Source organism: Plasmodium knowlesi (genome assembly GCF_000006355.2).
Source record: "Plasmodium knowlesi strain H genome assembly, chromosome: 2".
Lineage (NCBI taxonomy): Eukaryota > Apicomplexa > Aconoidasida > Haemosporida > Plasmodiidae > Plasmodium > Plasmodium knowlesi.
The window spans coordinates 665,116-728,134 of record NC_011903.2 but is presented as its reverse complement, the minus strand read 5'-3'; the positions used below and the strand labels follow the sequence as shown (position 1 = coordinate 728,134).

At 32.1% G+C, this 63,019-nt stretch overlaps 12 protein-coding genes and 2 non-coding genes across 14 annotated transcripts; 7 read left to right on the top strand and 7 right to left on the bottom strand.

Annotated features, from left to right (window-relative positions):
• Nucleotides 1-2,894: 2,894 nt before the first annotated feature.
• Nucleotides 2,895-3,326, top strand: PKNH_0216500 (SICAvar, type I (fragment); the record flags this gene model as incomplete). Its single annotated transcript, XM_002257798.1, has 1 exon — nt 2,895-3,326. A coding segment is annotated over one exon (432 nt), but the record flags the coding sequence as incomplete, so codon positions are not given.
• Nucleotides 3,327-4,630: 1,304 nt separating this feature from the next.
• On the bottom strand, nt 4,631-6,115 carry PKNH_0216400 (uncharacterized protein; the record flags this gene model as incomplete). The annotated part of the gene is made up of 2 exons (XM_002257797.1): nt 4,631-5,701; nt 6,047-6,115. 2 exons carry the CDS (start codon nt 6,113-6,115, stop codon nt 4,631-4,633), a joined length of 1,140 nt encoding a protein of 379 aa, XP_002257833.1.
• Nucleotides 6,116-8,092: 1,977 nt separating this feature from the next.
• Nucleotides 8,093-8,843, top strand: PKNH_0216300 (hypothetical protein, conserved in P.knowlesi; the record flags this gene model as incomplete). The annotated part of the gene is made up of 2 exons (XM_002257796.2): nt 8,093-8,212; nt 8,337-8,843. The coding sequence occupies 2 exons, from the start codon at nt 8,093-8,095 to the stop codon at nt 8,841-8,843; spliced, it is 627 nt and encodes a 208-aa protein (XP_002257832.2).
• Nucleotides 8,844-10,573: 1,730 nt separating this feature from the next.
• Nucleotides 10,574-11,819, top strand: PKNH_0216200 (Plasmodium exported protein, unknown function; the record flags this gene model as incomplete). Its single annotated transcript, XM_002257795.2, has 2 exons — nt 10,574-10,660; nt 10,839-11,819. 2 exons carry the CDS (start codon nt 10,574-10,576, stop codon nt 11,817-11,819), a joined length of 1,068 nt encoding a protein of 355 aa, XP_002257831.2.
• Nucleotides 11,820-15,761: 3,942 nt separating this feature from the next.
• PKNH_0216100 (heat shock protein, putative) lies at nt 15,762-17,675 on the top strand (the record flags this gene model as incomplete). The annotated part of the gene is made up of 4 exons (XM_002257794.1): nt 15,762-15,872; nt 16,049-16,189; nt 16,399-16,843; nt 17,110-17,675. The coding sequence occupies 4 exons, from the start codon at nt 15,762-15,764 to the stop codon at nt 17,673-17,675; spliced, it is 1,263 nt and encodes a 420-aa protein (XP_002257830.1).
• Nucleotides 17,676-20,171: 2,496 nt separating this feature from the next.
• PKNH_0216000 (Plasmodium exported protein, unknown function) lies at nt 20,172-22,918 on the bottom strand (the record flags this gene model as incomplete). Its single annotated transcript, XM_002257793.1, has 2 exons — nt 20,172-22,487; nt 22,715-22,918. The coding sequence occupies 2 exons, from the start codon at nt 22,916-22,918 to the stop codon at nt 20,172-20,174; spliced, it is 2,520 nt and encodes an 839-aa protein (XP_002257829.1).
• Nucleotides 22,919-27,651: 4,733 nt separating this feature from the next.
• PKNH_0215900 (Plasmodium exported protein, unknown function) lies at nt 27,652-29,467 on the bottom strand (the record flags this gene model as incomplete). The annotated part of the gene is made up of 2 exons (XM_002257792.1): nt 27,652-28,992; nt 29,351-29,467. 2 exons carry the CDS (start codon nt 29,465-29,467, stop codon nt 27,652-27,654), a joined length of 1,458 nt encoding a protein of 485 aa, XP_002257828.1.
• Nucleotides 29,468-32,638: 3,171 nt separating this feature from the next.
• PKNH_0215800 (conserved Plasmodium protein, unknown function) lies at nt 32,639-33,427 on the top strand (the record flags this gene model as incomplete). Its single annotated transcript, XM_002257791.1, has 1 exon — nt 32,639-33,427. One exon carries the CDS (start codon nt 32,639-32,641, stop codon nt 33,425-33,427), a length of 789 nt encoding a protein of 262 aa, XP_002257827.1.
• A 1,398-nt stretch (nt 33,428-34,825) lies between these two features.
• On the bottom strand, nt 34,826-35,410 carry PKNH_0215700 (uncharacterized protein; the record flags this gene model as incomplete). The annotated part of the gene is made up of 2 exons (XM_039113793.1): nt 34,826-34,906; nt 35,108-35,410. 2 exons carry the CDS (start codon nt 35,408-35,410, stop codon nt 34,826-34,828), a joined length of 384 nt encoding a protein of 127 aa, XP_038969409.1.
• Nucleotides 35,411-37,846: 2,436 nt separating this feature from the next.
• Nucleotides 37,847-37,918, top strand: PKNH_0215600. Its single transcript has one exon. It is a non-coding gene; the product is annotated as a tRNA-Thr (tRNA).
• A 1,100-nt stretch (nt 37,919-39,018) lies between these two features.
• Nucleotides 39,019-39,091, bottom strand: PKNH_0215500. The gene has a single exon. It is a non-coding gene; the product is annotated as a tRNA-Val (tRNA).
• Nucleotides 39,092-42,147: 3,056 nt separating this feature from the next.
• On the top strand, nt 42,148-51,426 carry PKNH_0215400 (conserved Plasmodium protein, unknown function; the record flags this gene model as incomplete). The annotated part of the gene is made up of 1 exon (XM_002257790.1): nt 42,148-51,426. One exon carries the CDS (start codon nt 42,148-42,150, stop codon nt 51,424-51,426), a length of 9,279 nt encoding a protein of 3,092 aa, XP_002257826.1.
• Nucleotides 51,427-52,780: 1,354 nt separating this feature from the next.
• Nucleotides 52,781-53,656, bottom strand: PKNH_0215300 (uncharacterized protein; the record flags this gene model as incomplete). The annotated part of the gene is made up of 3 exons (XM_002257789.1): nt 52,781-52,936; nt 53,111-53,251; nt 53,477-53,656. 3 exons carry the CDS (start codon nt 53,654-53,656, stop codon nt 52,781-52,783), a joined length of 477 nt encoding a protein of 158 aa, XP_002257825.1.
• A 3,061-nt stretch (nt 53,657-56,717) lies between these two features.
• Nucleotides 56,718-59,894, bottom strand: PKNH_0215200 (AP2 domain transcription factor AP2-L, putative; the record flags this gene model as incomplete). The annotated part of the gene is made up of 1 exon (XM_002257788.1): nt 56,718-59,894. The coding sequence occupies one exon, from the start codon at nt 59,892-59,894 to the stop codon at nt 56,718-56,720; it is 3,177 nt and encodes a 1,058-aa protein (XP_002257824.1).
• Nucleotides 59,895-63,019: the final 3,125 nt, after the last annotated feature.

Genomic DNA, 63,019 nt, shown 5'->3' with positions numbered 1-63,019 from the left:
TATTTTACGGTGTACGTGTAGGATTTCGCATTTAGTTTGCGGGATATAATATTTTACGGTGTATATGTGTAAGATTTCGCATTTAGGTTGTGGGATTTAATATTTTTACAGGTGAATATGTGTAAGATTCTGCGTTTAGTTTTGCGGGATTTATAATATTTTACGGTGTATATGTGTAAGATTTCGCATTTAGGTTGTGGGATTTATAATATTTTACGGTGTATATGTGTAAGATTCTGCGTTTAGTTTTGCGGGATTTATAATATTTTACGGTGTATATGTGTAAGATTTTGTATTTAGGTTGTGGGATTTATAATATTTTACGGTGTATATGTGTAAGATTCTGCGTTTAGTTTTGCGGGATTTATAATATTTTACGGTGTATATGTGTAAGATTTCGTATTTAGGTTGCGGGATTTAATATTTTTACAGGTGAATATGTGTAAGATTTCGTATTTAGGTTGCGGGATTTATAATATTTTACGGTGTATATGTGTAAGATTTCGTATTTAGGTTGCGGGATTTATAATATTTTACGGTGTATATGTGTAAGATTTTGTATTTAGGTTGTGGGATTTATAATATTTTACGGGTGTATGTGTAAGATTTCGTATTTAGATTGTGGGATTTATAATATTTTACGGTGTATATGTGTAATATTTCGTATTTAGGTTGCGGGATATAATATTTTACGGTGTATATGTGTAAAATTTCGTATTTAGTTTTGCGGGATTTATAATATTTTACGGTCTATATGTGTAAGATTCTGCGTTTAGTTTTGCGGGATTTATAATATTTTACGGTCTATATGTGTAAGATTCTGCGTTTAGTTTTGCGGGATTTATAATATTTTACGGGTGTATGTGTAAGATTTCGTATTTAGATTGTGGGATTTATAATATTTTACGGTGTATATGTGTAAGATTTCGTATTTAGGTTGCGGGATTTAATATTTTTACAGGTGAATATGTGTAAGATTTCGTATTTAGGTTGCGGGATTTATAATATTTTACGGTGTATATGTGTAAGATTTCGCATTTAGGTTGGGGGATTTATAATATTTTACGGTGTATTTGTGTAAGATTTCGTATTCTTAGGTTGCGGGATATAATATTTTACGGTGTATATGTGTAAGATTTCGCATTTAGGTTGTGGGATTTAATATTTTTACAGGTGAATATGTGTAAGATTCTGCGTTTAGTTTTGCGGGATTTATAATATTTTACGGTGTATATGTGTAAGATTTCGCATTTAGGTTGTGGGATTTATAATATTTTACGGTGTATATGTGTAAGATTCTGCGTTTAGTTTTGCGGGATTTATAATATTTTACGGTGTATATGTGTAAGATTTTGTATTTAGGTTGTGGGATTTATAATATTTTACGGTGTATATGTGTAAGATTCTGCGTTTAGTTTTGCGGGATTTATAATATTTTACGGTGTATATGTGTAAGATTTCGTATTTAGGTTGCGGGATTTAATATTTTTACAGGTGAATATGTGTAAGATTTCGTATTTAGGTTGCGGGATTTATAATATTTTACGGTGTATATGTGTAAGATTTCGTATTTAGGTTGCGGGATTTATAATATTTTACGGTGTATATGTGTAAGATTCTGCGTTTAGTTTTGCGGGATTTATAATATTTTACGGTGTATATGTGTAAGATTTCGCATTTAGGTTGTGGGATTTATAATATTTTACGGTGTATATGTGTAAGATTCTGCGTTTAGTTTTGCGGGATTTATAATATTTTACGGTGTATATGTGTAATATTTCGTATTTAGGTTGCGGGATATAATATTTTACGGTGTATATGTGTAAAATTTCGTATTTAGTTTTGCGGGATTTATAATATTTTACGGTCTATATGTGTAAGATTCTGCGTTTAGTTTTGCGGGATTTATAATATTTTACGGTGTATATGTGTAAGATTTTGTATTTAGGTTGTGGGATTTATAATATTTTACGGGTGTATGTGTAAGATTTCGTATTTAGATTGTGGGATTTATAATATTTTACGGTGTATATGTGTAAGATTTCGTATTTAGGTTGCGGGATTTATAATATTTTACGGTGTATATGTGTAAGATTCTGCGTTTAGTTTTGCGGGATTTATAATATTTTACGGTGTATATGTGTAAGATTTTGTATTTAGGTTGTGGGATTTATAATATTTTACGGTGTATATGTGTAAGATTTCGTATTTAGGTTGCAGTATTTAATATTTTACGGTGCATATGTGTAAGATTTCGTATTTAGATTGTGGGATTTATAATATTTTACGGTGTATATGTGTAAGATTTCGTATTTAGGTTGCGGGATTTAATATTTTTACAGGTGAATATGTGTAAGATTTCGTATTTAGGTTGCGGGATTTATAATATTTTACGGTGTATATGTGTAAGATTTCGTATTTAGGTTGCGGGATTCAATATTTTACAGGTGAATATGTGTAAGATTTCGTATTTAGGTTGCGGAATTTAATATTTTTACAAGTGCATATGTGTAAGATTTCGTATTTAGGTTGCGGGATTTAATATTTTACGTTGTCTGCGAAATTTAATATTTTACGTTGTCTGCGAAATTTAATATTTTACGGTGTACATGTGTAAGATTTTGTATTTAGGTTTGCGGGATTTAATATTTTACAGGTGTATATGTGTAGGATTTCGCATTTAGGTTAAGGTTTCAGGGTGTAAGAACAACAATTATGGCCTGTTATTTACATGTTTTGAGGGAAAAATTCTCTTTTTTTTTAACGCAAAAAAAAATTAAAAAAATAAAATAAAAGAAAGAAAAAAAAAAAAAAAAAGAAAGAAGAAAAAATATAGCACTCTATAATCTTCTTAGCAAAAAGATTCTCCCCCTTTTTTTTTTCTCTTTTTGTAGTATTTTGGCCAACTGGGTAAAATAAGACGTTTCAGAAGAGCTCCTTTAAGAATTCCTGGTCCATCAGTACAGGAACAAGTCCTCGATCATGTGCAACAAGATAGTTCACATGAATATCGATTGGTGAAGGAACGAAAACCTCGTTCTGCTCCAACAAGAACGAAACGTTCTGGTCGCGATCCTGCTGGTAGTGGTCGCGTGAATCGTGGAACGATTATTGAAATTCATTTTGAAGTGTTGGACGAATGTCAAAAAGGGGACACACAATTGAACCAGAAGGATTTTCTGGAACTTTTGGTTCGTGAGTTCATGGGATCCGAATTAATGGGAGAAGAACAGGTTCCTAAGGAACTTGTTCCTATGGAAGGGGTTCCTATGGAAAATGTTCCAATGGAACGTGTTCCAAGTTTAGTTTCCGGGTTTATGGTTTAAGGTTCAGTGTTTAGGGTTGTAGGGTTCAGGGTTTAAGGTTTAGGGTTCACATTTTAGGGTTCACAGTTTAGGGCTCATAGTTTAGTGTTCACATTTCAGGGTTTTAGGGTTCAGGGTTCAAGTTGTACCGAAGAAAATTTACTCATCCCATATGTGTAACGTTAACAAGGTCGGGAAGGAAAAAATTCAACCCTTATTTCATACGAAATAAAAAAAATCCCCCATTACAAAAAAATTAAATCATGAATTTTTTTTTTTTTTTTTTTTTGTGTGTATGTAATTTTTTAGCATGAATATCATCACATTTTTGTAATTGTTTTAGTAACATCTTATAATAATTATTGTATAGACATGGTTTTTATGATTATATGGAACCATTATATTTTTTTTTTTTTACACGAAAAATATTATGAATACAATGTACATTTTTTTTTTTTTTTTCTCATTATTTGATTTTTTTTCTTTTTTTTTTTATTTTATTTTATTTTACTTTTTTTTTTTTTATAAAGTTCTAATTATATGAATGTTTTAGCATTCTTCCACACTTTTTTTTCGCTGAAATCGTAATATAGTGTCCGCGCTGGGGGGCGCGGGCACTCGCGCGCGGATGTCCCTTACATTTTTTTTACGAGAACAAGATATAACAACTATTGGGGGCAACTTTTCGCAAGAATGCCAACAAAAAAAAAATTTTTAAGGAAAAAGAAAAAAAATAAAAAAAATGAAAGAAAAAAAAAAAAGAGGAAAAAAAAAAAAAAAAAAAAAGTTTTAGGATTCAGGTTTCAAGTTTCCATGTTTTAAGGTGTAAAAACAACAATATATGGCCTGGTATTTAGATGTATTACGGGAAGATTCTTTTTTTTTTTTTTTTTTTCAAGAAAAAATAAAAAGGAAAAAAAAAAAGAAAAATGGGTGTTCTAAAAAAAAAAAAATGTATGTTCTTAAAAAAAAAAAGAAGAATGTTTTTTTTTTTTTTTTTGTAGCTTTTTTTCTGCAGTATCATTAGATTTTAATAAATTACTAAAGACATTCTAATGAAAGTTAATCAGGAAAAAAGGGGAATTACACAAAGATGTACATAAATTCACATGGAAGAAATGTTTCCTCAATATACATAAGTAGGTGTACAAAAAGAAGGAAAAAAAAAAAAAAAAAATGGAAGGGTTCGCCTATGTGTAGGTATATTTTTTTTCTTTGGACCATTATTAGGAGATCCTTATGAATATATTTTTTTCAGGCACGTCGTATGGGATACACCAAATTTGCTTATTAGTCGTCCTTATTCCTCATGACAATTAAATTTTTTATATATATTTCCTTGAGCGTCTCATTTTCTTCAATTTGCGTATGTAGTAAAATAACAGAAGGCCATATCCAATGAGTACTACAGGAACGGCCACAAGGGGCAGTACATAGAGCATAGCAGAGAGTACGGGAAGGATAAATGGCGCGTTGGATGAAACTAAACCAGTCGAAGCGGGCAATGAGGACATTGTGGCGAGGAATTTTATTTTTAGAAGGGATGTTAAAATTAACAGGGAAAATATTCCAAGCACACCAAGAGGAACGAACACTCTATACTTGCTGAGAATATTAAAAAATTTCCGTGCCCCATTTACTTTTCTAATTGGATAACAATGTTTTCCCCCTTCCTTCATATCCAAATAACGTCTAATTTCTGATTCGAGCTTGGCATCGATTTTGTTAAAGAACTTGCGTATAGAAGATATATTCCTGTATGTTTTCCGCTTTACACTATTAATTCTCCTACCATTTTTAGAATTGTTATAATATTCATGTTCCTCTATGGAATATTCATCTAACATGGGTAAATGTATTCCTGTTTTGGCCTTTGCCTTTGTCTTTTCATATCCATTATTTTTGTACATTACATGATAGAAATCTTCGCCAAAATTGTAGTTATGTTTGTCGACGTATCCACCTTTTTGTGAGTAAGTATCTGTGGATATAGTATCCTCATAATCACCATGAAAATCTCTCCTTTTGGGAAAGAGACTTTCCATGGAACTGTCATAATTCGTTGATTTGTCATCATAATGATGACCATTATGATGATGCTGATGATGAGGATGATGACGACCATTATGGTGGAAGTAGTCATGGTCATTACCATGAATATCTCTCATTTGGGGAAAGAGACTTTCCATAGAAGTGTCATAATTGGTGAACAAGTCATCGGAATAGTGGGGAAATCTGGTCTTCTGCATTTTGGTAAATAGACTTTCCATGGAATTGTCATAATTGGTTAATTTGTCAGAGTTCCCATTCTTATCAAATTTGGTCTTCTGCACTTTTGTAAATAGACTTTCCATAGAAGTAGCATCATCATCGTTTAATGTGCTTAATGCACTCACCTAAAAGAACAAACAAAAAAAAGGAAAAAAAAAAAAAAATGTAAGAAAAGGGAAGAAAGTAAGAAATGTATATTATATTATATTTAGGACTCATGTACGCAGCACGTATAAGTATTAATGTTCAGGAAAAGAAAGGGGAAGAAAAAGGGAAGGAAGAACCTTCCCTTTTTCTTCCCCCCCCCTCCTTTCCTTCCTTCCCTTCTCTTCCTTTTTTTCCTTTTCTTTTTCTGCAAAAGGCAGAAACATTTTCCTTCCCCCCCTCCTTTTTTACGCTTCCCCTATGGATCATAGCGATGAATGATAGCAAATACTCAAAATTTTAAATTTTCCCAGTTCATATCTTACATAGTTGCCGGAACATTGCCAGGAGTATACAACAAAGATGAATAGAGGAAGTTTCCTAAGAGATATCATTTTTGTTGTTTGTTGTTGTTCTTCTTCTTTTTTCTTTTAATTCTTTTCTTTCCTTTTATTCCTTCTTTTCTTATCGTAATAAATTTCGGAAAATATGATATATTCTTTTTTTTTATATTTGTGTAGATTATACAATTATTTCATTTCTTTTTTTTTTTTTTTTTTCTCTGCTCTTAGCGTAATAAGGAATATGCTCATGAAATCCTTTGTGTATATGCAACGTACTGTGTATCGTGTTCTATGGTTTTGTAAATATATCTCAAATGAGGTAATTAAAAATGCGCATAATAGTGTACATATAAAAAAGTGTCATAATACAGAATAATAGGTGAATGTTTTCTGTACAAATTATCCAATATTACATTTTTTAAAATAATAAAAATTAAAGTCTTCAGTATGGTGAAGGAACGTTAGATGCTCTCTAAATATATGGCACTTGTAGATACGGAATAATTCAAATTAGATATTTCGGGGAAGAGAAAATATATGTGGACTTATGAATTATTGTTCCAATATAGATATAATGGTGGATGGTCAATTTTTTAACGTTCAAGTTCTAGGTTTAGAATAAATATTTAAATGTTAGGAACGATAGAATATTATTTAATATACGAAATATCAATTTTCACCATGCAATATAAATTCTCCAAAAATAGTTAAGCATGTCCTTCAAATTGTAGAAAATATTAATATTTACAAAATTATTCATGCCACAAAAATGAATATAAAATATACGAATACATAAAACATTTATATATTATCTGCTTTTAATTCTGTCGTAAAGTGAATACTCTTCCAGAGCATTATTCATCAAATAAGGAGGAGTCCTGCAAATATTATGAGGAACATAAGTGGGGATGTCTCTGCTTTGCTTTTCTTTCCCCATGAATTATTATATATTTCTGTAATCTCTCTCAATATCAATATATAACAAAACGGTGTACAAATATTTCCACTCTAGGACAATTTTTTTTTTTTTTCCACGGACACTGTAGAACGAATTTATGTTTTCCTCCTTTTAATTTTAAGGATACTATATGTTGTAAAAGCCGTGTATGGTACGCTATCTAACACATATATATATTATTTATTTAAAATGAGGATTTTTTTTTTTTTACGAACATATTAAAAAAATAGAATAAAGTGGAAATAAATTTTTTTCCATTAATTTTTTTTTTATTGAAGAAACGGCAAGAATATAAAATTAAGATCAGATATAAATAAATTTTTTTTTTGAAAATTTTCATAAATTTATCATAGAATATTATAAAGATAATACCTAAACCATTCGTGGTAAATTTTTTGTCATTTGCACCCAAAAAAAAAAAAAAAAAAAAAAAAAATTGTCGAAGGTGTTGTAAATGAGTAACATAGAAATCATAAAATTGCATAGCACACATTAAAGCAAAAGAATATAATAAAAATTTAACAAAAAAAAAAATACAAATGTTTCAATGATTGTATCTTTGTTGCCTTATAATAGTACTTTGTAACACAGCATCTTAAAGACAATTACTACCAAAGAAAAAGTGATCAATTAAAAATTTTCAAAAAAAAACCCACAGGTGCTCCATTGCCCACATATCTATATTACCCATATGGTACTTCCGTGAAATCTAATAAGCACCAATGCTCATTCTCCGGATCTCCCTTGTACTTTATTTTGACTGCTCCTAACCTTTCCAGTTTATTCCAGTACCAAATTATGACGGATACATTATAAATATGCGAAAGAAAGACATATTCATTGTTTTAGTTCTCTATTTTATTTCCCTTATTCTATTGTGATATATTCTTTCCTATATAAAGAAAAGTCAAAAAATAGTATATCCTTCATAGCTTTGTAATGTTTATTCTGTATGATCCATTTTTGTAGTTGCCCAATTTGACATGGTTACTGTACAGTGAGCATGTTTCATTCGAAATCAAAGAAGATGAAATCACAAATAAGAAATAAGAACCATTATTCGAAATTGCATGAAGCATAAAAAGCTCCATAACATTCAATTTTATTTGAACGAATGGTACGTTCGCACATTTTATAGATGGCAATTTAATATTACACATCCGTTCCTCAAGTGTGACAATGAAAGGCGAGTGAGCATAAAAAAAAAAAAATAATTTAGATTAAATGCATAACATTCCCTTTTAACAACGTCAAATATACTTTTGAGTAAAATAATTTCATTAATAAATATAAAATGTAACATGTGATAATAAGAAGCAAGAGCATATGTTAACACAATTAATTAGAATCCCTGAGTTACCACTCTCTCCAGACCTCCAACCAACTCAGCGGTGTGCTATGTACACATTCATTCATAGCTGTGAGCCAGGCATAGGGCACACCATTAAATGTGAATACGTGAATTGCTCCAGGAAAGCGTATACAATATTATCCAAACGATACCTTCCAACATGTGTACATGCTTACAATTCCCATTTGTTAAGACACTGCTGTTTATCATCAAATAAGTGTAACATTACAGTATTATATCATTCTAAACATAAAAATATATTTCTATTACATAATATTCAAAGGGGACAATACTCATTTTATGCAATGAAACAAGTTATGGGCGTAAATATTTATCAAAAATATATTTCCAATTTGTTACCCCCCGCTGAGAAATATGAATTATACACTACACCATTTGTACATCAGAATATAGCACTAATATTGAATAGTCTAAAATTGAAGAATTCACAGAAATCTTCATTTAAATGAGAACATATAATTATCATCCTGATGAGAAACAATTATCCAATGAAATAATTTCCATTTATGCGAAAATAAATTGGAACATAGTAGGCCACTGCAATTTTAAACTTTTAACTTTGTCTTTGCAAAAAGGGCTCCCTCATTGCTCACATATAAGTTACCTTTCCAACTACACTTAATAATGATCTATATAGGGCACATCCTTTAGAAAACACAATTTTTTTTTTTTTCTGCACAAACAGGTAATATTTTTTTCTCATTTTACAATGTATTCCGCCTATGTGTAATGATAAATAATTTTATGGTTACTTCCTCATATTACAATTATGGGATAGCACTTAAAAAGGTGGAATAAAGCGTTACACAAAATAAATTCCCAATTTTCTGCGATAATATCAATTTACTTAAATTTTCCATTTTTCCAAATTATTTCCCTTGTCATCTGTTAGTGTTAACTCTGCATTCACATTTATTTTTATAAAATTATAATTTTCTCGGCATTTCCATTAAATCACTGTTAAAGAAATAAAACATTTTTCTTTAACTTACTACTATTTATTTGAAAGTGTTTCTATGTTTTCTTCGCATTAGTGTAACATGACTGCTTGGAAAATAAATTTCGACTTTGTTCTCTCATTTTACATTATACATATTATTACATATTTCTTATGTGCAGCACGCTGGGCTTAGTAAAATTTCATTACACATAAATAAAAATACTTCGAGAAGGCACCTTTGGTACATCATCCTTATGTGTACATTAAAGCTGTTCACAAATGTGTAACTCCCATATAATGACACAAACGAAAATATGGATAAATCAAATTTAAATGTATTTGTGTACTGCTCATGGACACCTTTTCCTTCAGATTTTTCCAGATGTCAATATTAATATTTTTCGCACGTGCCAATATATATATAATAATTTGGTGCTACGTCCCTTTCGCCCCTTAAGCTATGCGTTCTATTTCTTCGCTCCATTATTCATTTGCTCCTTTATATTCGTGTACTTCATTTTTCTCTTTGACTTATTATTCCACTTTTTATTCATAAGAATTATTTAAGAAATAATTTTATACAGTACATTGCATATATGGTATTTTTCAAACCTCCGCATTGCTTTAATTAAAGGAGGACAGTAATTTTTACCATGCTATTTGAAAAAAAATATATGTTAAAAAATAAGCAGGGATCTATTTAAATTACACTCCTGTCACATTAGGATAAAGAATAAAAAAAAAAAAAAAATTACAATCCCATATACATGAGCATGGCATACATGCAAATAATTTGATTAAAATTTCTCCAAAGTCCTACATCAGTAAGAGTTCCTATGAATTTATTATGTACACCGTGCTTACTGTACACACTCGCATTATTGCATAGATTATTTGATCCATGCTTGAAGATATATATGTACAAATATATAATGCACACTCTGAAAATATTTTTTCCTCCCAGAAATGCATAAGTGTTTAGGTGTAAAATATTTAAACAATCGCCTAACTTAATACATTTTCACATATTTTGTCCTCCTCAATAGTTCAAATATTTTTAGTTAACTTCAAAAGCAATTGATATTTTATATTTATAAAGTGCGTAAGTGAAAAGAAAAAAAAAAAAAGAATATACTACTGTGCCCCTGGCAATTTGAACGCTGCATACAGATGAAATTATGATTCGTCCAAAATTCTCTTACCACACTGATGTTTTACAAACTCAAAAATAAATGCATTATGAGGGAAAAAAACAGAATAGTTAAACTCTTACTTAATTTTATCGTCCTTACCCTCTTAATATTCACATGGAACTATTCCAATGAGGTACGAGACATGCTCAGATGAAAATTTAAGCGCTCCACAGGGTCCTGCTGTTTCGCTTGCGCAGTTTAAGCAGAAATATTCGTTCACAAATATGCAAAAAAAATATATATAGATATATGTGTGTGTGTATATTTCGTAGCACGTCTCACAATGTTCCAGATGTTTCCCCCATCTTCAGGACATCTCCCTTGGCAAACCGCATGGCCTCGTAAACCAGTTAAGTAAGTCATTACACGTACGAACTAGCAGGTTACTGAGAGTAAACACAGAGGAAGAGTTGAGCCCAAAATATGCATTCCTGAGAGAAAATATAAAACAATTATTAAACGAAGATGGTGCCAATTTTGAAAGAAAATTAATCACCTTATTACGTTACCATAATGGTAACAATAACTTTAGCACCCTAATGAAAAAGGATGATGCGATAAGATACACAGATTCAGTGCAACGTAGAAAAGCTTGCAAGAAGGTTCCTGATTCATTGAAGTATCATAATAATTGTAATAGAACTGCAGAAGGCTATGATCTCTATGATTTTTATGATGATGACAACGACAACGATTATAGGAACAGTGAAGAAACATTCTATGATAAAGGTACCTCCCGAGGCATCCACTCATTTGATGATAGTAAATACCATTATGCCCGTGATAGAGTATACGGTGCACGAAAAAACTGTGAGTCGTACAGAAAAAGACGCCACCCATCAAAATATAAGAACACGCATGATAAAGAATTATATAAATCAAGAAATCCATATAGAGGGTTCGAGTGTAAAAACAGTAGAAACAGATTTTTCCCTTCCTTATTTAAATTTTTTAAATCCATTGACACATTTTACGAGAAGGAATTAATGAAGATGATGACATATAGTAGAACTCGTACGCACGCCAAAAATAGATCACGAAAGCAGAAAATATACTTTAATGTTCTTTCTCCATTTCTGATATCCTCCTTATTATTGATTGGATCTATTCTACTACATTATCCTGTAGGTATTGTTTCAGCATTTGTAATATATTTTATAACTGTGCTTTACGTGTTGTATAAGACGGTGAAAGTGGCAAAAAAATGTTCCTCCCTAGACTGGATAAAGGACAAACGACGTTGTGAGCTGATTGCTACTCGAGGAAAAAATTATTTTTATTACATTCATTAAATTTATTCCAGAAGAAGGTATTACTCTTAGATGGTAAGCAGGCAATGGTATACGCACTGCTACTTGTATAACCGAAATATTGACGTAATACGGATAAAATATATTCCCTCTAGGTTTCCGTCCTAGGGAAAAAATCCTACGATATTTTATGCTTCCTCCAGTATAAATTTCCTACACAAATGTATACGTAACATTCTATACCTATTTCATGGATCTACATAATTCATTTGTCATAATAGAGTGGGGTTCTCCGCAATATTCCCCCTTTTTTTTATTTTATTTATTTATTTTTTAATTTATATTATTGTTAAACCTACCAAGGTGCTTATGTGCTTTAATTTTCACATTACAGCAACATTCCAATAATTTTTTTTTTTTTATTTTGTTTCATAGTTTTCCATCTATTATTTATGATTTGCGATTTATTATCTATTTTCTTTATATGTATAATCTTTTCCTAATGTATTTTTAGATATGTGAATTATGAACCACATTATACTATCATCTGTGCAACTGCATTCGCCCTTTCATATGGTGCTTCTGTATACTTAACACACATATATGAAAGACACGCATAGTAATAACTTCATGTAGTAGACGCTACAATTTTAAAGATATTCCAATTAAATGGGAAATATATTTTACCCACACTTATGAATAAACTGAAATATTATGGTTCCCTTGGACGTTTTATTTTTTCCGAAATTTTCTGTATCGTTAATTCGAAAATGGAAAATGTAACCAAAGGTAAAAAAAAAAAAAATGTTTAGATTTGTTCCATAAATGCATAATTTGCAATAGACATTTTCATGTCTTGTTTACTCTTGCCACCACACATATAAAAATTTGGTGTCCTTTTTTTAAGGAAATTATTTATTTTTCATACTATGCTTTGACATTTTTCTGAAGAAATAAGATTCGCGTAATTTATTTCTAGCCCTTTTGTATATTATTAATTATTCACCTACATTTGCATTTAAGCTCTCTTCCATCACAGCATGACAAGAAAGCTAGAAGGTTGTTTTATGGTGAAGCGAAGATAAGGTTTACTAAAATGTCATTATTTCTACATTATAAAAAAAAGTAGGTAATGTTACATAGGATAAAATAGCGCGTATTGTAGCTGCGTCCCCTTTTTCTTAAATCCTTAAAGTGTTATTCTTAAATGTGCTTACATTTAGGAATGAGAAAAATGCACAACTGGTGTAAATACATATACATTCAAATAAACACGAAATAGTAAAATTTGCCGTAAAAAAAAAAAAAAAAAAAAAGTTATGTAAAAATAGCACGAAATATTTATACAGATAACCGTGTTAATATCAAAATTTTTACAAGTCTCCTATGAGAATCTCCTATTTGTGAGGCGCCCCTCCGAAGAATGCTATGAAGGAACTGAACAATTTAACGTAATCGTAAATTACAAAAGCAAATATGATTCGCTTCGACAAATCATACATAATGATATAATGTTTTTTTTTTAAATAAACTAATACTGACAAAAAGACCTTTTAAATATACAATTATAAATGATTCATTTTTTCCTCTAAAAAAGCATTGCTACTCTTCATAGTGTAGGTGTTATTTTTCCAAGCGAAAACACACATGCCACAGTATACGATAAACACTTCAGATATGTTATATACATATATGCCACAAATTCGTATGTGGGTTCCTCCACTTATATACTATGAGTGCGCAAAGAATGGTGAAAATGTATAATCGAAGTGGAAATATATCCTTAAACCAAGCATTAACTTTAATCACTTCAGCCACTCCTTAAATAATATTTTAGTAATTTCAACACACTTTATAATATTACGATCAATCTAATATGCCGCACTCATACTAATTAATAATGTTCGAAAAGAAGTCGTAAAATTACACACAAAAAAAATTTGTTGATAGACACTATGGAAAAATAGTGCGTTGCTTCAACTTTTATTATATAAGCATAAGTTCTTTATCTTTTTTCCTTTTTTTTTTTTTTTTAAATAATATCATTTTGCTGCTCCTGCTGTACTGTGCCTATTCTATTATTTTATAATCTTTTCGCATAAATTCATACGGCTCATTTTTTTGTAGTTCACTTTTACTATAATATTGTACAGTTTTTATGGTTATTTCCGCAAAGAACATGTATTCCTGCAATTACACTTTGATTTAATAATACTTTTATTTTATGCTCCTTGAATAAATTCTTTAATTATGTTTTTAAATATAACTAAAGGTTTTGAAATATTTTCAATTTTCAAAGAATAAGAGAGAAAACACAAAGAAAAATGTTATGGATATAATAGAGCAGCTACGGAATTACATTTTCCGAGGTATTTCATTTGGTAGCTTAATTTAGTTAATTCTTTCGTCTGACACAAAAAAATATTGTCAGTGCTGAAGACGTCCTAAATGAAAAGGCTAGCATATAAAAATTTCGTACTTAATACAGTTTTCACAATTACTCCCTTAATATGATAAACATGGAATTCTTCTAACAACGTAAGCTAAGTAATCTCCTTAATTCGTGTGCTACTTCTTTGCTCATTGTGTATGTTGAAGCTGAATTTTGTCTTTTTTTCCCTTCTTTTTCCTCTTTTCCTTTTTATTATTATTTCTATTTTGTTTTATTGTTTTTCTTTTCATGTGTGGTAAGGAATAATTTTTTTTTTTTTGAGCATTCGCATCCTTTTTATTTTATTTATCAGAACGGATTTTTTGCTTGTATAACGTGGTACGGACTTTTGTACTACCACGCATAATGAATACCTACTTTGCAATTCGTACAAAAAAATATTATAATTTAAAAAATATTATAATTTAAAAAATGCTATTTACATTGTTAAAAAAAAAAAAAGAAAAAAAAAGGCAAAATATATGAATAGCTTAATTTCATTTCATGTATATTAAGAATAAAAATGGAAAGCCCAGACTCAATTATTTTTCATTTTAAAAATATAACAAAAGGAAAGATGATATTTCCCTTTTCGTAGCCTCCAATTTTTGTTTATTGAATGCGGATTCCTTTTCTACTTCTGAAAAATATTTTTTCGTTTCTTTTCTTTTTCCGCTGAGTGCTGAATCTAAAAAACGTATATAAAAAAACGCTAATGGTTTAAAATTTTATTTTTTTTATTATGCTATTATTTATAAATATATAAGGAACTTTTAAGGTAATATATATTCATAGAATATAAAAGCATTATGTGGGCAATGTATAAATAATACCTGATGTACATAAGAAAATACCTGCTTTATTTTTATATATATTAGTTCTGTTCTTTTAAATTTATTAGTAGTGTCCATATTGAAATAATTATAACAAGTACATTAATTATGTACCTGAAATATATTTGTTTCTTCTTTTTCATAATTATTGTGAAGTCATAAACGCTTGTAAATTTTTTTTTTTTTTTAATTTTCCCTTATTTTAAAAATAAAATTTTGTTTAATTTATGACAATTTTTATCTTAATTAGTAGCTTCTTGAGAAAAAAAAAATTAAATGCTTTTCCATTTCTTTTTATTTCTGATTTCTTTAAAAATGAAATTTATTATCAATATGAAAAGTTATTCATTGGGGTTATTAAACACTTAAATACCATTTGTCATTAGTTAGATTTTACATATACAGACGTTATATATTTTCGTAATTATAACATTATGTAGGTACTTAATATCCTTTTGAGCGAATCAATCATATAGTCTTCATACTGTTCCATTTGTACGTATTATGTATATGTATATAAGTATACATGTATTATATGTGGTACAATCGTTACTTTCCTTAATATGTACATTATATAAAAAATCGGCTATCCCCTGTATATTTTTCTAACTTATGAAATGAAAGCGTTAAGGAAAAGTTATTTAGATCACGAGTAACAGTTTCTTTTATGGAAACCATTATAGCGTAACTTAATATTTTACGAAAGGGATATAGAGATAGATGGCAATCTCTATGAAACACTCTACGAAAAAAGAAATAAATGTTTTCCCCTTTTCTGTTAAACTATTTTTGTTCTCTTTCCTAATTTGGATTATAACCGGTTCTAATCAGGTAGGACAACGAAAAATAGAGAAAAAATACTCGAAGACGTCCTGCAAAACTTTGAGGACATATATAAACGTTTACCCCCCCCTGTATACTAAATAATGTACATATAGTGTTTCTACATTCGTACTTAAATAGCCATTTGTATTGCATAATTCTATAACATTCGTTGTAATTTTCAGGGAAATCCTTCAAGAAAATGGGGTCACAGTGAGCACCACAGTTTGAAAAAAAAAGTAGACTTCAGAAATAACAGATGGTTAGCGGGAAGAGATAGTCAGGGTGAAGCATCACATGAGCGGGATAACTTTGAAAATTTAGAGGTTCTAATAAAAACGATGCGAAAAAAAATATAATGTTTAACGCTGTGGGAGTATCGACATTTGGACGATACCCACCGTGACACTGTAGCAACATAACACAAGTGAACATCCTTGCAATATATAAGCATTATGTTATTATCGAGCTTCACTTCTGATGGACAAGCCATATATACACAATGTGTTTGCTATTTTCCCTTTCCTTCTTTCAGGATTACTATGCTATATTAGGAGTTCCTAAAGATGCGACAGAAAATGATATAAAGAAAGCCTATAAAAAGTTAACCATGAAATGGCACCCAGATAGACATGTAGATCCAGAGTATAAAAAAATTGCTGAAGAAAAATTCAAGATTGTGCTTGAAGCATATGAAGTCCTATCAGATGATTATAAAAGGAGAATTTATGATCTGTATGGTATAGAAGTGTTGAAAGGGAATTTTACAATTTACGACGATGGCGAGGAACGAGGTATTAGTGATCATCCCATATTTTCATTTTACAAGCCGAATATAAATGCCTCTGAAATGTTGAATAAATTTATAGATCCAGTTAAGAACTTCTCATTTAAGTCAGCCTTCAATGAACGATTTCAACAAGTTTCAGATTTTATTAATAACGTGAAATCCAAGATAAACTCCCCGCCCACCCCAGGAGGTAGGACAACTGAGATGTTCTTCCTGCGCGTATATATAATATCAGCATGTTTATAAATTATACACTTGCACAATAAAACTGAAACATGAGGCAAAGGAACAAAAGAAATGGATTGCAAATATAAAGCTACCATTTCGAATTATTACTATGTCAAGTGTAACGTTTCTTCCTTTTATTTGTAATATAGAAAAAGCACACCCGTTTGTGTGCGATATATAGAGTAGATGCATTTCACTGTATACCCTTCTGTCCCCTTTCCGATACAGGCACTACTTGGGATAACACGCCTAAGTCATGCGAAGCATCTCTTCCTGTGACATTAGAAGAATTATATAACGGATGCCAAAAAAAACTAAAAGTTACGAGAAAGAGATATAATGGACCCGTTTCTTATGACGATCAGAAAGTGCTAACTGTAGATATAAAGCCAGGATTATGTGACGGAACTCAAATTATATTCCAAGGTGATGGGGATCAGGTGTCTCCTTGGATAGAACCGGGAAATTTAATTTTCAATGTAATAACGAAAGAACATAACATATATACAAGAGAGGGTAATAATCTCATTTTTAGGTGTGTATTAACCTTAGATGAAGCGTTAAATGGCTTCAGATTTGGGCTCATAACATTAGATAATAGGGAGTTAATCATAAGAGTAGATGATATTGTTGCTCCCAATTCTAGAAGAACAATTCCAAACGAAGGAATGCCTATTTTAAATAATCCATCAAAAAGGGGGGATCTAATAATTGAGTTTATAATTGTATTTCCCCCCAATTTGAGCCCCGAAGAAGAAGATACCCTCAATGATATTTTATGTAATAGAAGATGAAAGTAGTTAGGAATTACGGGATACAGAGGAAAATATCATCCTACCAATTAGCAGACAGACATATTGATAGATTGATAAATATATCAAACATATGACTGTCAAATATATACAAGCTTTTCCTATTTTTTTACCAAAATGAAATGCGTACAACAAAAATACAACTGCATTGTGATATTTCCATATAATGCTCCAGTTGTGAATGGAAAAATGTTGTTGTAAAATGTTATGTACACATACCCGTCTTTAATTAAATAATATTTTCCATTTTTATTTGTCCTTTTTCCTTTTTTTCTTTTTTTTTTTACGTGTAATTTTTCTTTTTCCCCTTTTTCTTGGGAATATTAGCATATGTATATATCTCTGTGTATAAATCTTACATATATTGATGCTTCCATCAGAAAGTTAAATTGTGCAAAAATGTCTTCAAACCTGCATATGCACAATTTAATTTTACATAATTGTTTGAACATAGGAAAAAAGGGGGGGAAATTCTTCCATAACAAATTTTATGATTTTAGCAAAATATACAATATGGTATACAATATGGTATACAATATGATATACAATATATCATTTATCATCATTTAAATAATTATCTCGCATATTATATCATTCCATATGTTAGAAGGTTATATTAATCTTTATCACAGTGGATTCAGAGGAGCGCCCTGCAAGTTGTCCAGAATGCTCGGCGCAAAGGCATTTCCGTTAATCAGTACTCTACGATGGCTGTTGCAGCTGCTACTATAAATTTTAAGTATATGAAAGACGGTAATTCAAATGTAGTCCTTCTTAAGGATACCCATTATGGGAGTAACACAATAAATAATCTGGTACTTATATCTACGTATAGTTTTAGTATTTATTCAGTCTTTAAGGCACAGTTATATCTTTCGAAACATGGGTTATCATTTCTGCTCATGTTCCCACCTACCTAACGAAGCATAAAATGCGCAAAGCACACATTCCCATTGCGCCTATTCAACAAACAATTTATTTAAAAACTAATTTTTTTTCATATCAATTCACAATTTAATAAGGCTAAAGAAGAATTCCTAACATTAGAATATAAAATATTTCCCATTAACTCCCCCCTTATTCACCATCAGAAACCTATGATTCATTTTCACAAATTTTTAAGGTAGGCCCTAATTCATATTAACACAGAAAGGTTCGATTTGCATGTATTGTAATATGAGACATGCCTTTTTTTAAAAAAAAAAAGCACGTTTTTATAATTATTCGCTTATTACATTATATAAAGCGATAAATCTATTTTTCTATGAAGCGGAAATTTTATAAAGAAGAGGAAAATATTCTTTCTTTCCTTTTTTTTTTTTTTCCCCCCCTTTTTGCATTCCCATTAAATAAGCAAATAATTGCAATATCATTGGAGCGTATTCTACTGAAAACAAAATGATAATACAATTCACTGTGTAAGAACCAATAATTAATAATAAAATAGATGATTTCATGTCTATGTCTGCTCCTCTATTGTGTGCTAAACGAAAATTCCTACTGGGCGGGGTATTTCCTTAAGAGGATAAATAAAATAATATGCGATGAATTAATTTTACTGTACATAGAGAGCTGATGTATGTAAATAAACACACAATTGAACACTATTCTAATTTTTTTTTTTTTTTTCTTTTCTTTTCTTTTTCTCGTCAAGGGATGAAATAAACGAATGGACCAAAAAAGAAGGGAATATCTATAGGCCGGTTTCAATTCGATTTTTCAAATTTGAAAAGAGGTACACGCAGGTACACCAAAAAGGGAGACAACAACAAAAATATAATAATAATAAGGGAAAGAAATTTAGAAGGTCACAAAGGAAGAGATGCGGAAATAGCCGCACAGAACGAGCGAAGTAAAACGACGGGGGGACGCAAAAAATAAAATACGTAAGAAAATTAAGAATGACAAAAAAAAAAAAAAACTTTACCAATTTACAGCAAAATGTAAAGTTCCCTTTTCTGTATTAAATTTAAAATAATCTAATTAATTAATAATTTAATGTAATCCTTATAGGGATTATATAATAGGAATATTTTATGTTCATTCAAATATATGGAATAGAAAATAATTCTTTATTCCAATATAATAATATGAAAAAAAATAGTACATTTTAAGATTAATTAAAACACATATATATAATTAGGCAATATTTAATGTAAAAATATGTGCATACATCAAAAAAAGAAAAATGTAAATGTAACATACACATTTTGACATATATATATGTATTAACTAATTTTTGTAAATGTACAATCTAATTTTTTGTTGGAAATGTTATTATTTAATAATACTAAAAAAAAAGAACTTACAAAATAGTTAAAAAAAAAAAAAAAAAAAAAAAAACAAAAAACAAATTATAATAAAAACATCTTGAGGATAGAATTAATACAATATATTTAAGTTAATATATTACTTTTATGACTTCATGAAATTTTCTTTTGAGGAGTATACTATTTTGCATCTTTCTGCTACACGTCTTTATTCTTCATTGACTTTTTTTTGGGAAGAAGATTTTTTTTTTAAGTTGAACTTGGGGAAAAATGATTTTCCTAATAGTTTCATTGCGGTATAATATGAAAAAATCAGAGCTAAGATCAAAGCAGGAGTACCAGCAAAAGGACTGACAATAACTGAACCAACGATTCCTCCGATTGCTAATAAAAACGATAAAATTAAACTTGCAATTGCTTTAGTTGTGTTTCCTAATTTTTTAAAACGTTTTCTAAGATCCCCAAAAATGTTAAATCCTAATGTTGATCTACTAACTGAATTTATCAAATTTTGTTCCATGGTTAAGTTTGGATTTTGGGTTACTTTATTAGTCATTTCTTTTATATTTTTAGGAACAGGAACATTATCATAAATTGATTTTACATTATTCAATACTGTGTCTTTTATTGTTTCCGATGTTTTTCCAATACCAGTTGAAATATCTCCTACTTTTTCTGTAACGCATTCTTTTATAGTCTTTCCAATTTTTGGTATCACTTCATATTCCAGGTTTCCTATATTTTTATTAATGGTATCTTTTATATCATTAATTTTGGGCTGAACAACTTCATGATTAATGTCGTCCAATGTGTCCAGAACAGTTAATTTTATATTGTCCAACTTCGGTTTTACGTTAGATTCGATATTTTCTGTTATTTTTTCAAGAATAGCATCTTTTATTCCTTCACATTTAGGTTTTAAATCTTCTGGTTCGAGACTTCCAATTTTTTCTAATATTGTCCCTTTAATTGATTCTATGGGAGGCTTCCAATCACCGTTTTCAAGTGTTTTCAGTGTATTTGCGATATTTTCTTTTATCATGTCAATATTTTTTTTTACTCCTTTATTTGCTGAAATTATATTATCTATAATATTCTCTTTTATTAATTCTAATGCTGGATCTCGGTTCATTTCAACTTCATAAATGTTACTCATAATTTTATTTGTGAATCCTTTGAAGAATTCATTTTCCGTTTCCTGAGGTCCTTCATCCCTAATTTCATTATCTTCAGGACACTCTACAATTTTTATACCATTAGCAGGGTTAACATCTTTTCCTATTTCACGTGGTGGACATTTCGCTAGTATTTTATTATCACGATCTTTTTTCATATCATTAAGGTTTTGATAACTTGGATTTATAAATTCTAATTTTTTATCAGCCTCTGTTTCTTGAAAAAAACGTTTATTATGCTCAAACATTACAGGTTGCTTTCGCGTAGATTTTTTTGCAGGGAATGGTGGAAGATTTTCCTCCGAATATACTTCTGATATATTTACATTGGATAGACTTTTCGAATTTCCATTAGCTGAACTACTTGCATTGGCACTAGTATGTACGTGAGGGCGTCCATTGGGAGGACCACTTAGAGGCGGTCCTTTCATTGGACCATTTTGAGGATAACCCTTTGGTGGTACTTGCGTGTGTCCATTAGGAGGACCACGTAGAGGAGGCCCTTTCAGTGGCCCGTTTTTGTGAAAACCATTTGGAGGTACTTGCGGGTGCCCATTGGGAGGACCACTTAGAGGAGGCCCTTTCATTGGACCATTTTGAGGATAACCCTTTGGTGGTATTTGTGGGAATCCTTTCGGGGGACTATTTAGAGGCGGTCCTTTCACTGGCCCGTTTTTGTGAAAACCATTTGGAGGTACTTGCGTGTGTCCATTAGGAGGACCACGTAGAGGAGGCCCTTTCAGTGGCCCGTTTTTGTGAAAACCATTTGGAGGTACTTGCTGGGGCCCATTGGGAGGACCACGTAGAGGAGGCCCTTTCATTGGACCATTTTGAGGATAACCCTTTGGTGGTGCTTGCGGGTGTTCATTTGGAGGACCACGTAGAGGCGGTCCTTTCACTGGCCCGTTTTTGTGAAAACCATTTGGAGGTATTTGTGGGAATCCTTTCGGGGGACTATTTAGAGGCGGTCCTTTCATTGGACCACTTTTGTGAAAACCGTTTGGTGGTACTTGCGGGTGTCCATTTGGAGGACCACGTAGAGGCGGTCCTTTCAGTGGCCCGTTTTTGTGAAAACCATTTGGAGGTACTTGCGGGAATCCTTTCGGGGGACTATTTAGAGGCGGTCCTTTTCGGGGCATACCAGGTGGTGCTATTTTTACCCCAACTTCTGGAAATTCTGAGTAACTACATGGTTTATCCCATGGTTTACAATAATTGGAGTCATACGTTGTCATCCTTAGTACATCTACTTGTGATAAAGATCTGTTCTTATTGATCCCAAAACTTTGGGTCATTCCTAGGTCCACATTGTTACTGCTATTATCCCACTTCTCTGTAAAATAGGGTTCCTATAAAAAATGGGTAAAGTATAAAAAGATGAAATTACGTTATATACATGTATGCGTCATTATAGTTAACATTAATATGTACAATGTATGCACTTTCAGAGTTTTTACACTGGAGGCTGATTAAAGAAGCAAGCATAATACATCTAGACGCAATAATGCGTATTCAAAATTATATATATTCATACATCAAGTGCAAGTTTTTAAACATATAATTTCTTCTATCTTACATTGCTACGGCAATATAGGATCCATATTGCAAGAACGCATACTGAAACTTTGTTAACAAATTGCACTATATTTACTTTATGTTTAACACTACATCCTATTATTCTTTCTATTATTGATGGGAAAAGCTCTGTTGATGATTTTATATTGGATTCACTACCATCGTTCGTAGCAGTCTTTAATACTACACATCTTTTCTGCGCCATTATGTAAACTTTTTAAATTGAATAATATCATAATTACTTAGAAGAATTATAATCTTCATTAGCTATTTTTTTTTTTTTTTTTTTTTGTAACTTAACAATATAATACTCCTTACATATTTTTTTCAAACCACGGTACAATTTGAACATTTAGTTGTAAATCTATATCTTCACTAGGAGTGACAAAAGCATAAACTACATATCCTGTAACTTCAGATTTAACTGCTGAACTGTATGTATACTTATATGCATTTTGTATCTATGCCCTACGTGCTCATATGTGAACGCATAAATAGGTTTATTGTTTCTCAAGGACAATAATAAATTATACATTGAAACTTTTTCCTATTAAGAACCAAAAATATTTTTAATTCTTGCAAGATAAAATATTCACATGATGTAAATAGATAACAGATTAGGGATTATTAATTAATTAATACGTTACGAAAAATATAAAAATATCCTTGTTCTATTTTTCGTTTGCTGATCATGTCTTGCTCTACAACACTTGGCTTATATATATATATATATATATATATATATATATGGGAAGAGAACTGTTTGCAGGATACACCTATATGGTAGATAATGCACATACAATAGACCATGCAACATATCCTTCTCAGCGATGCAGGCGATATTTTATATATTTCCTTAGGCCAAAGCAAAGTTCTTGACATAACTTTTACTTCGTGATAAAAAAGGTTGTCCTCAGGGGCCTCATTTTATTACATAATAATGAATCAACCAGGGGGCATTCAGAGTTAGGAATATAATCGAATAGGCAAATCTTCGCATATACATATATAGGTATATAGATACGTAAGTAGTATATATATACCTAGGCACTCTTTGGTTTGATTTTCAACAAGCTCTCGGCAAGTGAAAAATAAAGAGTATGCTAGATTTTAATGTTAGAAAATTGTAGCTTTCTTTTACAAGAATAAGAAAGTATAAAATATACTTTGGCCGCGATACATGCACTACTATGTAAATATATTGTAACATTAACGATGAAAGACGAAACAAAATACGTAGATAAAAGGAAAATTTCAAATTATGCACATGCGACTATAGAAATGCGGGCGAGAATAAGTTCAGGATAAAAAACAGAAATACGGTATATATGATCAAGCGAAATTATACAGTAAAAAAAAAAGTTAAAGTAAAAAAAAAAAAAAAATTATTATTATTATTATTATAAAACTGGAAAATGCATATAATAATAACATAATGCAGGGAATGGAAAAGTATGAGCAGAAGCGAGAGAACGTTAAAATTATTATATTTGCTTATGCTTAAAAATGTACTTTAAATTTAAAAAATATATATAGGAAACTCTTTAGAGATACCGTGTAAAAATTTACGAAGAAACGTAGAAATTATTAAAAGAAATATAAATATATATTTTCCTCTGAAAAATGCAAATTATAAAATAAATTGCATAAAAAATTAATAAAAAAATCTGAACTACAGATATAATAATATTATACGTAAAACGTTTTTCCCTTCTGTAATTAAAATAAGCGCAATTTTTATATATAATATGATAATAAAAATAAAAATAATTTTAAATATGTTTTTATTTATTGAAAAATATGATGCACACATGCAGCAATTTGGGGATATATAATATAAAATTGTGCTCCTATTATACTACATATATTTAAAAATTGCTACATCATCAAAATGGTTAAAAAAAAATTTTAATTTTAGAACGAATTGTATTTTAGTGTATAGAAATAGAAAGCATACTTTTTATAAAAAATATATATTTTTTATCTTTTTAAATAATAAATAAAACAGTAAAAAAACATGAATAAGAAAGAAAGATAAAAAAGCGTTATTATATCACTTTTAATTTTTAATCTTAAAGAATACCTTCTGAATATAAAATTTTGGTAATTTATTTTTAATATTTTACTTTTACCCGCTTCGCCAAAAAATTTCCAATTAACGTTCTTACATGCTACAAATCTTCTCGTAAAAAATAAAGAATACATTGTTATAATATATAGATTAAAAAAAAAAAAAAAGGATTGTACAGTTTAGGCAAAAAGAAAACTCAGCATAGTATATAAAACGGTATTAATAACGTATGTTTTATTTTATTCTAAATATTCTTTTGTTTATTTTTCTTATTTTTTTTTAGATGAATTTACGGTGTATAACGTAGAAAGAATTCTCATTTGTCCATGCTTTATGCAAAGATGTACTATAATATGAAAGGAACTGTAAGCCTCAACGCACTTTTTTTCCTGTGGAACTTAGCTGGTGCCCTATTGGGGGGACGTGCTTATTGAAGCACATGCCCATCACCTTAAAGTTTTCCTTTTATCGCTACCCTTTTTCTTGTAAGTCTAACAATACCTGCTAAGGGGACACAAATAGGGGGGGGGAATCATGTACACGCTGGTACGTGCGCACTGGTATGGTATCACCCCGAGGGGGCGATACACTTCACATAAAACATGTTTACCACGACATATGCACACAGCTCTATGCAGGGGTGGTAAACAAGAGTGCGCTTAATTCGCGCAGGTCTTAATATGTCTGACATGACTCGCTTATTCATCCGAATTGACACTCATATGAACTTTCTCGAGTTGCAATTTGTTCAGCGCACACGCATTAATAATCATACCGCTGCTCTGCTTTTGTCATCAAGGCCGTCATCTGTTGGGGTAGTCGAACTCATGTTGTCGCGTTTGTATCTTTTCCCTTCGTTGCGATTTCGCGGCGTAACGATATATGTCTGGGGTACGGTTTTCGGCCAGTTGTTCGAATTTCGCTAATCCGCGTGGTTAACATGTGGGTGAAGGAAAAAGTTATAAAAAAAATGATTCCTAAACAGGTAGAAATATTTTTAAATACATATCTAGCAACATAGAACCGCGCAAATTTAGAAACTGATCATGTTAGAAATATGAATTTAGGATTACTTAATTAAGCAAAAAATTTTACTTAAAAGGTAATGTTATAAAATACGTATTTTTTTTGCTTTATTTCCTTCTTACTTCCAATTCACCTTTGGCTATCTTTTTTACTAAGAAAAGATGTTACATCCATTTGAGTATCCCCCAATTGCGAAAAAATAGTTTACCTTTTTCTTTACTATAATATACATCCTTTCTTCAATGATAAGGGGAATGCCCGTGCAAAGTATTGCACAGTTAAACACTAGTTCGCATGCCAAAATGATTTTAAGAATAGTTTTTGTAAATTCAATGAACTGGAAATGTAAATTCGCGTAGTATAACGTTAGACAACATCCTAAATAATTTTCCTATTTTTTTTTTTTTTTTTTTTTTTTTTCTTCCTCTCTTTTGAAAATATAATAAAATATGTTATTACAGAGAAGTAGAAAGATAGACACTCATATGGCGTGAAATCATTTGAACTAGATTTTTCCTTGATTCTCCTCATGCTTATTAAGAGCACAGTCTCCGCCCATTTTTCGAGATGCTTGCAACTTATCATGCACATAAATGGGAACCCGTAAAAGCGAAATTAATTTTTTAGCTCATTTTACATTATAATTAAACATGCAACGCACATACAGATTAATTAACGAAACTGAAAATCTAAGATACTAAATATATATGCGGCATTGGAATGAAAACAAATTGATAAACACACTTCCGTAAAAAGAGTGTTTGTATTAAGGCGTTTATACATACCACTGAATATGCATATGTACATATAGTATATGTGTGCATATTGAGCGAAAAATACATTCCTCCTGCTCCTACTTAAGCTTCTAAATATGCACTGCTTGCTTTATAACTTCCTCTTATTGCTTATAATTAATTAACTAAAGTTGTTTTATCTTTATACAATGGAATATTGTGCTTCATGAATCATTGAAAGACATTTTTAACATCTTTTTGTAATTATCGAGAAAAATAAATCTAAATATACATACGTTATAAAAATGAAGCTCCTTAAAAAAAATATAAATATGTACATATATTATTTGTATAGCATTCGCGACTTCTGTATGCACATTGCTGATATAACTAAATCACAGACATGATACGACGGAAATTATAACGCGCAAAAAAATATCGTTAAAAATAAACATCGAAAAGATGCATATTAAAAAAGGTATACATGATAGGGAGAAAATAAAATTCCAACGGCGTCTCCTACTTCGTAGCAATAAAAAGATAAGGATACAATCCATAATATTTATATAGGAATATTATCGTTGCTATGCTAAATTTTCGATTTCAAATATAGCGAATTGTAATACACGATGCGGGGAAGAGGGCATAAAAAAAGGCCATCTATTGAACGCATTCATATATATTATCATATCTTGATGAAATTTTCTTTTTTCGTTTTATAGAAATGTTAAGTTTCTCTTGCACGTGTTAATGTAACTGTATATGCAACCAATCATGCATTCCATGTATTTAACTAAAAAAAAAAATAAGCCCTTTCAAAGGAGTCACGCATGACATATGTATGACACAATAAGCATATATATATATAAATAAATATAACACGGAAAAAACGAAACTATATTTATATTTTACAATAGAAAAGGTTGTAAAAATATGCTAAATCAGAACGATTAAACTGTGCCCATGCGCATGCACGTGTATATTCGTGCATACAGCTAACGGTCCAGTCACGTAAAAGTGTACACATATATATATACAATATGTGACATGTGCAATGTATGCACCTAATATATATATAACATATATTTATTTCCAGTAATTATCTTTTTATAACAATCTAAATCCACGTAAAAAACTTCCATTGATCACCGAGTTGACGGTTTCTTTGCACGCCTTTAAGTTCTCTGTAATAGTTTTCTGAACTTCAAAGATATCTTCCTTCTTCACTGGTATATTTTCACAGATCTTTTCGAATCCATCTTTTAGGGATTGTTCAAATACTGGCACATAATCTTGATCAATTTCGTTTAACTTTTCTACAACGACTTTTCTTAATTCATCAACAGTTGGTTTCATATCTCGCTCAATATCAATTCTCACCCTGCATGCGAAATCTTCAATTTTATGTTTCACTTCATCTTCAACATCAGTTCTTACTTTATTCACAATATTCTGAATTTTCTTTTTTATGTCCTCATCAATATCGATATTTAGTTTGGATGCAAAGTCTTCAACTTTGGGTTTTACATCCTTTTCAAGATCTTTAAATTTAGCTTTTAAATCATCAATTTGGGGTTGAACATCTTTTTCGATATCCTTAATTTTATCAGCGAATTTATTAATGTGTGGAAGGATTTCTTTTTCGAGATTGGAAATTTTATCCGCGAACTCTTGCATTTTGGGCTTAACTTCTTCTTGAATATCATTTAATAACTTTTCCTTAATATCATCAAATTGAGGTTTAATTTCATTTTGGATGTCTTTTATGGCGGAAGCTAACTGATCAATTTTTGGTTTCATTTCCATTTCGAGTTCATCCAAATATTTCTGTGTAAGCTCATCAATCTTTGGTTTTACTTCCTTTTGAATATCCTTCAATTTGGTAATAAATTCATCTCTTAAATCTTCGTACTTTTTATGAATGGACCATTGAGAGTCATCTAATTGATCAAGGAGATCCTCAGCAACATCATCAACAGATGGAATATCAAATTCGTCACTGAAATTTAATTCAACATCGATTAAGTTGTTGGTACTTGATTCATCCTCTGTACATAATTCTGCGATCTCCTTTTCAAATTCCTTTATTTTATCTCTTAAGCCATCTATTGTTCCTTTTAAACCTTCTTCGTAATTATCTTTAATTTTTTTCTTAATTTCTTCTATCTTAGGCTTCATGTCTTTCTCGTAATTTTCTTTAATGGAAGTTGCTATTTCATCATACTTTGGTTTCACTTCCTTCTCGTATTGTTCGCATGCACTATCTACAAGATTACCTATCATTTCTTCGAGGATATTTTTTTGGGCTGGTTCTTCTTCCTTAGTAGCGGCGTCAGCAGTATCAGAAGCGGGAGCGTCGGTGGCCTCAGCTAATATTCTGTTGAACCTTGTCTCATATGATGAAGCATTGTATTCGTTGCTCCTCCTGTATGACATGGTATATGAGTCCTAAAAATTTGACATAGCAAAAGGAAGGGTAAAGAAAAAAATGCACACATGTTGGGGGAATATCTAGATGAAATGCATTTCCTTAAGGGTTACACATTGATCATTTTTTTTTTCACACGATACGATTTCTTTCCTCATCACATAAGGCACAGCACACATACGACATATACATATTAAGCATATATGTATATAAATACACATACATACGTATGTATGTATATATATATATATATATATATATATATATATATATATATATATATATATATATATATGTGGTAATGAGAAACAGAAAATTTAAACTCCCTTTTCTGCTTTCATTTTCACATCTTCATTATCATAATCTCTTTTTCCTTACATTTTCGTAGTTTTGGAAGGAACAAGCTACAATTCCGGCAAAGGTGAAAACTTTCACGGCCAAGGGGAAAATGTTCCTTTTCCCCCTATTATTATTGTATTTGCTTAGAGCAGCCATTTTTTCTAAGGAAAAAATTATAATATCTAAAAATCTTTACGTAATAGTTTTTCTTTATTATTTATGATTACTTTTTTTTTTTTTTTTTTAATCAGAATGCTAAAATATTTAATATTTAAGAATAATTAAAATTTTAAATATTAAAATTTAGTAAAAGTAATCCCACTTTGATTTTTAAATTGGTAATGAAATTTAAAAGAATAGAGTGTTCTTTTTTTTTTTTTTTCCTTACATATATTTCTTTTTAAATATGTTAAATTATTTTATTTTTATTTTTTCCTTTAAAGTTACACGTATTTTTACTTATACAAGAAACCAATTTATGATAAAGAATGCATAATAAATTCAGTTTAACTTAAAAAAAAATTCTAATGAAATTATAAATATGTTAAAATATCATGGTAAATATTTTTTACCTATAAGCCCAAATTTTCATTATTCCTCAGGAGTTAATAAATAAATTATTATATTTGCATACTTAACTGTTCCGAATATTATTTCACTCTATCGTTCCTTTTTTTTTTTTTTTTTTTTTTTTTTTTTCCCCCCTTTTTTTTGCATAATTATAGAATGCGCATTATTCTTAAATATTCCCTGAAAAAAGAATACGGCATGTATATATATACGGGGCGACATATGGTGCTAAAAAGGAACACAAATTTATTTATTTTATTATAATATCTTTAAACAACATTTGTATATAAAGAATTGAAATAATTCCATTTTAAGATTTACGTAATTTCGGAATAATTAGACTTTAGTGCATTTCCAGATTTTATGATTTATTTTATATTCCTATTCGACTCTATAGACTTGGAGTTCGAAGTAGTAATGGAAAAATACTATTATAAAAAATTGAAAATCCACAAAAAATATAATTGTCCTTTTAAATATTGACCAAGGGCAGGTTATTTAAAAGGATTACATATTCAATGCGTTAAGTAATTATTTTATTTTTACAATATTTAAAGAATATATATATATATATTTTTTTCTTTTTGTTCCACGTAAGAATATTCTCCCCCTTTTCTTTGCGAATGGGATATATGCTATATGCTCGTACATCTAATGCAAGTTATCTGTACACACATAATTTTTGTACGTTCAATTGTATACGCATACCATTTTCTGCAACCCCTTTTTCATGTGCGTTAATGCCACTTAGCAAAATAGCGCATTAAATGTGGTCTGAATGGGAATATTGAATTTTAGGAAAGTTAGACTTTACGCATTAGCACTGCCATTGTTGTCATCGTCATCGCCGTCATCCCTAATATCATCCTTCCTATTAAATTACCTATTACTGTTAGGAAAAAAAATAGATATGCCAAAAATTTACCATTTGAAAAAACGCGAATCTTTTTTTCACTGCATGGGAAGTTCGTTATAAATGCACAAAAGTGTAATTTAAATGGGGAAAAAAATGTACTAAAATGGGAAAAAAAAAAAGTAATAATAATAGTAATAATAATAGTAATAATAATAGTAATAATAATAGTAATAATAATAGTAATAATAGTAATAATAATAGTAATAATAGTAATAATAATAGTAATAATAATAGTAATAATAATAGTAATAATAATAGTAATAGCTATAGCAATAGTAGTAGTAATAATAAATAAAAAGGAACTCGTAGAAATAGTAATAGGACAGAAGACCCTTCTTCTGGCTGCTGAACTTGTAGTATACCACAAAGCTGCATTCCTTATTTTATTTAAAAAAATATATATGTAAGAACAATCCCACCGCGATATATATGATATCGTTCATACTTACGAAGATGTGAGTTCTTTACAAATGGAATATTTCTTGTTGGTTTTTTAAAAGCTAGGCAAAATGCCTTGTTGAATGTTATAACGAAGGAAGGAGCAATTTGATGGTTTTTTCTCTCTTATTAGCATCATATTTGTGTGTAAATATATTAAGGTTAAAACATACGTTTTATGTCCTCGATAGTGCCCAAGTCAACAATGCAAGCTACTCCAGGTGGATAACACCGCGTGTCTGTTCATATTATTATAACGACCCCCCCTTTTTTTTTTTTTCTATATTCATTTCATCAGAGTATTATAGCAGTTACATCGTGAGGAAAATTAAAGAACACACCTTTGGGAGCAGCATACAATTTATAACGTTAGAAAAATTTGAAGAATGTTATTTTTTTACGACATTTTTGTTTTCCCTATGTATAAAAAGTGGAAAATATTTTAGATAACTATGTCTATACAGCGGTTTATTATAAAAAAAATAAAAATCGACAAAATGATAATAAAAACAATTCTCTTATATATGATGTAGCGAATAACGTTTCACGTTTTCGTAAAACATAATTTTCTCCTGGATAATTACTAAGTATTTCATTCAGCAACGTACTTTAAAAAAATTTGCTCTTTTTCATTCATATATGCATATGTTTATATGTACACAACAGTGCATGTACAGACAAACAACAAAAAGCGATTCCGTTGTCTCTTAAAATGAAATATTTCCCATTTTCGTGTTTTTAAGGAATAAAAACTTAGAACAGTATTGAGTTCTTCGATAATTCATGTTCCTCTTGGGGAAAGAGGCATGAAAATTAATCAACTGCAATTTTGTGCACATATTTACATTTTCATTTTTTACCTTCCCACTATAATGGATATCTTTTATATACCTTTACTTTAGTGACAAATGCCAGTGCAAATTTTGCTGAACTGAAATGAAAAATGCTGCAAATATGTCCTCTAAAAGGAAGTAAAAAAAAAAAAAAAAAAAATGTAATGAAAAAAAATAAAGTGTCAACAGCGGAATTCAAGTTGAACGAAATTTTCGTCGGACCAAGTGCAGAACTGTCCTAAATTTTCAAAACATCGAACACATTCGACTTATGAATTACCTCCAAAAGGAAAAAAAAAAAAAAAAAAAAAAAAGATAAAAACAAGAAAAAGGGGAAAACAAATTGAAAAGTCAAATCCGTAATGACCGTGCTACAATGACCAAACTTCCAAAAGTACATTACGAATAACAGATGAATTTTCCCCTTCTGACACTCAACCGTAAAGAAGAACGCGAGGAATGATGATTAGTCGCTTTTCCATTCTGTAATATGAGTATCATTCTAAAATAGCACCACATCACTTTTTCTTTTTCTCCCCCCTTTTTAACTTATGCATTATTCGTTAAAAAATGACCATTTGGAATATATTTTCAATTTTTCTGTACCACCTGGTTTTCAGTTCGTTTTTTCCATGCACAACAACAAAGGGAGAGAGGCTATCAGGCCTCCCCTTAAGTCAAGAAAACATAAACAAAATTTTGTCTATTAATCATATTGATAAGTTTGAAAACTTTGATACGTATCTAAAATTCATTAAGTTTAAATATGAAATGGTCCATTTAGCCAATGAACACTTCAAAAAAATAAATAGCCCAGAAATACAACTTCTCCTAAATTCCAAAGACATTTTAGTTAAAGTTCTTAACGAAAATGCAGAAAGAAATAAAATAAAAATTTCAAAGGAATATATTGAAGATACAGCTGAGTACATCCTCGATGAATTACATAAAAAAAATGAAGTGAAAAAAATAGAACAAGTAGTGCATGATGAATATTGTGATTCCTACAGAACAGAATATTATGAATATAGAGATAGACAATTTAATGCAGCCTTTGAAAATGCTCATAGTAATTGGGCTCATAACGAATTAACAAAAAATTTTGATCCCCAATGGAAAAAAGTCAAATGGAATTTATGGGTCGATTATTTTAATGATATTTTATATACCCTAAAAATAAAGGATTACATGTTGCATGTCTCGATTTTGCATTTAAGAACTATTTCTAGTTCATGCAAGGAAATCTATGATACCTTAAAGGCCTCATTAATTCAAACCTATAAGGACCCTTTCAAACAAGAGTACTTCAAATTTCTCGATTCATCTGTGGAGGAATGGGAAAAACTAAAGGAAAAATAACCACAGAGAAGGAATCCATAGTAGTAAGTAATTCCCAAGAAAAGGATGGACTTATAAAAACTTCACTCCTAGGATCAAGCAAAGGAGTATCGCATGGTAAATGCCCTGATGATTAATTTATAGTTATATACATGTGTTAGGTGTCTTCTACACCGGTCTCCTCTTTTCATATGCACAAGTTGCACTGATCAAACGTGGTATTGTTCATATGGCGAAGACGAGCTAGCGCATATTAAGAACACCAAGGTGAACCTTACTTTTGTGGAAATTAAGAAGAATATAGTAAAGTAAGAAAAATAGGAAGAACGTATTTAATTTCGAAAAGAATTGTCAATCCCTATGAATGTAAACACCAAATGGTCTACCTTTAAGGGCCATCATGCATCGCATATTATTACATCATTGTTTCACCTTTTTCATTATAAAAAGAGTGCCTCACCCCAATAGGCTCCGTTTTGTTATATATAAATATATATATTCCCTTCCCTCCTTTGTGTGCAATATTAATTTGATGCGCTGGCGATTAATTTCTTCTCAATTTAAAAAAAAAAAATAAATATTCCGTACCCCCCCTTTTTACTGTATAATAATTACCTTCTCTGTCTTTGCACTTCTGAGTGAACGCGTTTACATCCACCATATTCGTCTCAATCGTTTTATGTTTGAATGTATGTGGGGATAAAATAAAGACGACCTCATTAGGCCTTTTGTCCCCTTTTTTCTCATTTTGTATTAACCGTATTTTCAACATGTTAATAAATAAAAAAATGAAGTTTTTCCTTTTTATACTAAGCATGTGTACAGTTATCTATTCATCTGAGGATGCTCGTACTCTTAACCAACTAATCCCCCCCTTTTTAAAAAAAACATATAAGCATACCAGCGTCTAAGTTTGCCACCTTTCTACAGTTAACAAAAAAGCAAGCGACTGTACAATTAGGTATACTTAAAAAAGGGAAAAAAGTACTAAAAAAAAAAAAAAAAAGCGCAATTGAGTAGCTCAGTTGAGCCTAAACAGTCTTTACACAAATGCACAAAAATAAAAACACTTAACGTCATTCTCTACGAATGAATAGAAGGCTGAAGCGCGTGTCATCATTTCTACACGAACACTTTTTTTTTTTATGCAATTTTTTGGTATTTATGTTTATAATTCTCCTGATATTAACCCTTTAAATAGTTGTTTCTTCTTCATTAATACGGGACTGCATTCCATCAATTTGCCCCTACATTCTTCACACTTTTGGACATTTCTACTTTTTTTTTGGACCCTCAAACGAAGCGCAGTTCTAATGTGTTCAATCCAGTGGCATGTAGAAAAGAACCTACGAACTTTGCTCCTCTTCCCAGAACTAATACAGCAATCATGCTCAGGAAAATGGTAGCCCACTTTTATCTCTACATTGAAATATTTCCGGAATGTGAATGCATTAACCGATGTGCTACGGAAACAAGGCCCAATCCCTTCCGAATAATGTTCTGAAATGGGAAAAAAAAAAAAAAAAATGAAGTCATTTTACAAAAAAGTCTGACTGACTGCTATTATTACTTTTCATTTGTTATTAACTACCTATCAATTAACAAACAATGTATGAAGCAGAAGAATCGCGAAGGGGAGAAATGTACGCACCATATGCACGCATTCAATTTTCTTTGCGATACGAAAAAATCAGGTCTTACCACTAAAAGGGAATAGAAACAAATTAAAAGAACCAGAAATATATAGAATCTCACTTCCATAATTTTGCTGGTATTGTTTACTTTTTTAATTTTTTTTCCGATTTGCCTTTTCCGTATATACGCTTCCTCCTCCTTGCCTACATGTGATGAGGAGTACTCTGCCTCGTCAAATAACTTACTGTCATTTGTAATTTTCTCGGTGAAAGGATCATCGAATTTGAAATCTTCATTATTAATGCCCTTAATTTTTTCAAAGGAATTCTCCTCTGTCTTTCCCCTATCCATGACTCCTTCTCGTTCCATTTTGCGAAGATGTGCAGTAGTTTCTACTGTTCACGATTGTGTAGTGCATAGTGTGATATTGGTCCACGTCCAAATGTACAGATGTATATATGTACATGAACGTGTTTACATGGACAGGTTGTTCGCCCTTGTCGGGATGCCTTCCTGCGAACTGGACACTCTTTTTTGGCGACACATGAAAGTAGCGATATATGGCAAATTTCTATATCACTTAATAAAAAGGAGACTAATAAAGATGAATTCTTAAATGTACTGAAAAAAATGTACTGTTGCTATCAATATTGAATTCGCCTCTATTCTTACGCTACATTGAAAAGGCCTCCTTCCTGGCAATATTAACGCATCGGATGCTAAAATTAATAGTATAATTGAATAAAAAAATAATTAACATACGTCAAATTGCAACCATTATGGGCACTAACTTTTAAAATTTGAACTTACTCCTTTTTTTCCAGAATTCTTTTTAAAAAAAATTATAAGTAGTTAGAAAAATTAAAAAGAGCTCCAGAAAAACCTGTTCATTTTATACGTTCATTTGTTATACTGCCCATTTACGCATATATAATTATTAACGTTCGCATAGAACAAAGCTAAGAATACTTTCAAAAGGTTTAATCTTCTTATTTGTGCGTTGGCCTTTTAAATAGAAAAATATAGTAATATGAAGAAGAAAGAGAAAAAAAAAATCATTCTTTTATCATTATAAAATAAACTACAACGGGTAGTAAGGAAATAGTTTTAAAAAAATAAGGATTTTTTTATTAAAAGAAAAAAAAAAAAAAAGATTTATTCTGCCACTATACTAAACAAGAATTATGCGCTCAACTTAAAAACACATAACATCAAAATACTTAGTACTTCAAATAAAATAAAATAAAATAAAAAAATAATAATAATAATAAATCAATAAAAAACTGTTCTACAACAATTAATTTCTCCTTATTGAAGCATTCTAGTGCACATTAGAAGTACTAATTAAAGTGTTTTTTTCATTTCGAAATTAAAAATGTTTACTTGTGAAAGAACAGAGCTGCAACAAGAATATAAGGCAAAAGTTATTACAGGCCTTTTCATATATTTTTTTTCTCTCACCTTGTTTGGTTGTTTTTTAGCCCACCGAATCAGCGTTGCCCATGTCCCTGACATTTATTTATCATTACTCCAAATGTAAAAAAAAAAAATAATAACTGTTGCAGAAAAGCGAAATAAAAATTGCCCTATTTCGTGAATATCAATTTTTTCTTTTTTAAACCTTGCACATAAGGAGGATTATTGAACATAACATGTCACATATTTTGGTATGGGTGTATATTCATGCACTTATGTATACCTATTCGCCATTGGTCACCTTATTGAAGGCGATTTTAACTGTTACCATTGACTTTGATTATTCTTTCCATGTTATTTTCATTGGATCGGTTTTTCACCTGTTAGGTTCGTTGTCATATGCGTTACGTTGCACTTTCTTATTAGATTGTCCCATATAAAGCCTTAAAAAAATGCTTCAAAGAAGATGTTAAATAAATATATTTCTGGCCATAGAAACAAATATATGTGTACTAATAATCAAAAGAATTGCGGTCCTATAAACAATACCATGAACCCTTAAATATTAACTCATCTCATTGGAGCTTGTCAAAATATATACATACCAACCACGAGACACTTCAGAAAAAAAAAAAAAAAAAAAAAAAGTTACCATGTCCAAATGATTAAACTAGGAAAAGAATTACATGATCATTCCACTGACGGGTTTTTTATTTGATGTGCACTCATCACACAGAGGATTCATTTACCCATCAAGGTGCACATATATTAATTCGTATCCATGTGTAACAGACAAATACGCTCTTAATGTTTCCAGAAAGAAATAAAAATAAGTAGAAATGATATGCATTTACACACACGTGCATCTGCAATGTGACGCAATATACCTAATATCGAGCGTCATAGCAACTTCGAGTGAATTTTTTTTTTTTTTTCGCTACAAAACGGAGAATGTATTTTCTGATAAAATGCAAGTGTGACATGAGTGCCCTCTATAAAATCTCTTCACCAATTTGATATTCCTTTGAACCCCCAAACGGAGAAATATCTTTTCTTTAAATAAGAAAATTGGTAACTTAAGTGTTAGGGAAAGTGCAAATGAAAGAAGTAAACTGGAAAAAAGAAAAAGAATGCCACTTCCGCATTTTCAGGTAGCAATATTTTGTTAATTTTAACACATACAAAGTAATGAAAAAAAAGAATTTTCAAATGCGCTTTTAAGAAAGGGGATAAGCACCTACATAATGAAGAATTTTTTTATTTCATTTGTTTATTTTTTTTCTTTCTTCTGTGCATAAATTCATCAGTATTAACCCATTAAACGTGCAATAATTTTTCTATTTTGTTCTGCTAAATGATAATAGTAATAAAGGTGGAAAATCCACTATTGCCACCTTAGCACAGTGGTAGTGCGTTGGTCTTGTAAACCAAAGGTCGGGAGTTCGATCCTCCCAGGTGGCTATTTTTTCCCTCAAACGGAGAAAAAATTTTACAGTCATATAAAATTTCATTTAAATTATGGAATAATTATTTTTTTTTAAGCTAAGCAAAAAAAAAAAAAAAAAAAAAAAAATTAGTTACTTTGAACTCAAAAATATTCCTGTACTATTTTAATAAAATGGAGCAATTTATGCTCCATTCTTCACAAAAATGTATATTTTTCATTTATCACATTTTCTTATATAACCCACCATTTATAATATTCATCCTTTCAACAATTCATATTTTAACGCAGCGCTTCAATGTTGGATATTATCACCCTCTTAAAGTAGAAACAATAAGGATATGTTTCAATGTGGAACTTTTTTTTCCTTTAACCATCACTGTATGTTCAATTTTTTTCCACTACTGATTTATCACAACACGCTTGAAGTTTTCCTTTTAGTTAACTGTAAAAATTTCTCAAGCGATTCAAGAAAATCATTTAAAAAGGATATTTCTTGTCATACATAATTGTGTACCTACAAATCAATTCGCGTATTTACATATACGTTCGTGCGTGTGACATTATTATATTTGTAATAAATGAATAAATTCCAGTTCAAATTAGTACCACGTGACGAGTATTCATCACTTTAAAGGCGCAAAGATAGGTAGCCATATATATTACTTCATTCCCACGTTTATAACGCACAAATGCGCTTTATGAATGGACACAAGTGCATACATCTTGGTATGCATATATATGTACACCTTCTCAAACTTCTTTCCGCAAACCAATTAGAAAAGAAGTACTACGCTAAAAAATACGCGACGTGGAATAATTTTATGGCATAATTTGGAAATATTCTTGATATAAGGAGTCATCACAATAAATAACTTGCCTTTCTCCCTTTTGAATTAGTAAAATAAATTTAAAGCAATTTAAGTGCGCTTGAGCAACGACAAAACGCATAACTGGAACAATTGATTTGGGGACATTTTCATATTTCTTAAAATAGTGATAAAATGAAAATATTCATTTTATCTCTTCGCGTTTGTTTCTTTATCATCTATAACGTTAAAGGCATTTTCTCAATTTAAAATTTTTTTTTTTTAAATTTAAAAAAATGGCAAAAAAGTACGGGCACCGAGGATCGAACTCGGGATCTCCTGCGTGTAAAGCAGGCGTCATAACCACTAGACCATGCCCGCATGATAGGCTACTTCTTGCTTCTCTAATAAATATTCGATTCGATTACCTTATGCTTCATTTTTGAACCAACTATTTTTCCACTGTACCTTTACTTCTCTTTTCAGGTATACGTTGCTGCAAAAGTGCATACATATTACAGTATTATTGAAATTAATTTTTCCCTCCTTAGAGCGCATATAATCATATTCGTAAAAACTTCACTCCTATAGGCAAAAACTCACTTTAAAAAAAAAAAAAAAAATGTTATTTTGTCAATAAAATCGTCCCTTTGGTTTGTAAATTCTACAGGGGATCTTTCGTATACGATAAATAGCAACGAATTTACATGGTTATACCCTTTTATATTCGCAAGTAAAAACATAATTTACTCTTCTCAATTAGCAAATTCTTCCTTAGTGCGAATGTGTTCACCATGGTGCAGAAAAAAAAAAAAAATGAAAAAAGAGTGCGTGAATAGCACATCTAATTTAATTTTAGTGCAAAAACTTTAAGGGACCACGGAATTTTACTTTCCCTAAAAAAAGGCACTAAACTAATATTAACCAAGTAAGCATGTTAGTTCATATAAGTCTATGGGTGGTTCATAACAGATTCACATTTGTTTAAATTTTATATAATAAGGAGAAAATGTTCTTATAAGTAGCATTTCCCTTTTACACCTATGCAGTGTGGACACAGTTTTATTTGAAACGTGAATATACAGATTTCCTTATTTTATTTATATGCAATCATATAACACCTTCATTGCATGGCAATGGGGAGGGGGGGAAAGACACTTATGTGATAATACCAATTACCTATTTTTACGTTATCACCTGAAACTTAAAAGGGATGCTCTTTTATGGGTTCATCAAATGTAGTGTGTTTATGTGTTTGTATATGTCCAGCGTAAAAAGATACGACTGGACTTTAAGTGAAATACGGTAAGAAACCTTAATTCGTTTGAGAATTTTTTTCCTACAAAATGTACTTCATATTATTATAGCTTTATTCTTATGAGCTAAATAAGTCTATAAATGTTTTTCCTTTTTCTTTGAATGCACATCCCACGATGAACCTAATTGGTTCATTAAATTTTTTCCATCGGGCATGCTATGCTTAAAAGAAAAAATTGCTTCTGTTGTGGGTAATCACTAGCTCACGTTCTCGAGAAATACGTATTTCCTTCCGTGTGAAATACGTCCATATAAATCTGTACACATTCACACGTGCATACGCAGGCGCAACATTTTGGACCTTTCCTTTTTTCCCTTCCCACAAAAATATGTCGTCAGAAACTTCAAAGGTTAGTAAAATTTACTACGCATGTTATGTTTTCCCCTCAATTTTATGGCATACACTTGAAAGCATTCACATTTGGCTTATAGGGGGAGGTTCCCGTATCCATTCGGTCGTGTATGCGCGCGGTAAAATATATATATTTACGCACACATTCATACAAATAACTTAAAACTGTGAAAATAAAGAGGGAAAATTACAACAAAAGGAATAATCTGCTCTTTTTCTTTCTATGATTATTTTTTTATGGTATTTCTTGCCCCTCTTTCCCTTATATTTTTTTCCTTTTGCCTGTTTCACGTTTTTTACACAAACTATAACAGATTAACGAATAATTCTGCAAAATGGAGGGAGTATGTTGAGTTACTCCTAGTGGGGATAAAGGAAAACCCTTTCATCTTATGTGAATTTACAACATTAATTATTATGAGGGGATAATTTTTTTTTTTTATAGAGGGGGAGTGGCTTAAAGATGGCAAAAAAAGTGGGTAAAGAAAAAATGTCCTCACAATGTGTGAGTAAAATGGGAATAAAGGATGGTGAAAATAATGTAATAAAAAAAAAAAAAAAAATTGCAATTTTGAAGTTCAACTTTAAATTTATTATCACGAATTTGCAATTTTGAACGTTTAACTTTGAAGTTAAACTTTTGGATTAGCCCTTTCCTTTTCCCATTTTAAATTCTCCCCCTTTAATTTCCGTTCACTTATTTCGTTTCGTTTCCCCTTACTTCACGCGTTATAAATATTCCCTTTTTTTTTTTTTTAAGAGCACTTTTGAGAATTGTAAGAAAAATCTGTCAAGCAGAACGAAGAGAAGAGCGCGAAGAAAATTGCTCAACCCGTTCCACCACATTTACACAATTTTTAATTGTTCAGCTTTTTATTTTTTAATTTAATTTTATTTAATTTTACTTAATTTAGTTACCCTTTTTTTTTTTTTTTCTTTTCCTTTTCTTAAAATGAAATAGTAAAACAAAGCCTATTGGTGTTATCTCATTTTTAAGTGAAGGGGATGTTCTAATGTGAAAGAGATATCTATATAAAAGGGGGGGGGGTTGTAACTCCTCCTAAACATATAATACACGTATACTTATGTACGTATATTTAAGTGTACACGTGCAAAGGATTTAATTTTTTTTTTTTTTTCCGTTTTGTAAATTTTTCAACAAATTGTTTTTACCACATGTGCGGTGAATGAGGCCAAGGTATAGGCGGCACGTACAAACACGTATTTGTGTACCTGTGTACAGACGTGCACACTATATGAATGACCTTACACGTATATATATGCATTTATATGTTTATACCTATTTATTCACTAATTGTCAAAATGTATGTATGGGGGAAATGCCCAAATTTCTATTTTCGCGAATAAAATGTCCAATTATAATTACATGTGCTTACTTTTTCCCGACAATCTCCCATTTATTTTCATTTCTTTCTGTCTTCGCACAGTGTCTTTTTTGTTTTTTTCTAATTTATATAAAAAAAGATCACCGCAGTTAAGCAAGCCACCTTCTTACACCTGACTAAAATTATGAACCGCACCAATCATGTGCTTAAAATATTAAGCGCGTAGATGCATATACATTTGCACCGCGCTGTACTAAAATGTTTTCACCTTTTTCGACGAAAAAATCAAGCATTTTTGTTATGCAAGATTTCACTCATTAGACATTTAAAAATTGGTGGAAGAACCAAAATATAGCAACTTACAACAGAATAAAGTAAACGGAAAAGGGATACTCAACATATAGAAAAGGGAAAAAAAAAAAATGGGCAGAGATATTAGAGAATTTTACAATTTAAGGCATAGATATTTGGATAAAACGAAAGAGACAAATTTAAATATTTTAAAAAGTACTAGAAATAAAATAACATGTAATAATGACGTAACCGTTACAAATGCACTAGCCAATTTGCGGGAAAATAAATATGAATGGATCAATAGTGCAACAACAGGCGCGTATAAAGTGAAGGCGCAAACAGTGACCACTGTGTTCAGCAAGAACCATAAATCTGCTGAGCACACGGGGAGACATAAAGACAGGAATAAACACAAAAGCGAAGATAAAGACAGCGACAAAATTTGCAAAATGAACAAAGTCGTCAAAATAGCCAAAATTGGTAAAGGCGATAAAAGTGACCTGAATGAACAGAACGACGCAAACTGGGCGAACAAGGGAGAGGAAGTACCAATCTACTACAAAACAGGTTATAAAGGTAAGAAATACCAATTGAAGAAATCGGAAGAATTCGCAGTCCAGGATGTAGGGTGCGATGATCAACACACAGGCGAATGTGAAATCATCTCACACACGAATGAAATAGACATTTCTTCAGGTTCAGATGCTTACGTGGAAAATTCAAATAACGCATCAGCATATCATCAGAGTGGTAAGAAATCGAATGGCCACTTGGGTTGTACCTCCAATAAGGCACATGTTCACGCGGTTGGAGAGGAAAAAAAAAATAATTTGAACAGCGGCAACGTGAATAATTCCGAAATAAAAAACGTGTATGAAGTTTTAGATAAAAATTATAGTTTCATCTCCTGCACTATCAGTAGTAATGGAGCTAACACGAGAGGTGGCACCACTAGCATAATTCAAAGTAACTACAGACATAAACATGAGCAACGAAACGACAGTCATGCTATCTCCAATATTTGCGACAATTGGAATGCTGACAAAAGAATAACTCACGCAACGATAAGTTGTGACATAGTAAATGCAAATTTAAATGAAAAAAATGATGATCAGGCCGAAGGTGATAATTCCTACTATGGGGAAAAATGTGATTATAAAGTTGCGAAAAATATATACAAGGGAGAGGCCCAGATGAATGAAGGCAGCGACAATAATAGGTACCCTTTCACCGATGAAAACGTTTTATCGTCCATGGAGAATATCAACTCTTTGGGGGACCATAATGTGATAAATGAAAAAATCTATATAGAAGAAAAAAAAAATGTATTTAAAACATACAATGTGTGTTTTCCGTTGGACCACCCAACCAACCTGGTAATAAGCGAAAAAAATCTGGACACAAGCTATCATTACCCTGCATTTCTTAATAAAAAAATAAACGACCTAACAGATAGATACCCACACTGTGCAGAGTTAACGCAGCGTGGAGCTAATGACTCACATGATAATCCTATGAACAGTAAGCTCCAATTGTATAAAACGATTTATAGGTACTACTGCGATATGGGTCAAATTAGGAATAGCCCAAATGTCAACAGTATATCCATTTGGGAAGACGGCGAGATGCAAAACAGCAATGAAGTTAGCTTGAACACCTGTGGAAGGAATCTCCCGAAACAAAGTTATAGAATTTTGGAGGATGAACGTAAGTGGAATGTTGCCCTGGAAAAATGCCTTTCGAGGAAGAACTCCGAGAAAAGAGAAAAAAGCAACGGAACCAGCAACAGTGGCAGTGAGGACCATAGCATCAATTACCGTACGCACAATGGAAATGACGCCAGAGATGCCTACAGCAGTAGGCGGAACAACGGACATAATGACAATCAGTATGGTCAGAGCTGTAACCGTAGCAACAATGCGATAAATGGCAGTGACGACCATGACAAGAATGGCGGCGACGATAACAAGAATGGTAGGGGCGATGACAAAAATGCAAATGATGATGACAAAAATGCAAATGATGATGACAAAAATGCAAATGATGATGACAAAAATGCAAGTGATGATGACAAAAATGCAAGTGATGATGACAAAAACGACAGCGACGATGAAAAGAACGAAAGCGAAGATGACAAAAACGAAAGTATCAATGACGATAACAAATTTGATGCAAGAGGAAGACCCCATCGGGATAGCTTCAAATTTATGCATAAAAATGTCTACTCAGATTACCGCGAACAACCAATCCAACAGAGCAAATGTTATTCCAAAGAAGTCCAACACCATGAAGTAAGTACTCTGTACAAAGAAATGTTGGCAAAGCACATCAACAGTTCATGCTATATACGCAAAGAATTACATATGCAGAAGAATCAAAGGGAAAATACTGCAAATAATAAATACCTAGAAAAGGACAGTTACACAATAAGTGGTGATATGACGCTACCCATTAATCATTTTCTCAGAGAAAAAGAAACCTATAATTGGAATAAAGAACATTACGAAATATTCAACTCATTAAATGATATAATATGTGAAGTGAAAAAAAAAAGCAACTTGTTTTTAAATAATTATAAGAATAAGGAGATGGTTATACACAATAATAAGAACGCACTAAAGAGCAAAATTGATACCACCCTCTTCAGCAGCATAAACAGAAATGGTAATTTATCCAACAGTATGCACCCCCCAACTTATGAAGAATGCAATATTGCAAAAAAACACAACGAGCAATATGTGAATAATAATATGTATAAGCATGAACTCGGTAACAAGAATCCATTAAATATAAAGCACACTTCACATTTAGCATCCAGAAATAACAATGCCTATCACCCAGAGATGGAAGACTCCTCTGGTTATGAATGCAATAGTTACAAAGGTAAACACGTTGATCATATCGGTGGTAAGAGCGCGAACTGCAGTGAGTACAATTCTCATAAGCAATCCTTTAGAAATAATGGAAATCCCATAGAATGCAGCAAAATAAGCAACTTTAAAATATATCCCATGGGGACGGAGAATATACACGTAGGAAATTGTACGAATAATCCAACCCTCCAATGCGCGGGGAACTCTAAGACCACACGAAGCGACTCGTTCGAATACAACAATCACTTCCTCGATAAGAATAAAGTAAAAGAAAACGGTTATACGAAGCAGGTTTTGTTGAAAAACGTGGGACAAGATGTACACAGAAAATTCGTGCAAATTAAGAAAAACGAAAACATATGTTTACACACAGATGCTTCTATCGAGCACGCAAAAACGAAAGACTTATATGTACAGGAAAGCGCGAATTGTAAAAATAATTTAATAAATAAAGATATGTACCACAATTTTAAAGGAACCAAAAAGTCGAATGCACTTCCACATGTACAACACAACAAAGGGATCAATACCTCCCTCGATAGTTCTCTTATGAATTCCTATCTTTGTTTAAAAAATGAGTTAAAGGAAGTAAACGACATGAACACATCCATATCGAACGACACCAAAGCTAAAGGACAGGGGCCCCAGAGGAGGGGCCTGCCGACGAATCTACCAACAGGCATACCAACAGGCATACCTACAGGCATACCTACAGGCATACCTACAGGCATACCAACAGGCATATCAACAGGCATATCAACAGGCATAACAACAGGCATATCAACAAGCATACCAAGGAAAGCTATGGAGAGCCCACAAAAGGACACTTCCTATAGTAACACCCGTAGTAACGCACATCAACTTATGTATCACCATGACAAAGTGACCAAAGCGAGTAGAAATATCACAGAAAAGGAGATGGAAAGGAAAATGGTAACGGAAGAATATCTAGATGGAAATCACAATTTCCTCCAGTATAATCAATACGCAGATAACCACATAGTCCTAGAGGACAGCTTGGAACACGTAACTTGCGAAATTAAACAGACAAATGAAGAAATGAATTCTAACAGAAGTAGCGACACGAACACCAAGGGAAAATCAAACCCCCTTTTAACAAAATGTTATAACGAACAAAATAATTATGAATACATCGAGGACGAAAGCTCCGTGTATTGCGTAAATAATGGCCAGCATGATCAGAAAGTTCCTTACCTAATAATAAACCCTGAACACGGAACGGATGGTAAAATGGAGGGTGTGAGCTATACCCCCGTGCGCACATTAAGTGGAGGAGATCCCTTAAAGACAAATGGCGCAGATAGATTTATCCACAAGGGGGAAAGCAGCAAGGAAGCTTGTACAGTGGAGGATGATGATGTGGTGGAAGTAATTCCTAGCGAAGTGGAAGTCACCACATCTACTCACACTAAAGATAATTATAGCCAACAAAGTAACTATCACATCTGTAAGGAAGTCAACAATGGGAGCAACTCTCAAAGGGCTAGCTGCAGTGATAAAAAAAATCATCCCGGATGTGCAGAACTCTCCAATAGTATCACAACTCCTGGGAGGAGCAACTATCTCACGAGAAGCAAATCCATACACCATATCCAACGCAACCATTCAGATCAAAGCGTTGATTCCATTTATGATCGAAGAAGGAACAGACTATATGAATACGACTCAGTAATAGGTAGGAACAAATTGAGAAATGAGGGGAAAACAAAACCACCACAAAAGGCTAAAGAGAAAAAGCGAAAAATGAGATCCCTAAATGATATAGATATAAATTACGCCGTTGAAGAGCCAAAGGTAGGAAGTGGGGAGCGGACAAATAGAGGTTTCAAATTTAGAAGCAACAACATCAGCGTGATCAGTAACGTAAATGGCAAAAGAAGCGAAACTGTAAACATGAACCATAGTGACCACGACATATGTAACGCAAGTAGAGATCCATTCAGTTACGAAAAGATGGAAGATGACCCGCTCGTCATGCGGAAGGATGAATTTCGTTATAGTGAAACTTCCAGTGGTAACATACACTATGAACAAGGAAACATAAATCGATATAGACAAAGAATCACTTCAACAGATTACAAGGGAGGAAATATGGCATCAGCAGGTAAGGAAAGGAATAGTCTAAGCTCCATAGACTATTACAGAAATTATAACTCCGTCGAATGTATGAAAGAGGATTTACTAAAGAAAGAAAAATTCCCATTCATCTTTTACGATTCGAATATACGGAATTTGGTAATATACTACAAGGATAATTGCAGTGACGAAATTAAATGCAAATATTTTTCGGCCCAACGATTTGGACACGCAACAGCCAAAAAAATTGCCCTCAACTTTTTAAAATCCCTAGGAATAAATCCAGATAACCTAGAAAATAGTAATGTATTCTCCTATGAAAAAGACTCCAGAAGTAAGCTATTCAATGTAGAAAGGGGAAATACATATGTAGACAAAGACGAAAACTCAAATATTAATCTTATATATGATACTAAAAAGAGAAACGTAATCGTCTCATGGATTAACAAAGTGAAAGGATATAGTTTCAGGAAATTCTCAACACAGAGATTCGGATTCGATGTTGCTCTATGTCTGTCCATTGATTTCTATAAAAATTTAGGAGGACAGAAGGATGAAGAGGAATTACGAAATTATATTAATAAAGTCAATTCAAATTTTAAAAGCATTCGAATTTTAACAAGTAAAAAAAGGAAAAGAAATTTAAAAGGAAAAATAATAAATTCCACAACCGAATTTATTGATATATATTCCAATAACTACGAAAATATGTATGATAATACTTACCTCTCCCACTTGTATTTTAATAACATGAAATATAATATAGAGAATCTAAAAAATAGCACTATGCAGAAAGGAACAAGTGCCAACACACAAATGAACCAATACACCAATTTGTTTTACATAACCGATCAGTTTTACCAAATATTCGAATGTAAATTAAAAAACTTACATATGAAACAGGTAAGAATGACGAAAATTTATCAGTATGATTTTTTCTTAAATAAGACGTTTTATTTTTTATATTTGAAATATTTAGAAAATGTCAAGTCTGCCCTGCGCGATGAAAATGTTCAGAACTTCGTAACCATGTGTGAGAAAATTAAATCATGCAAACCGTGCAATCCGCGCAATCCGCGCAATCCGCCCAAACCTTGCACTGTGCAGTCATTCCATAAGGTAAAAAACGCAACCGATGATCATCATTCTAGTGATCCTCCCACCAACTACTTCCAATTGGTGGATCTCTACTGCGATAAAGATATTCCTAGGAACTGTACGAATGGAAATATTAATTATTTCATTAGTAAGATGGACTACTACAGGGACGAAGACATTCTCATGAAAGGCTACTACACCGCAGATGACACCAAAATGTATGACATGTTTTTTCTTTCCAGTGGTCGTAAAGGAGGATTGGAGGAAGAGGCTTTTTTAGCAGATTTAAGCAGCAACACATACAACGACAAAGTGTACCATGGAAAAATATATCATAAGAAGCTCTACAGGAAAGAACACCACCACAGTCAACTGTACCCAGAGGGCCTGTGTACAGCACAAAAGACCATCAGAAGGACAATGAGAAATAAAAGTGCCGAAGGAGGAAAACGCTACCAAGACTACCATTATTATTACAATAGTGAAAATGAGCATGAGATTGATAATGGCAATCCTACCAGCCATGGCAACGACTACAAGAGGAGCAAGAGCGATAGCAAACGTAAAAACACGTACAACCATTTTGACAACATTGACGATGAAGACGTATGCGTTTGCAATGAGGAAAGGAAAGGAACCATAAAGAGAAGAAGAATGTGTAAACATGGAAAGTGGAGAAAAACTAAGGGAAGACAAAAACATAATGCTATGTCGAAAGGAAACTCCATTATGAGTACGAAAAAGAGAGAGAACTCTTATGAAGACCAGGAAGAGGAGGGAGATGTGTACGACGAAGAGGAAATTTTACTAAACCAAGTGAGTAGCTACAAAAAGATTGGTAAAGAAGCAAATAAAATGAGAAGTGGATCCACCGGAAAAGGAAAAAATAAAGGGGTTCACAAGGGTGCCAGCACGAAAACCGGGAAGGTCGGGAAAAAAACGATGCATAAGAAGACCCTTAAAAATGCGAAGAAGGGTGTTACCAAAGGAACTAGTAGAAAAATCAGCAAAAGCAACAACAAAGTGCAATATAATATGAAGTATTTAAAAAATAAAAAATTTTTATCAACGAACAAAAACATAAACAACTTACTTACGAAAGGAAGAAAATATATTCTCTGCTACAACTATATGGGAAAGATCCAGGTGAAGGTGTTCAGTGCTGATATCTATGGTTCCACGACGGCTCAGAGAAAATCAGTTGCATTTTTACAACAAGTTAGGAGAGAACTAAAAAATGAGGGTAAAATTTTATACAGTGAAAGTGACAGCAAAACCGCATATGACGTAACAACCTCGCTATTGGAGTCGGCGCCATTAAATCCGTGTCGCCACGGCAACTATGCGCTGAATAATAATATCCCATGCACAGATTACCCATCTCAAGCAAACAACACGGTTGTTAAAAATAGGAGGGGGAGAAAACGCAAAAAAAGAGAAGACGCAGTGGAGGAACTGCTTGAAATGGCCGCAGCGCTGCAGGCAGAGCACCTCGAATGGAAGACCCAAATGGCACAGGAACAGACAAAAGAGGAGGACAGAGAACAGGGAACATACCAACGGAGCGACGTCGGGGCCCTGGAATGTGCCGGGGGGAAATCAACCATTGGAAAAGGCAATGAAAACGAGTTGAACTCACAGTTGAACACAAAATTAAGTTCCCAAATTAGTGATGAAAAGGCACCTAGGAAGAACTATAAAAATGCCAAGTTAAGCGAGTGCGCGGATTACCAAAAAGTGCACAACTTTTTTGAAAATGAAGACAAAAATGAAAATGAAAATGTATCGATGTGCCGAGTGCAAATTTTTGAAGATAAAATGGTTAACCCTAATGATTCCATTAATATTTCTGAAATTTTGATGAAGACATATTCACTGAATGACGAACTTCAAAGCGCACTAGATACACAGAATAACGACTACAATACAAAGGATGGTGAATATGAAAAAGGCACTTTTGGTGAACTCATGAAAAGGAATTCAAACGGAAGTGCCCCTCCATTAAAGGAATACATAAACAACGCCACAGGGAAAGAAGGAAAACATTGTGATCATAACAGTAGGGTGAATTTTTTGAACAGGGTACCTTCGATAAGTAGCACAAGGAGGTATAGTGACGGAACGGAATATGAAATAGGCATCACGTTAAGTAACAAAAGGGACCATCTGAACAGCACCATAAGGAGCGAAAGTGAAGATGAAGAGGGTAAAGATATGCCTCAAATAAATACAAAAGAACAGTCGAATCTACACATGGAGAAAAACGAAAAACAAAATAAAAGTAACATGAGGATTACGAAATATATGAACTTCCGTACCAATAAAAGGATATCCATGGATGATACCGAAAAGGGGAAAATAAATACACTCAATTCCTTCAACAAATTCAGTTCTGAACAGGAAGTAGTCAAGGGATATTTAACTCTAAGAAAAGAGAAAAGCATAAAACCAAATGTAAAAAGGTTATACTGCTTATACGATTTATACAATAAAATTATTAATGAATTCGATTACGCAGATTTCTTATCAGAAAATAGAGTACACAAAATACTGAAGAATAGCCAGGGTAATCAAAATTATTGTCCAAGTGATGATCCGAATAATGACCTTATGGATCATAAGGATGACGATCCAAATGACCACCCAATGGATAATTTTCCCATCTATCGCAAACGCATAATAATGAAGAGTGGCAAAACAGAACACATGAACAGGAATCGCATGCCAAGAACAAGACGAAATCAAGATGGACTGACGAATAACCAAGTGGTCAATAAAAGGGAATGCCGTGATGAGGTCAGTTTTCCGAAGGGAAAGGAGGCAAACGAGGAAAGGGGAACAGCAATTGGAAACGACCTACGCGAAGACGCCGAAATGGAATTTTTTTTAAAAAGTGCAGAAACGCTTAGCACCAGTAACCCTGCATACTGCCCCCGAAATTTCAAAAATGACTGGAGCGGATTAGTCAAGTATAATACTGCAAAGGGCGTAATCAAAATACCTAAAATATGCGTCCACAAATTGGCTAGAAAAAAAGGGTTCATGAAACTGACGTGCATTATTTACAGAGGAAAAGGAGAATTCGTTTCTTATTTTCTAAAACGGAGCAGCAAGAAAATCAATGACAGCAAGGCTGTGCAAAATGAAAATAAGGTGGGCAAGATTACAGAACAAAAGATGCCCTCTAAGGGTAACGGAAAAAATGGCTGTGCTATGTTAAATACATACCAGTGTAAAACTCGTGGGAAAGCAACTAAGGAACAGGCTACACAATCGAACAAGAAATATAATTTAAGAGAAAAACAAAGTAACCTTTTATCAGAAAATGTTTTGTTTTAAAATTTTAACCTATCCTAAACGATAGGTAAAGAAGAAAATTACAAAAAAATTGCAATGAAACATTACAACTTCGCACATTTTGAATCTTATGAAATAAAATTTTTGAACGTTTCATTTTCGATTTATCCCTATATTGTTATCATTTAGTGTATATAGGGTGTGCACATATTCTTTTGTTGTCCCCCGTCATGACGTTTTTATGTTTAATAATTTTTTTACCCTTTATTTTATTTTATTTTAATTTAATTTAATTTAATTTAATTTTTTTTTTTTTTTCCTTTTAATGTTTACCCGCTTTACCTTTATCCTACCTGTAGTTATTTCCTTAAGCACCTTTTACTTTGTCTCCAATTTTTTATGACCTCATTTTACCTGGTGTAAATAAATACGCATGTGTGTATAAGCACATAAATATATTCTCCCAAATTAATGAAGTGCCTGGCTAAATCTTCACCTATTCTGTGTTCACAACGTGTGTGATCGTTAAGTAGTATGACAAATTGACTCCTTGTCTCTTTCAACTTTTTTATTTTTTAATTCAGAAAAATTACAATTTTTTAATATGAATTTTTAACTATAAAAGCAACTTCTACATTTAATGATCTAACAACGCGGGGAAATATTCACCCAACATTTTAACCTCAGCCATGGCGTAAGCAACACTCAAATAAACCCAAGGTTTTGAGTGCATTTATATTGAAAAAAAAATGCTCTAATAAAAATACCCCTAAATTTTATAAACCCTTCTTCCGCCTCCATTTTACACATGTCAAGCATTTTTAAAACTGCTTATTTTGGTCCTTTACGTGTGGGTGGTAATGCCCAAAATGCAAACGACTCTCACTAACCAATTAGGAATATTTCTCACTTAGCAACCGCGCACTCTCCCTTTATGATAAAGTGTGAACGGATTAAATGTTGGAACAAAAAGAAAGATAAGCATTTTTTTTTTTTTTATCAGCATGTTCACCCCTCCTATCTTAGCTAATAAGCTTCACCTGCATAGTCACAACTGGCGTATGCACAGGAAGAGAACAACCACTAAGGTTTCGCCTCACGATCATCCCCCTAAAAAGTTATGCTTCGCGTGCTCTTCTCCCGATTATGTCCACATTACGTTTAGCGCATTGTACGTTATATTCGTATACCCACTCACAAATACACAATATAACAAAATATAGAGTGACAACATCTTAAAATTGGATACCCGCAGAAAACTAAGTCGTTTTTACGTGTCTTAATTTTTTTTATTCTTGCTATGCGTGTTATTTTGACAGAATTTACAAGTACATGCGCGGTGTATTTAAAGAAAAAAAAAAAAAAATTGCCCCACCAATAGGTGTTTTATTATCACCTAGAACGAGATGCTAGCTCCCTCTGTATTTCCTCTACTCACAAACATATCCTTCTTCATCGTTTTGACTTGCAACGAACTCGATCCCTGTGGCAAGACGCTTACTGCATCGACTCCATCTAAGTCGAAAGACACACCTACGCTAAGGGGCAAAACCTGCCATTGGGTAATAGGATGGAAAAAAAGGGAGGGAATGAACAGTATAACTACAATGTCCATTTTTGTGAAGAAGCAAGCGAATATATATAGGTGCTCTTCTTTAATACCCTCACGTAGAATACATCTCCCAAGTGACAACACAACTGTGTTGCTTCACTTTTCAAGGCTTACATTGTTTCCTTTTAAAAAATAGACATTCACCTTTATCGGGAAAGTGTCATTAAAATGCGCTAGCAATGTCACCTCCCCCTTGATATCCTTCGCCCTTTTGATGAACTGGCAAAGCCCAGAATAAAACAGCTTCTTGTCAGACTACAAAGGAAAAAGGAAAAAAAAGGGACATAAAAAAAAAAAAAAAAAAAAAAAAAAAAAGGAAGTAAAATAAAAGCGTAGAGAGTACGGGAGAAAGTAAAAAGGGCTCATTAAAAATGCGCATAAATGGGGAATAAGAAAAAAAGGCAACGACTCTAAAAAATGAAGTAGCAGCTCTCCTCAATTTTCGCTGTCCTTCTATTCTCTGCACGTTTAAGTTATTACTTGTAAATTCCTTATCAGCTCTGATTTCCCGCTGTTGCTAGTGAATTTAAACTCAGGTACAGCTTTCGTTGGTCTTATAAACATAAGGGCGTTGTCGACTTTCTCCTTTCTCCACACGATGAAAAGCGATCCATTGGACGCATTGTCAAAAGTTAAATATGCTCCTTTGTCATCTGCCATGATGCACAAGGTAGGAATAAAATTTTCTTACGTTATGTTGACTATTTATTCTGTTCTCTCGTTTGTTCGTTTGTTTTTCTCTCTATAGAATGCATAAAATTACAATACAATTTTTCACTTTATGCCTTTGTCCACTCTTATAATTGTACACACATATGAAAACATATAAAATTTTTGGTTCTTTCTTTTTTTCCGTCCAAGCACTTGTATAAAATTTGTATTAACCATAGACGTAAACGCAAATATAGGGGGTTTTACCAAAAGTGAAATTTTTAAATTGCGTGAAGAACAAAAATAATATTATTAAATTCGACATTAATCGGTAAATTTGTTTACACAATAAACTGATAATGCAGATAGAAATGTATATAAGATAAAATATGGTTCATAGATACAGTAGACAGCAGCCTGAGCAGAAGTGGGACAGATTAAATCTGGAAGTATGAACATAAGACAACAAATAAACGTGCTAATTTTTAATTTCCACAAAAAGAAGTGCAAATACCTTAAAATTTCTATTCATCTACTTCGTCATGCGTTCTTAAACACTTTCGTGATATATAAAAATAAATTACACTTGAGCGTTTACATCATTTCTGCGGATTATTTTTTCTGAATTTACAAATTCAGCCTCGTACGTTGTTTGGCGTACAGCAGACACTCATTTGTGTGCACGTGGATGACACATGGACGCATATAACTACTCGTATGCAAAAACATCAAAATGTGAAAATATATACATATTTATGCACACCAATATTGAGGCTCACCTAAGTGCCTCCTTCTGTTTCTAAACCTTTTTTCATTAAAGGAATTAACAAGTGCATACATTTATAATTTTGCATTTACGTCATTCTTTTTTTTCTTTTTTTTTTTTTCTGCTTGCTCTTCTTTACATATACAAACTTGTGTTATGTAAAGGGTTTTATACCGTTTTGGGCAGAGGATTCTGAAGGGAATAAAAAAAAAAAAAAGGAAAATTAAAAGAATTTTACAACCATTTTACAATTTCTTTTTTTTTTTTTTTTTTTTTTTTGCGGCTACTATTAGAATGAGAGTAGCAAAAATGCGTACTTATATATGCATATATATACCTCCATAGCATTATGTGCAACCTTTTTACGAGCACTTTTTTTTTCTTTTTCAATTTTGTCAACTTGTACCTTTCACCTGGTTTATCACATTCCTGCAGCAGATTGCCATTTTGCTGGTTCGCTAAAGGGGGGGAAGAGGGAAAAATGAAAATTAGAACACCCGTAAATGTGTGTATGTGCAATTCGGACGTATGCGTATATATATGTACACAAAAAGGAAGAAAAAAAAAAAAAAAAAAAAAACAATTCCAAAGTGCTATTTTCTACATTCCTTTTCTTTCAGTTTTCTATACTTTTTAAAAAACGATGATAACAGGACAATTGGGGGTACTTTATTTATTAAACACAAAAACAGCTTTTTTTAAAGCCAAAATAGCGCACAACACAAAAAATAAATAAATAAAATAAAATATGGAGAAATTCTATTTAAATACTATTTCCGTCGTAAATAAAAAGAAAGTGAAACATTCTGCAGCTGCGTATATTTATCTGTTTTCATTTTCGTAATTATTTTTATATCAGCAAATGCAACATTAAAATGGTGTAAAAAGAAATTCAAAAATCGAACAAAGAAATGGTGTGCAAACGGGACACCATTCTGTATGCAGACGCGTCAACGACTGTTTGGGTGGATAAATAAATGCGTAAACATCTGTACATATACAATATGACTAACTTTTTCCTTTTCTCTTTTTCCTTTTTCCTTTTTCCTTTTTCCTTTTTTTTCTTTTTTTCTTTTCCCTCTCAAGATAGTCAGCTTTATGTGGGAACAAAATTTTACACATGAACACTGTTCAAGCAAAGCGTGGTCGCATTTTTGGCCCTCTGATGGATGCAAAAATGAACGATAACAGTAAAAAAAAAAAAAAAAAAAAAAAAAAGCGCATTAAAATGCGCATGGTTCATGCGCTTTCTCCCCCAATTCCCCATGTGTATATATTTCCCTCTTTGCAACTGCACGAATAACCTACTTTTTTCCATCCCTGGTGATGTTGCATATATGATTATGCTATAATTAGTTTTTCCCCATTTGTCTGCATATTTATCGCTCTAAACAGTTACACGCCTGTATAATACTTCCCTGGGATAGTTGCTTTATAATTTTAATTAGCTTAATTCATTATACTGAAAGGTTTTCAAAGTTGGATGAAAAAGGGATAAAAGGAAAAAAAAAAACTTTGAAAATGAAAACTTTCATATGTGTAAGGATAAATAAATATGTAAAAAATTGTTCTAAAAAAATTATCAGTGTAATAATAATTTATAATAAAACAACATACTTGTTTACATATACGGTTAAAAAAAAAAAAAGTTCATGGATTGACTTAAAAATAAAAAAAGGGGGAAGGGGGGAGGGTTTCTTCTTAAATACAAATACGTACACACATGCATATCCATATGTATCTGTGCACATGTGCAAGTATATTATATAAAACCTTTTTCCCCCTTTTACAATTTAATTATATGTCTGGCAAAATTTTTTAAAAAAAATATTTACAACACATTCATAAAGGGTGATTTAAAAACATTAGAAGACTTTAAACAAGGTGTATATACCTTTTTTTTTTTTTTTTTGTGCTGTGTTTTTCCCATTTTTGCTTTTTATTTTTCATTTTTTTTTTATTTTTTTTCACTTTTTTGCGGTCCCATCAAATCTGTCCGGAGTAAGTCCCCTTCTTGGGGTGATGCTCGTCCCTTAAACTGCTCATATTCTCTTGCGCGCTTAAAAAATTGGCAAATTTTACAGCACCTTGGCACTATATGTGCACATAAAAGGCATGTACTTGTTTACGTTGGTAAGCTGATACGTTGATATGCCCTGTTGTTCACTGGCATATACCTTATGCGCGCAGGAAAAAAAAAAAAAAGGTGGACGCCTTCCGGGGACACCACTAAATGGTTTTGCCCCGCTCCCCCAAACAGCGCAAGTCTATATATATATATATATATTACATGCGCACCACGCGTTAGTCAACCTTCTGGCTAGCTGCCCCTGAAAAAAAGGAAGACCACTCTAACGCCTCAATAATGAACAGCTGCTTCCTTAAGGATATGTTATGAGGAAGTGTATGGTAAATAATAAATTTGTGGAAAAGGGATATGTACGGCTGCAGCTGCGATATATTCTTCACTGATGTAATAAATTTGAAGTGCTTATCCAGGAGGGTGTTATAATTCTCAAATTTCTCTTTGTTAATTAGTTTCATTTTAATCTCCGGTAGAGACTTATGTTTTATGTTGCTTAAAATCATTTCGATGGCTTCCTGCGTTATTTTTAAATACTGCTCGTTGGATATTTTGACATCCGGGTAGGCACCACCGCCATTCATATTTTCTCCATTGCTACTCTCTAACGAGTAGTCATTGTTATCCTTCACCTTTATTTTCTCCACTTTGCTCTTTACCTTAGTCTCCCCCCCAACATTATTTGGCGCGTCTAATTTTTCCAGTGCACTTTTATCAATGTTGAAAAGGGCACCCAGTTCTTCCTTTTCCTCATTACTTATTCCTAGTCTATCTTTGAGCAAAATTTCATAATCGTCATGTATGTTTACCTTTTCGAAAGCTTTCCTGCAGTAAATGGCTTTATCTCTAGCTTCGTAAAAACCCAAGTCTTCGATGGAAAACTTTTTATGTACAACAAAGGTACTAACCCAACTCTGTGACAACTCATCATACGCAACTCCTTCGCATCTTGGTAACTTGGCTACCTTCTTAATGTGAGAAGTTCCATTCGTTTTGACTTGGTTCCATCTACTTCGTGGTTGTATTTCTGGCAAGTTGAAAAGCTTCTCTGCTTGCTTTCTACAACTGATGGCTCTCTCTCGTGCATTTTCAAATCCGTACTGACTTATTGGAAAATAATGCTTATGATATTTTCCATCAATTTTCCAGTGTGCAATCCATCTCTGCCTATTCTTATCGAAGCATACTCCACCCACTCTGGTTATTTGGGACACCTTAGTGAGAACTTCTTTCTTTTCATCTTCCAGATTTTTATTGCTCTTTTCCAACTTGGTTTTATTTCTTTTTTTGTTAATTTTTTTCTGCACTCCCGTGTCCAAATGTTTGTAATCAACATCTAGGCTGCTCCTCTTATGAGACAGGAAGTTCGGCTCGTATGGTTCGTTCATTTCGTCCTTCACGTTTAGCCCCTCACTATGGTACACCAAGTCGTTCGCATTGTACAAAATTTCATCTTTCATTTTGATACTATCATTCAGGGAATTGTTAGAAATCTGCTCTTCATTGGTGCTGCAAGAATCTCTTTTACAAGCATTTATTATATGTACATTGTTATTATCCATGTAGTTTTCCATATAACTGCGAATATTATTATACACATTATCACTATTTGTGTTTTCTTGATCTAAGTTGCTTCCTCCTCCGATATTGTCGTAAAGCGCTACGCTATCATCCCCATTAAGACGCTGCCCATTTTGAAGGTGAATACTTGTAAGCGTCATTCCCTCCTCATTGTTTAAGTATAAATTACTGCTCTCTTCGTAACACCCGCTGTTACTATTGTTCGCACTAATGTTACAGCTATTTTCAAAATAATTTGTGCTAACTTCACTTTTATTAGTATTATTTGTATACTTGCTGCAATTTAAGAACTCCCCACTTAACCCCTTCTTCGCGTCCAAATCCATGCAGGCGTAGTTATCCACAAACTTGTAGTTATCGTTGCTATTGTTTTCGTTATTACTATTGTACTCCTCATTTTCATTGGTTTCCTCATTTTCGTTGGTTTCCTCATTTTCGTTGGTTTCCTCATTTTCATGGCTCTCATCGTTTTCGTTGCTATCTTCATTTTCATTGCAGTCATCGTTCTCATCGTTGTCATCATTATCGTCGCTTCCATTGTTATTGTTATTGTTGTTGTTATTTCCACCGTTATTACCGCCACTGTTGTTGTCTCCGTTGTTGCTACTTCCGCTATTATAATAGCTGTTGTTGTAGTCTCCGTTGTTATCACTATTGCTGTTGTATCCGTTGGAATTGTATCCGTTGGAGTTGTATCCGTTGTGGTTGTACCCGTTGTGATTGTACCCGTTGTTGCTATACCCACTCGAATTATCATTGTTGTCTCTGTTTTCCCCGCTGCCAAAAAAATTATTTCCGCATCCTTCTGTCGACGCACATTCACCTAGCATTGTGTCCTTCCCAAAAAAGGCAAACTCCCTTCTTAGGTAAAAAAAATAATTACGGAAGAGTTTTTCTAAAATGTCTTTCCCTTTGTTGTTATCCTTCACCTTCTCACTTGGGCAACTATCCCCATGTACATAAAATAATGGTGAACCATTTTCATCAGTTCTCCTTTTTTCCATGGCCTTCCTTATTAAATCTTCGTACTCACTGAATCTAAGAACAAAACGTTTGCTTCTATCGAACCCATACTTTTCCACTGGGAATGCGCTTATTATCATTTTTTGGCTGAACTCATCAAACATAACAAATAGGTACGATCTGAATTCATCTACGTAATAGCAGCCGGAGTAACAATCAGCCATTTCTACTCCATCTATAAGTGCATTAGGAAGATTCCCATCGTGCATATGCACATTTGGTACCTCCTTCCTGCGCATTTCATCTTTTCCACTCAAAACTTCCTCGACATTGAGGGAGTGGCTACTACTATAATTGCTATCATTCTGTTCAAAAGGATGGTGCACACTTCTTATAGGAATAGACTTTCGTAAAATATCGCTCTTATTACTTTCTTCGCATTTTGTTACATACACTTTGTTGGAAAACTTTTCTGTTAAACATACATCTACATTAGTTGAGTCGTTTTTATTTAAAACGAATTCATCACATCCATGGTCATCCCTAACCAAAACAACGATGAAGGGTGTCACCTCATAGCCCAGGTACACATCCCCATCAATGACTAATGAATATTGCAAATTCTCTCTTCCATTTTTTAAATTAAACTCAGAATAATATTTAAAAAAGTAATATAAAACCAACGGTATGGAAATGGTCTTGAATTCCTCCTTCTTAATATCTAGTAACTTTACACTCTGCAATTTTGAGTTTAGCTTTTTTCCTTCTTCTTCTTCCTCCTGCAATTGTTTTAACCTCCCCAAATCCTGCGCCCTCTCAAATTGGTTCAGATTGTTCTGTCTCAGTAGTATCATCGTTGGAGGCCTTTTCCTTGTGCTTATCGTGGGTCAGGTATGAGTGCAAGCATGTACAGACGTATACCAAAATGTGGGTACGCGATAAGCATACCTATATATAAATAAATAAATATATATATATATATATATATATATACTTATTTATATATATGGATATGGTTATATATTCACACGTACGAACACGAGGGGGGCCCTAAAGCTGCAACAGTTCAAGAAAATTAATTACGATAAATTGAAAGGCATAAGAACGATCTGCCATGCACTATAATAAACTGAAGAACAATTAAAAAGGCAATTTGAAAAAGGTGTATAAAAGAACTGGCGAAAGTAAATACAAAAATGCACAAATTAAACTTCTTTAATAAGGCACTTTCAAATTTACGGGAACGCATGTGTTCTCTCTTATTTGATACTTTTCTATAGGAGGGTTAACTCAAGGAATCATAAATGAACTGCAAAAAACATCCTTCGATGCTAATGTGTTCGTCTCTCCCTTTCGGATTGGTGTATCAACCACAGGCACTGTCGTCACAGCGGATGCTGCTGTGGCACGGGGGCGTAACCGTAGGAATGGGTACACGTGTATGAACATACGAAAGTACATATATATAAATATACATATATGCATATACACCTATTTGTATATATATATATATGTACGTATACACTCATCACTTGCACTACGCTCTAGTGGGCCATTCCCCAATACACCTCGAAATATTCTCTACGACTTAAAAGCTTTTTTTAAAATAATAAGTAACACAACTAAGAGAGAACACTCTCAGAGTTTGCTTCACCCAATAAGATAAAATGATAACACACTTACGCGCGGGCTCGCACGAACATATATATGTATATATATGTGTGTATACGGACGGCTACATACAACTGTTCTCGGTCAAAACAGTCAAGTGTATTATGCATCTATTTTATATATATTACTGTATATACGCAGGGGGCCACGTGTGTGTTGGATCCGACTGAACGCATAAATTAACATATAGGCAACCTATATGTAAGGGGTTAAATATATGAGCAGAACGATCATATATGTTTACATGAACACACACATACGCATTCATATATCTGCATAGTTCGCACATTAACATATACATTTATGTGGACTTACTCCAAAAATAAACGGCTACTCGCTTATAATGTTATTTGGGACCCCCACGGAATTCGTAAGAAGGGTTTAAAAGACAAAAAAAAAAAAATTAATAAAAAAAAAATTAATAAAAAAAAAATTAATTTAGAAAAAATAGGATGAATGAATAAGAAGGTGAAAAAGAATGAATAAATTAAAGAATAGCTACGGGAAAATGGAAGGAGACTAGTCACTAATCGGGAAAGGTATTTTCCATTTTTTTATCTTCTCCTTTTTTGATGTGTAAAATGTTACATGTACGCAAACACAGATAGGCACGTTTTTGATCTAGCTCTTATGCAAATTGACATGCACTACTGGTATATAACCAAACTTCATAAAATGATTGCCATATTTAATTAAAAATCGTCGCGTAAAAGGTGAAGAAGATGAATAACAGGATTTACGACAAATTAGGGGTTCTTAAAACAGGTTGTAATATGTGTATGTACGTATGCAGAAATGACTTATGAAGGTGCTCGTGTAATTCGTAAATATGCAGGTCCACCCCTAAGGACATACCGCGTGCTACATAAAAATGCACACACGAACTAACACAATAACAGTGCAATGCAAAGCAATACACACATGTGTTCACCCAAAGTAGGCTGCTTATCAATACTTAAATATGAGCACGAATGCAAGTGTATAAGTCGTTAAAAAAAGTGCATTGCTATTTACAACTATCTCAGCGTCTATATGAGTTTTCATAAATCTATGTTGCACTTCTTTGTTTCCTTATGTATAATATGCCATTAATAATACGAAATGTGAAATTTTCATAAAATCCTTTAAAAATAATTAAGAAAAAAAATTAAAAAATTAAAAAATTTTGGCATAAATAGTATAAGATTTTCTTTAATTCGTACATGAGAAGCGCCTATACACATAAATAAATGAATTGGTTAAAATTTTGAAAATACATTCAAATTATGAATAAGCAGGTAAAATTCAAAAAAGTTAACTTAAAAATATTTCAAAACAATTCAACTTAAATGGAAAATACGTAGGCGTAATTGTACAAATGTGTAAACACCGGCAAATATACTCCAGTTCACCGACGCATGAAAAAGAGCTTACGCCTATGCAAGTTGTGCATATGCATACTAGCACAATCTCACACGCATACACAAATGTATGATTAAGCAATTCGCACAGGCGTACAGATAAGCAATCTATCTACGCTTTTTTTAAAAAAATATTTAAAGTCATGAATGGTCAGGTCTTTTAATTCTTTTACACTCTTTTGTCGGGAAATTAAATAAATAAGGAATGTAATTAAAAGCATAAAAAGAAAAAAAAAAAAAAAAAAAAGGGGAAATGATATGGAAATGCTCGTGTTTTAAAAGTAAAATGAAAAACAAAATTTATCCCCTAAACAACAGTTCAGTGAATGCTTAAGAGTGTAATTTTGCCTGAAATTACATGAAATAAAAAGTTGATGAACACATAAAAATATAGGAGAACAATGAGAAACAAATTTTGTTCGTGGGAAATAGGAATATGTAAAAGTATTTAAAAGCGAATAAAAATGACCCAGAAGTGGGGATATACAAGTTCAACGTACATTCATGTAAAGGATGGATATATACACGTATAAACTCGGAGGCTTAATCTTTCTCTTTTGGCCCTTTATGATTTTATCAAAATGGTGAAAAAATTAATAAATTGTAATGCCACATACAGAAAAAAGTAGAAATAAATGTACGCTTAAAAAAAAAAATTCAAAAAGTATGTTAATAAAAGTGTATATAGAAATGTGGAAAAAGTGTATACAAAAATGTAGATACGAGTGTATACAAAATGTAGCAAAAATGTATGCAAAGCCCTATGCAAAAATATGTATACAATATAGCACAAGGAAATGCTTTCAGAAACTTGTTTTTCTACATGAGCATATTTGTATGTGCGTTCAAGTCCTCACAACACCTTTCCTTCCTTTCGCTCGAGTGAAAATTCACTTTTCCGTTTTCTT